The 72,089-nt window shown below is 36.2% G+C and overlaps 1 protein-coding gene, 1 long non-coding RNA gene and 1 other non-coding gene across 3 annotated transcripts; 1 reads left to right on the top strand and 2 right to left on the bottom strand.

The window, feature by feature from the left end:
* Positions 1-38,976: 38,976 nt before the first annotated feature.
* LOC124891883 lies at positions 38,977-39,083 on the bottom strand. The gene has a single exon (XR_007049929.1). It is a non-coding gene; the product is annotated as a small nucleolar RNA R71 (small nucleolar RNA).
* Positions 39,084-66,389: 27,306 nt separating this feature from the next.
* LOC124897067 lies at positions 66,390-67,604 on the top strand. The gene is made up of 2 exons (XR_007053576.1): positions 66,390-66,856; positions 67,019-67,604. It is a non-coding gene; the product is annotated as an uncharacterized LOC124897067 (long non-coding RNA).
* A 420-nt stretch (positions 67,605-68,024) lies between these two features.
* Positions 68,025-70,292, bottom strand: LOC107859034 (probable ubiquitin-conjugating enzyme E2 23). Its single transcript, XM_016703899.2, has one exon. It carries the CDS (start codon positions 70,055-70,057, stop codon positions 69,122-69,124), a length of 936 nt encoding a protein of 311 aa, XP_016559385.1. The 5' UTR covers positions 70,058-70,292; the 3' UTR covers positions 68,025-69,121.
* Between the last annotated feature and the right edge of the window lie 1,797 nt (positions 70,293-72,089).

Here is a 72,089-nt window from a genome sequence, read left to right as displayed (position 1 = left end):
AAAACCATAACATTTTTTATTGACCCATATCATCTTTGATTTGCATTAGTATGCAATTGGGAACCTTCTTATCTTTGACCTTATCCCCAAGAGATGACTTAACCACTTATTGAATAATCATCCTTCCATCCCTGAAGTAAAAAGGTGAACTCCTAAATTATCCATCTGATAAATGTCTTTCACCAAACCTTTATTCTCACTCTTAATGTGTCCTAAACTCCCCATTGACAAATTATTAAGAGCATTAACAACAACATTATCTTTACTTGGATGGTAGTGCAGACTCAAGTTATAATCCTTAAGCAATTAAAGCCACCCACTCTTCCGGAGATTTAATTCTTTTTGAGTAAGCACATACTACAAACTTTTATGATCTTAATCGATATTCACATGCACCCCATACAAGCAGTGACATAAAATTTCAAAGATAAGATCAGAACTGGCAACTTTATATCACGAGTCGAGTAATTCCTCTATGAACCTTAAGCTTCCTATAAGCATAGGTTAAAACTTTACCATGCTGCATCAAAATGCAATCCAGTCCCATGCAGAATGAATCAAAATACACAAAAAATCCCTCATTACCCCTGGGTAAGGGAAAAGTAGGAGCAGAAGTGAACTTATCCTTCAACTTCTCAAAACTTCCCTCGCAAGTATCAGACCATGCAAACTTTATCTTTTTATAAGTTATACTCATCAGTAGAGCAACTATAGACCAGAAGTCTCCCTAAACCTCCTATAATACATGGACAAACCCAAAAAGCTCTTAAGGCTGGTTGGAGTCGTGAGTCTAGGCCATTTCTTAACTACGTCAATCTTTTATGGACATGCCTAATAAAAGACACAACACTTACCTAGAATTCACACTTAGAAATTTTGGCATACAATTCCTGGTCATTAAGGGTCTGCAATATAATTTAGAGGCGCATTTCATGATCCTCCTCACTTTTGAGTACACCAAAATGTTATCAATGAAGACTATAATGAAAAAGTCTAAAAACTATTTGAACACCCGATTCATAAGGTCTACGAAAGTAGGCAGGCCACTAGTCAACCTGAATAACACATCCAAGAACTCATAATGGCCATATCGGGTCTGAAAAATGGTCTTCAAAATATTGACCTCCCTAATTTTCAATTAATGATAGCCGAAATGAAGATCTATTTTAGAGAAAAACTTAGCACCCTGAAGTTTACTAAGAGGCCATTAATTTTAGGAAGGGGGTACTTATTTTTCACAGTATCCTTGTTCAACTGATGGAAATCTATATACATCCAGAGAGACCGATCTTTTTTTTGCACGTAATATATAAAAGTACCCCACAGAGAAACACTAGGAAAGATGAAACCCATATAAAGGAGATCCTTTGATTCTTTTAGTTCTGACAGAGCCATCCTATAGAAAAGAATAAAATAGGATGGGTTTCCACCAGGAGAACAATCCCATATTCTGTTCCTTATCCGAACGAATCCTAAGAAGATCTTCAAAAAAAACTTCAAGAAATTCATTAACCATAGGGTCAGATTGCAAGGAGAAACTTTCATAGTTAGAATACTTCACCCGAACTAGATGATATAAAAACCCTTTGGATATTGATTTCTAATCCCTAAGGTAAGAGATAAACTTCCCTTTAGGTACTAAGGAACTCCTTTCCAACTCTAATTTCAATTTATTAGGAAAATAAAATGTTGCCTTTTGGGTCCTACAATCAAAAGAAGCATAGCACAAATAAAGGTAATTCATTCCCAAGATCACATTAAAATCCACTATATCAAGGTTTTTCAGATCTACCAAGTCCTCCCTATGAAAGATAGATACCACACAACCCCTATAGACATTTCTAGCAATGATATGTGAGCATATGCTAACACATTTAAGGCTTTTAACTAGGAATAATTGCAAAGTCTTAAGAAAATTTTATTGTTTTTGATTGTTTTCTCTTTGATATTACAGTAACAGTTAAGATGCAGGAGAACCCACAATAACGGAGGTAAAAGAGTTAATTTTTGAGTAATTAGAGATAAAAGTATGGCTGATGATTGGTCAGATAAGTAGTCAGCCTTGTGATAAGTTATTAGAAATACCGTCATCCATAGATAGAGAATGGACTTCTGTTGGAATATGTGCTTGAGAAATTAAAGTAAAGATGTGACGACATCCGTGATAAGTTGTCAAAGGTTTGATAAGCCGTCATGCCTTATTGTCAACCTAAGGTAAAGATTGTCAATAGTGAAGAGTAGCTGATGACATTAATGATAAGTCATCAGACTCCTAATATGTCGTCACCCACGACGTCATCTATTCAAGACAAAAACTATGATCTGTAATTTTATTTCCATAATTTTGCTGAAGTATTTAAGGAGAAGTTCTAGGGTTTTCATTTATCATCTTGATCATCTTGAAATGGATGGAAATTATTCAAAAGGATTGGGGGATCTTAACTTAGAATTCAATTTTCAACTCTTTGATTTGGTTGTGGGAATTTTCTCTTGAACTTAGAAGAGAATCAACTTCAAACTTCATCTTTTGTAAGTTTAATTACTTTGAATGATGATTATAATTGTTGCTATCTCTTTTTTAATCATGTAGAACTAAAACCCACAACTAGGGTTATGGGATCTATGATTATTCCCCTATGAATTTAATAGTTGGTTACGGTTTGAGTGATTGTACGACATTTTGATAATTCCTTTATTATGATAGTTGTTTATTTGTTGTAAATAATAAATCTCACCTTATGTTGATTTGGTCAAACTGAGAAATAAACTAAAGGTAGCGAATTACCAATAAGAATTTGGGAAGGTTAATCTCTCATCTAATGATTAAAGTTGTAACAAGATTGTTCAACTTGAGATAAAATCAATATGAATAGAATGATTTCCTAAGATCTAGAGAATTAGGAAGTTCAACATCCAAGTAGGTTGAGAAACACATAGATGGACTGTCGAAACTGATAATTTGGTGTTTCCCACAAGTCATGAGAATCTAGTACTACAATTATTATTCAATGGAGGATTACTAATCATAGTGATCACAACTCTAGTTTATCTATTTTATTTGTTTGAAATATTGCAATTTAAGCTTCTATTTCTAAGGCGAATTAAAGTGTTAATAACTTTTTTTTCGATCATTAAAAACCCCCATTTTATCTTATCGTATCATTTGTTTGAATTCAACTTATAGCTATAGTTTTAAATTAGTTTAATCTCCACTCACATTATTCCTTGTATATTCGACCCCGACTCCAAAGTTGGGTAAATATATTGACGACGGCTGTCTTACACTAAATTGACGTGTAAGTTGAGCGTTATAAAAAATGGTGTCGTTGTCAGGGAACAATTTGTCCTATTGTGTTGGTTTGAAATTTCAGCCTACTTGCTTGATTTTATACTAGTAAATATTTATTTTTAATTTTTTTTATTTCTTGTGTTAGGTAGATTTTTATTTTAGTTTACTTATTACTATGGCATCGTGGAATGAACATGATCTTGGTAGTTGGAAATCTTATATTGATGATCCATGTCCATATTGTGATGGACTCACTTTAGGAAAGATTGTAGATATACTCCCTAGAGAGAGATGTGTGCACCATCTTCATCCTACCGAGAGTATTATTGTTCTTTATCTGGTGGTCAAGATGGAAATTAGAGTGATTGCCCAAATCCCCCCTCCCCTATTGCGCTAACCCAAATTCTAGTTCTTCTTATGAGTTTGATAGGTCTTATGGTTAAGAAAAGAAAGAACGAAGCACTGGGAGGAGTGGCATTGAAGCTATGTTTCAACGAATGTTGGATCTCCAAAAAGAAATATATGATAACGTATGTGATATGTGTAAATACATGAAGCCAATCATTTATGAGGAGATAGATATAAAGGTCAATCATTCAAAGCATTCTTCTATATTATGTTTAGATATTGTCTGTAGAATCATTTAAAATAATAGAAGAGTGTGAAAATGAGGAGCAAGAACCCTATATTAATGTTGAGCTTTATGTTGAGCAACCCGCAGTGATTTCCCAACCAACCGAACAAACCATGAGAGATAATGCCAAGATTGAGGACATGGTGCTAGAGGAAAAAGAAGAAATAAAGAAAATCTCTAATAAAGGCTAGCCTAAATTGAAGTGAAGATGTCGAGAAGGTGAATAAATGAGTGTATAGTAGATAGTGTAAATTTTGAAGTAGGTTTGATTGTGCCGTATTCAAAAATCTTTTCTACATTATGTTTAGATGATATCTTGTCTATGGAATCATTTAAAATAGTAGAAGAGTGTAAAGATGAGGAACAAGAATCATATATTCTTGATTTTACATTAGACAAGAAATATAAGAACACACCTCACTTTAAAGAAGAGTGGTTTACCATGCTCAATCCATTATTCGAATTTTTAATATTTGTACCACCCCCTACGAGCAAGGAAAGAAGATTGACTCTAAGTTGGGGGTGAAATTCATATCCTCAAGATGGAGGAAAAAATGAGTTGGGTCGTCCGGTGACATTAAATCAGGCGCTACTTGGGAGACAATCCAAGGTATTTTGTTGTTTTTATTCATATTATGTGATTGACATCAGATCTTCGTACCCATGGTGCCACAGGTATTTTTCCAACTCTCTTGTTTTGGTTTGATGCATTGGGGACATTGCATAATTTTAAGTTGAGGGTAGGGCTACTTATGGGTATTGATGTCCCCTTGGGGTTTGTGTTGTCGTGCGTCTTTTCCCTGGAGTCTTGTTCCTAGTATAGATGGCATGTTTAGGCATATTATTTTTATTTTGTGATGTGTTATGGTTAACTAGGAGAAAAATAAGTATCTACGGTAGTTTACATATTTTTACTGATTTTTGGGAATGTTAAAGACCTCTCCAATTGTCTATTTTGTAACTGTGTGATATGCATCTATATGTGACCACTGTAAATCTTTTTATGGCATTGGTATTAGGGAAATGATATTCATTGCTAAAAATTGCATGAACCGGATAGGTAGTAGCTTGTAATGTACCTATGTATCGTGTGTGTGTAAGATATTACTTAGTTCTCGTTGTATGTTAAATTCAAAAATTGCCGGTTAGTCTTACCTTGGTTATAGGATAGGAGTTGAGAAAGGATCATAGGCCGTTTTGAGATTAGTCCACTTCTATCCTTAATGACCTTCCCTACATGCAAAATATCCCTTGATGCCTATTTTGAGCCTAAATAGCCTATTTCTTTCTTATGATACATATCACCATCTTATATATATCATAATGAACCTATTTTAGCCCTGGTCCTCCTTGGACATTGTGCACTTTGACCTAGGCAAATAGCCTAAGTTGTGGGTGGCTACCATAGGGGCATGTGATGTAAAATACGTATGAAGAAAAGTAGAATAAAAGTAAAGAATAAAAAGTTGGGTGCGGTGGAAAAAGAATAAGAAAGGAAAAGTTGTTAAAAAGAAGAAATGATTGTCAAAAAGACCACACCCATCCTGAATATGTGTGATCAAGAAAAGAGATGAATAGAAAAAGGTTAATAAGTGAGACACCAGAAGCTAGTGTAGTGTCAAGAAGGCTTAGTCACTTTAAATATCATTGAGTATCATACAAGCCCCTAGCCTACATTACAAGAGAAAGAGAATACCTATAGTGATCCTAGCTGACCTATCTGAAAATCTTGGTAATGAAAATAAGGGAAAACCGATGGTATTTGGCATTCGTTGATTGGAACTTCATTCTGAGAGTGAGTGTCTGTTGATTGTCCCTATGGTTACATATATGATGTTTGATAAAAGTAAAGTGGGACTACTTTGTAGTGAGGGCACACTGGTTACGTTTCTACTTGTAAACTTGTTTGGATAGTGTAATCTTGGTACATACATGGTTGTTGTTGCTGAATTGATGCCATTCTTGATTCCTGTGTGTCGCATTGTTGTTCTTCAATAATATACACAGCTATTTTTAAATTAATTGACCTTGGAGATGGTGAAGATGTTTTGAGATAATATGGATGGTTGACTGCCGAATGTACTTTGTATCATCTTGGTTGTGTTTTAGTTGCTTGAGGACATTAAATTGTTTTAAGTTGAGAGTGTTGATATGTGAGCAGATGCTAACACATTTGAGGATTTTAACTGATAATAATTGCAAAGTCTTAAGCAACTTTTGTCATTTTTGATTGTTTTCTCTTTGATATAGCAGTAACAGTTAACTTACAAGAGAACCAGCAATAACAGAGGTCAGATAAGTTGTCAGCCTTGTGATAATTTATCAGAAGTATCGTCAGCCTTAGAAAGAGAAAGGACTTCAGCTGGAATGTGTGACGACATCTGTGATAAGCTGCCAGGCTCATTGTCAGGCTTGGTCAATGCTTGAGAAATTGAAGTAAAGATATGACGACATCCATGATAAGTCGTCAAAGGTCTGGTAAGCCATCACGCCTTATCGACAACCTAAGGCATAGATTGTCAAAAGTGAAGAGGAGCTGACGACATTCCTGATAAGTCGTCAAACTCCTGATAAGCCATCACCCACGACGTCATCTGTCTGAGACAAAAGCTGTGATCTGTGATTTTGTTTCCCTAATTAGGCTGAAGTATTAAGGACAAGTTGTAGGGTTTTCATTCATCATCTTTATCCTCTAGAAATGGCTGAAACTATTCCAAAGGAGTTCACCTCTCTTTAGGGGCTCTTAACTTAGAATTCTATTTTCAACTCTTTGATTTTGTTGTGGAAATTTTCTCTTGAACTTAGAATAGAATCAAGTTTAGACTTCATCTTTTTGTAAGTTTAATTACTTGGAATAATGATTATAATTGTTGCTATCTCTTTCTTGCTCATGTGGAACTAAAACCCACAACTAGGGTTGAGGGATCTACGATTATTCCCCCATGGATTTAATAGTTGGTTAGGGTTAGAGTGATTGTGGGGACATCTTGATAATTCCTTTGTTATTATTGTTATTTATTGGTTGCAAACAATAAATCCCACCTTATATTGATTTGCTCAAACTCAAAAATAAACTAAAGGTAGTGAATTATCAACAAGGATTTGGGAAGGTCAAGCTCTCATCTGATGATTAATGCTATAAGAAGATTGATCAACTTGATATAAAATCAGTATGAATAGAATGATTTCCTAAGTTCAAGAGAATTAGGGAGTTCAACATCTAAGTAGGTTGATAAACACTTAGATGGACTATCGAAACTGATAATTTGGTGTTTCCCACAAGTCATGAGAATCTAGTACTACAATTATTATTCAATGGAGGATTACTAATCATAGTGATCACAACTCTAGTTTATCTATATTATTGGTTTGAAATATTGCAATTTAAGCTTCTATTTCTAAGGCGAATTGAAGTATTAATAACTTTTTTTTGATCATTAAAAACCCCCCATTTTATCTTTTTGTATCATTTGATTGAATTCAACTTATATCTATAGTTTTAAATTAGTTTAATATCCACTCATATTGTTCCTCATGGATTCGACTCCGACTCCAAAGTTGGGTAAATATATTGACGATGACGCCTTTGCACTAAATTGATGTGTAAGTTGAGCATTATAAAGAAACAACAAACTCACCTATCATTGTAGAAATAGAAAAAGGGCAAAAAATACTTTCAATACCAAAACCAAATTGTAACGCCACATAAGGAGTCAGATAAGATGGGGTAGAACTGGGATCAAGCAAGAAACAAACATCATAATAGAAAATATGTAGGATGCTAGTGATGACATATGGGGATGCCTTTGGTAGGTAGAAAGAGCATAAAGAAAATTCCAACCAATTCCTATCCCTGAAAAAGCACCCTTAAATATAGAATCTAATGAAGTGGCAACCGAAACCGTATCAGCCCTAATAAAAACCTTAGCCAGAGGATAATCTCATTGCATATAACCAAGTTGACTACGATTAAAACATTGATTCCTCCCCTACTCATAATAACCAAAATGAAGCTTCCCACAACCATTAGAAGATGGATAAAGTAGGGTTGATTGAGCTCCAGTCACATTATATTGGGTAACCTATGCCCTAGGACTATTACCAGATGGAACATACAGATCACCTACATGCTTAGGATAAGGAGAACTAGATGACGAATAAGAATTTCCCCAGTTATTTTTCTTAGACCATTACCTGCCATCTTTCCCACTTTGTTGATTTGTACTATGCTAAAAATACTTAAACTTCTTGCCCTTCATTTCTTCTATTTGTACCTATTTTTTTCACATCTTCCACCCGTTGCATGTAAACCACTAGTTTGGATATGTCTATAACATTATTCTACATATCTGCCTCGCAATCTAACACAAAGTCACGAGACAGACCAAAAGAAAAATTCCTCATCCTGGACCTCATATTAGATACAAGCTCAAGAGCATAACCGGATAGATGGGTGAAATTCAATGCATAATCCTTAACACTCATCTTTCCCAGCTTTATATTGACAAACTATTCATCCTTAGATTCACTCAACTTTTGGGGAAATAAGTGATTAATAAAACACCCGAGAACTCATCCCATACATACAACTCAAAATCTTTTCCCCTCAACTGGTCCCACTCCTCATACCACTGATAAGCCATATTTTTCAATTGATAAGCTACAAACTTAACCTCTTCTAAATCAATAGCATGAATCACCCTAAATATCTTCTCCATATCATTAATAAACCCTTAAGGATCCTTCTTAACCTTAGATCATTTAAAGGTTGGGGAATTTACCCTTATAACAAGATATAATGCCCTATGGTTTTTAAGACTAGACCCTACATGAGATAGGAAATTAAATTAGCTTTCAAATGCCACCGGTCACTCCTTAATCAAAGCTTGGGGTAAAAAATTATGGCCAAAACACAATAATTATGTGAAACCTACTAGTGACAATGACCCTAGCAATGACTCATGATCAAAGGTAATGATTCTTTAGTAGGACCCATTCCCACAATAGTAAGGAAGCCCAGGTTATGTTTTTTTCATAATGAGTCTAGGGTATGGCTTGTTCTATGGCATAACGAGTCCTTAGGAGGGACGCATTGTTACAATAAAATGATGCCTAGGAATTTAGTCCCTAATAATGAGTCTTCATAATCACCCATTATGTCAGATAATGAGTCGTTATTATAGACCTATTGTCATAAAGTGAAGGACTAGATTTTTGATCCTCAGGTAATGACTCCGAGCCATGACTCATAGTCAGACCTCATGATTCGGTATCGAAGTCGTGACGACTGGTACTAGATTTTCCTAAATGTTTTAATTAGGGTCTTTTTGGTTATTTCCTCCCTCCAAACTTCTTCCATGGCTTAAAAATACCTAAAATACCCCATTGTCTTTAGTTAATTATATCAAACCTCACACTTCTCATCTTTAACTCCCAAGGCAGCGGACACTAGGATTTATATAAAATCAAATACTCAAGCTTCGAACTTTGATTTCTCCTTAAATTATCCTAAATTTCAGGTATGTTGCAAATACCTAACTTTTATTTTTCATTGCGGTATTTAATTCATCAAAAATTTATGTGTTTTGAATAATGTGTTAGAAATTGGATAGAGGGCTTTTGATTATTACTACTTGAATTGATTTACCATGTTTTAAAGGTGTTGTTCATGCTTTAATTTGATGGTTTTGGGAATAAATAGATGTATTGATACAATAGTTAGAATGGGTGACATGAATTCACCTAAATTGGGTGATTTACGGATTGGTAATGGAACTACCATCAACCCACTTTATAAATTGATTTTAAATATGGATATTTGCATAGTTTAACTTGTTCTTTGAAACCATTATATTGCATTAAAGTATAAAAGGATAAAAATGGTTTTGGAAGGCCTTGGTGGACATAGTTTAGATCTTTAATAGAACTTTAGAGTCTAATGGTTATCTAGATTAGTTTGGAATATTTATAATAGCTTGAAAGTGTATTAGTATGATGATACCACATTGGGAATGACTTAATAAATAATCCTTGGTTAATGGTTAGTTTAGGTGAAAATTGTTTTAATTTAGAATTAAAGGGAATTATATAGCTCACCATGAATGTATAGGTCCCGAGATAACCAATACTCAAAACTATGTCTACTGACGGTGGGGGTCTCTTTAACTGTTTACTTGGTCTATACATCATATTTTAGAGGTCTATCACCTTAGTGTATTTATCCTTTCCTCGATTTCCTTGATACAGTGGCTAACATACATTGAGGCCCCTCCAACAAGGGAAGCTGGATCCATATAGCCCATGTGTGCCTTTAGGATGAAGCAAGCTATATAGTTTAGGTTAATATTTTAAACTATCATATTCATTGAACCTTGTCCCAATCTCAATATCCTATATATGTATATAAATGTTTTGCATGTGGTTTTTCCTTGTTTAGATATGTGCACTATTTTATCCCTTCAATCTAGTTACATACCAGTGCTCGCCCCACTAACCATTCCTGGATGTTGCATCATTTCATGATGTAGGGTTCGCGGGCTTTACTATTACTCCTGTGCAGTATTAGATGGTGTGGTACATCTGTTAAGTTGTTGTGAAGTGGTGAGCCTCCATCTTAAGGAAGGTTGTATCATTTCATATTCTAGGAACTATGAACTTCCTTTTTCTTAGTTGGGGTGATGTGTCAACTTAGTTTGGTATTCTTATTTTAGAGTCTTTTATGGACAAGATTGGGATGTCATTGTTTTTATATTTTGATTCCTTGGATTGTCTTTTAGTTCGATATACTATATATATTATTTGGTTGGCTTTCACTATTTATATTTATTATGCTTTGGAGGTCAGGCTAAGGGGGTGGTCTCTGACACATGGTGGTCTTGAGATACCCATTATGGTCAAGCCCTGGTTCAGGTCATGAAAATCTTAGTAACAGAGCACATCTCACGCTGGGTGTCCACAAATTTGTGTCAAGTAGAGTCCCTTTTATCGGTATGTAGTGTGCCACACTTATAAGGGGGAAGCTACAAGGAATTTAGAAATGTTTTTGTTGTTGTCTTCTAGTTCTGTCTTTTGTAGTCTTGTAAATAGTATGATTCTATTTGGGTCATTGTGGATAGTATGACTAAGTCTGCTCATTTCTTGCCTGCTAGGACAAACTACTCAGGAGAGGATTATACTAAGTTGTTCAATCAGGAGGTAGTTAAGTTGCATGGATCATTGGCGTCCATTACATTAGATTGAGTTACACATTTCTTTGCTCATTTCTAGTGTTCTTTTACAAGAAAAGTGTACTATTTTGACTTTAGAGGATATGATAAGGGCCGATACAATTAATTTTAAGGGTAGTTGAGTTGACCATTTGCCTCTTATTGAGTTTTCTTACGACAATAGTTATCATTCAAGTATCTAAATGGTTCCTTTTGAGGCTCTTTATGGTAGAAGGTATATGTCTCCTATTAGTTGGTTTGAGGTGGGTGAGACTAGGTTGTTTGGCCCTGACTTGGTTTACCAAGCAATGAAGAAGGTGAAGGTGATTAGAGAAAGACTTAAGACTGCTTAGAGTCACCAAAAGTCTTATGCAGATGTGAGGAGGAGGAGGGAATTGGAATTTGGGGTTAGTGATTAGGTGTTCCTAAAGATTTCTCCTATGAAAAAAGTTGTGATATTTTGTAAGAAGGGGAAGATCTGACCCCGCTACATTGTTTCATATTAGGTTGTGAGGAGAATTGAGAATGTCTCTTATGAGTTAGATTTTTCGGTGAGCTTAGCTTCTGTTCATCTTGTTTTCAATGTGTCTATACTGAAAAAGTGTGTAGGTAATCCTTCTTTGATAGTGCCGATTGAGGATTTTGGTGTTGTGGATTCTTTGTCTTATGAGGAAATATCGATTGAAATATTGGATAAGCAAGTTATTAGATTGAGGACTACTGATATAGCTTTGGTTAGGGTTCTTTGGCGAAACCAAAAAGTAGAAGGGGCTACGTGGGAATCTTTAGAAGATATGAAAGCCAAGTACCCATCCTTGTTTATAATAATGGATGAAAGTACTTAAGGTATGAGTTTCGTCTTTCACTTATCGAATTTCAAATTTGTCCTCGGATTCTATTTGCATTCTTTATTTTGTCATGCAAAAAACCATCCTAACTTCTTATTAGGGGATGAATGATCCAAAGGGGGGCATGAAATGACCCGAACTGGGGCCTTATCGTAATGGGTAATCCCAAGTCCATCTGGATACCCAACCCAACAGACCAATATGTATCCTGAGTCAGATAAACTCCGAACATATAACAAGACATGTATTAATGATGTGGTGACTTTGGGATAAGCCTTTATATTTGAGGCCAGCCCAACCAAGTCTATCCACCCAATAACCAAAACCAACCATCCAATAAAACTAATAACCATTCCAAACCATAAACCTAAATCAAAAAAATAACCCAATATATATAATATATAAATCATAATCAATCTATACCATACCCAAGTCCACAGTTATCCATACGAAGCCTCTACACCAAATCAAAGAGTACCTAGCCGGGACATGCCCCTAACATAGCCATAAGCCAAGTCTATAAAAGAAAAAAATACATACAGTGATCCATGACATGAAATAGATGCCTTCCAGACTATGGAAGCTCACCACTTCAATCCAATAGTTGATCCTGAAGTCCGATCGCTAAGAAGGTGGAGTAGAACGACCAGTTCTTGTATTGAATAGGGATACAGTCGCTCGAAGATGGTTTAGCGAGTGAAAACTAGCATGAACTCAGGATAAGGATAAAATAATGCCATTTATGATAACCAAGTAAAACCATCCATAATGCATACAATCATACATATGTATATATATATATATATATCCATGTCATGAAAGGGTACCGGGTTTAGCATGCATTAAAACCATTAACCTAGGTATGTGAAGCTTAACCATCCTTAACTACCCACGGGATATATAGGTCCAGTTTAACCCCAGAATGAGCCCCGATGCTTGTAGCCACATCAACTGCAGATACCATAAGAGTCAGGGATTCCCATGAAGCCATCACTCTCCATGATACATAAATATAGTGTACATAGAGGATTCTTGTGTACCTCATGAGTATAATAAATGGTCGTCATGACCTACCCCTCATGTCAGAAAATATGAGTTTTCAGTGTTCGTCCATCGGACTCCCACCTTCACGGTTAGATTTCACACCCTGCCATTATTGCCCAATTAAAGCCATTTCCAACCAAACCATTACTATTAATCAAGTCTATTAGTAGTGGTATCTTATACCGACTATAACTTGCAAGTATTGTCCTGTGCAAAACCTTTTAGTGATCAAGGGAGTCTCATGTACTCATAGCTCATATTATCCCAATTAACTTGAGGGATTCCTATGCACCCCACAAGTATTCATTACCATGTTAAATTGCGTGATTCCTTTGTAACCCATAAGTATGTTTATTAAGGAAAACCATTTCAAAACCAATTTCATTAATGCATTCACTTGGGGGATTCCTACGTATCCCACAAGGTTTTTAAATAGAACAACCATAACCACCAAGACCTTACCATTTGCCCATTCCAATCTATTCTAAACCCTTCCAATCATTTAAAGAATTTATATAATTCAAACCATGGAAAACTATCCAAATCCATTTAGGTTTCATTACCAAACCAAACCATACGATTTCCAATGAAAGTTCAACAATAAAGTAAAAGCATTCTTTTAGGCATTTTCTCGAACATGTTAAGGGTATACCTTTACCAAGACCAAAATCAAATTATAAACCGTATTTATTAGGGCTACTCAAGATCCATATGTTAAAGCTTAACCAAAAAACACACGCATGTGCAAACCATTACCAAAAACATGTAAAAATATAGTTTAAATGAAAACCCAACAATAATCATCAAGACCACAAAACCAAAGTGTAAAACATATTAATTAGGGTTACTCAAGATCCATTTGTCAAATCATAACCAAAAAACACCCACATGTCAAACCATTGCCAAAAAAATGTAAAAGCATAGTTTCAACAACAACCCAACAATATGCATCATGACCCTCAACATTGATTTCAAAATCTACCATTTATGATCCATAATCTATATTTAAACCATAATAAAATATTCCTTTAGAAGGAACTAACAATGAGGGAGGAAGTATATGCCTTTTACAAGAAGATTTCGGAGAGTAACATGACTCTTGACCCCTTTGAGGAACACTTGTAGAAACCCTAGCCTCAATCTCCAAGAGAGTGTTGAAAGAGGGTATTTAGAGTGTTTGTATCCCTTAACAAGTGTTATGAGAGGCCACCAAGGGTTATATAACATGAGTACATAAGGGTTTTGAAGTAGGAAATGTTCGGACTACCCTTGACTTAAAATTAAAACAACCCACAATGTAGGGTACGACTCACCCACGAAACTCGTACCCTAGGGTACGAGCAGTACCCCAACTCATACCCAACACCTTGCCAAGGCCCTACACACTGGTTCCTATAAAGATCCACCATCCTAACTAGTACCTTAAGGTACGAGTGGTGCACTAAATAGTTTGCAAATCTAGTACCTTGGACATATTCCACAAGACCAACCAACAAGCAACATACGACTTGACTTGCACCCCTCGTATGCTTCTATAGGATTCGTACCTTTATGAGTCATACCTTGGGAAGTAACCAAGATAATTACACTGCCTAGTATAAGATTGAACCCTCAAGCCACCCCATAAATCATATCTAAGGGTACGAATGGTACCCTTGAGGCGTACCAAGCCAAAAAGTCCAAAACAAAGGAAATTTTGCAAGGTTTCTATTCTTGGGGTATTTTAGTCTCCCCCATTAGGATCATTCATCCCCGAATAAAGGGTAAGGGCAAGAACAAACATTTGGAAACACATTAACAGCTATCAAACTTTTCCTCAACCAAAATATCAGACAAAGACATAAACCAAGATGAGAAGATCATCACCTAACCTAAACACGATTTACACCCCAACACTTCCATCCCGACCTCTAGCTAAGTTAGGAAACAAAGATGTAAGAGGAACCATTCCTTAGCTTTAACAAAGTTAGAAAACAATGATGTGTTGAAGAACACATACCTTATGCATGAATTTCTAGAACAAAGAACCAATTTGGATACTTGGACTTTGTGTCCTCTTCCACCTCCCAAATGGCTTTCTTAGGCTTTTGGTTGCACCATAGAACATTTTTCAAAGCCACACCTTTCATTCGTAATCAGCAATCTTATCGATCCAAGATCCTCACTGGGACCTCCTTAAGGAACAAGAAATCCAAGATACTAATACCAACCAAAGAAACCAACCAACAAAAGACCATCCATACCTCACTTCCACACAAAAGTTAGATTACCGAATAAATGGACTAATGCAACAGAGCAAGTCCAATTCCTTTTAGAATTTACCAAGACACACCACCATGAAATCTTGAGTCTGACTATACACCACCACTTCCATTTTCAAAACCTATCCAAAGTTAAAAGGAGTAAACGTAGGCCACCGGGCTCTACTCTGTACATCTAACCTGAAACACTACTTTGCTTCCATCACCAATATAATATAGAAACAATGAGTAAAGGACACAGACAAACCATATCCAACCATCTTTACTAAAATCCCCAACCTATATTTGAACAACCAAACCATATAACTACTATGCCATGAAAACACTTCATAAAATCATATCTTATCAAACCTCTCAAGTTCCCAACAAAACACTTGGTATATCTACTATCACAACATTCAAGCCTACCAATTATATACCCGTGGTATGATCTATCCTTCCAAATATCTAGCACTATTTAATATTTCACAAAGGTTTCCACCACCTATTCCTTTCCTAACCATTTCTCATGACAACACCCTTACCTCACCTTCAAAAACCTTAACTCTGGTAGTCACCATATACTCTCCCCCACATAGGGACTTCTACATTTCCTATTTCAGAACATCACTATGCCTCTAATGTCACTATCATCCTAACACAACAAGGATCGTTTAAGGTACCGAATTACAAGACTTATCCATACAACCCAAGGCAAGACTCTCTAAAAAAGACACAACACTGTAGGCACCAAGTACTTCATAACAATCATCTATGTCATAATGAATAATAAACCAAGCCAAACCATACCATTGCAAGAGTCCCCAGAATTGGACGTCGAAAGAAACACAACCACATATACCATAGATAACAAAACATAAGGTTAAGACTCAGATCCAGGAAACAAGGCGAATGTAGAATGTGAACCTTACGCATATATTCTAATAGAACACATGCAATACTAGTAGAGCACTCCCTTAACCAAGGTAGAAGAGAATCACAAGAATATGCAACCCGATCTTCCCTTAAAGTCCAACTGCTAAAGGGAAAATTTTAGATTAACCACCAACCTTTATCCTATGACACCTATAATCACAACACTCAGCTCTAATGGGTATCACCAAGGATGTACACTAGGAACACTTGTTTTTTCTATACCCAAAACTTTATTCATCCAAATTCTACCTAGAGCATCATCTAGCATAGTTATACAAACCCCGTGCTCTAACCTATCCAATGATAGACCCCCAATCCAACTGTTCAACTTGAATCTCTGGACTATATGTTATAACTTTCCCACTATTGCTGTCCCCAAGCCATCAACCTTACCCCTTATACACGCCTCATCCAACCTACCAATTTACCTCCATAATTCCTGGATTCCCATCCCCTGAGCCAATGTATTCCATTTAACAAAATTAAACACCTAAGATTCATACATAGCGTCTAGCAACCACCATGCACCACTAGTAAAGTACCCCATGTAAGATGAAATATACATATATGGTCCTCTCCCACTAGAAGAACATTCTAACTTCCTTAATCGCCCTCCGACAACCTATGCAATTTCTATATAACCATTTTTATTTATGCATGAAGGCACAGAAGCACCCCATCGAGGAAACATTATAACAAGTAGAACCTTTATCTAAAAAGACCCTTAATTGCCTCTTTAAGCTCCTTTAACTAAATCGGAACCATTCTATAAAGAAAGAATAGAAATTAGACAAGTGTTCGAAACAAGACCAATCCCAAACCAAACTCCTCTTGAGAAAGCCACCACGAGGTTTATCAGAAGGGACCTCAAAAAGTTCATCTGCCACCGAAACTAAACCAACGAAGGATCTTCCAAGTTAGAACCTTTAACCCAGACCAAATAATAAAGACATCCCTTTGGAGACCAATCTCAGAGTCCTAAGATACAATCTAGCCTTTTCTTTAATAGATAAGGAATGAAACCATCCTTCTATTCCATAACCGACTCACCATATAGTCTAAAGACTACCTTTTTATGAATTTAGCCATCTAATAATGAATAGCATGAGTGAAACCAATCCATTCCCTAGAATGACATCAAAATCCACCATATTGGAGTCAAACAAATCCACCAAGACCCTTTCACTACCAATAGGTACCACACACCCCTTATAGACTCTTTTGGCAATCGCAGAGGCACCTACAAGGGTAGAAATAGAAGAATAAAAGAGTTAGAAATAACCATGAGACCAAAATACACAACCACAAATACGGTCACAAAAGAGAGGGGACCGTAAACCATGTAAACTACACACACCACAAAGAAAGGAGTTTTCAACATACTAGTGTCGGCATCAAAAGATGACTCAGACTCCTAAGGGATAGTAAGAATGTTAAGACGATCTCAACCAGTGTCATAGCCAGAAGTAGCACCCCTGGGTTCAAAAGCTAGAGAAGTAGCAACCGATACCCTATTTTCCTAAGCGATAACCCTTATGGGACACTCCCATTGCATGTGATTTAATTAACCACAATTAAAATACCAATTCCTTCCTTTCTTGCAACAACCTCAGTACGACCGACCACAAAATCTATAATGAGGATAGGATAATGTTGATCGTGCCCCATTGGCCTGATATTAAGCACTTTGTTCCCTAGAAATATTACCAATCCAAAAACACCTGCCTCCCAATAAATTCGAGTAGGGAGCACAAGCCATAGAATAAGAGTTAGGACCCACCTAACTTTTTCTCTTAGATTATTTACCACAAATCTGGCTCTTTTTGAGATAGGGTTAGTGGAGATCGGTAAGACTCCATGGGGAAAATCAAAACCTATAACCCTTGACCGGGTCTGTGCCCCATGAGATAGACTAGTTCAATCCACATTGTCATTAAATGAGACAGGTGAGTTTCCATAAAATTTAGATCATTGAGAAGACCTACTCCGAAGGGTAAACCAAGGAATATTCAAAGAAGAGTTGAAGACCTTAGATTCCATAGCCCAAAAGTAGAACAACCAAGAAAGTGAAACATTCCTAGATGCCTTGCAGTCTCTTGATTATAAGTGTGATGCACAACACACCCATAAGAAAGACTCTACTCGACATGGGTTTTGGACATCCCATGAAACTGAAAGCTAAAGCTCTGACACTAACTTGACATGACCCAAACTAGGGTCTTGTCATAATGGGCAATCCCAAGTCAATCTGAAATTGGAGACTGCCCCTGATACCCTACCCAACTGACCAATATGTATCCTGAGATGGATGACTCTAAACATATAACAAGATAATGTAATAATGATGTGGTGACTTAATGATAATCCTATATCCGAGGGAAGCCCAACCAAGTCTATCTACCTAATAACCGAAACCAACCATCTAAGCCAACCAATAACCATGCCAAACCACAAACAAAAATCCAAATAATAACTCGATGTATATAATATATAAATCATAACGAATCCATACCATACCAAAGTCCAAAGTACCTAGTCGGGACATGTCCCCGACATAGCCATAAGCCAAATCTATAATAAAAAAAAATGCATAAGGTAATCCATGACATGAAATAGATGCCTTCCGAAATATGGAAGATCAACACTTCAATCCAATAGCTAATCCCGAAGTCCGACCGCTAAGTAGGAGGATTGAAATCACCGGTTCCTATATAGCATGGGGATACAGCCATCGGAAGACGGGTTAGTAGGTGAATGCTAGAATGCACTTAGGATGAGGTTAAAATAATTGCATTTACAAAAGCCAAGTAAAACCATCCTTAATGCATTCAACCATACATATATATATCTATGTTAGGAAAGGGAACAGGGTTTAGTATGCATTAAAACTGTTAACCTGGGTATGGGTAGCTTAGCCATCCTTAACCACCCATGGGATATATGGGTCAAGTGTAACCCCATGAATGGGCCCCAATGTGTGTAGTCGCACGAATTAGAGATACTGTAAGAGTCGAGGATTCCCATGTACCTTTCACTCTCTATGACACATATGTACATTGTACTTAGAGGATTCCCATCTACCTTATGAGTATTATATAAAGTCTCCATAACCTACCCCTAATGTCGGCAAACATAATTTTCTATTGTTCGTCTATTGGACTCCCAGCTTTACGATTAGCTTTCACACCTTGCCATTATTGCACAATTAAAAACATTTCCAACCAAACCATTATTATTGACCAAGGCTATTAGTAGTGCTATTGTCATATCGACTATATCTTGCAAGTATTTTCCTTTTCCAAACCATTTATTGATCAAGGGAGTCTCATGTACCCATAGATCACAACATCCAATTACCTTGGAGGATTTCCATGTACCCCACAAGTACTCATTGCCATGTTAACTTGGGGGATTCCCTTGTACCCCACAATTATGTTTATTAAGCCAAACTATTTTAAAACCAACTTCATTAATGCATTCACTTGGGGGATTCCTACGTACCCCACAAGGTTTTCAAATAGAACAACCATAACTATTAAGACCTTATGATTTGACCATTTCAATCCATTTTAAACCATTCCAAACATTTAAAGCATTTATATAATTCAGACTATTTAAACCATGCAAGAACATCCAAATCCATTTAAGGTTCGATTACAAAACCAAACCATGCAAGAGTACCAATGAAAGTTGAACAATAACGTGAAAACATTCTTTTAGGGATTTTATAGAACATGCTGAGGGCATAACTTTAGCAAGACCAAAACCAAAGTATAAACCATCATAATTAGGGTTAGTCAACATCCATTTATTAAACCATAATTAACAAATACCCACATGTGAAAACCATTACTAAAAACATTGTTTAAACCAAACCCCAACAATATGCATCAAGACCCTCAACATTAATTTTGAAATCCGTCATTTATGATTCATAATCCATGTTTAAAACACAGTAAAACACGCCTTTTGTTGGAACTAACAATGAGAGAAGAAGTACATACCTTATACAAGAAGATTCCAGAGAATAAGATGACTCTTGAGCCCTTTAAGGAACACTTGTAGAAAATCTAGCCTCCAATCTCCAAGAGAGTGTTTAAAGAGGGTATTTGGAGTGTTTGTATCATTTAACAAGTGTTATGAGAGGCCGCCAAGGGTTATATAATGTGAGGACATAGGAGTTCTAAAGTAGGAAATGTTCGTACAACCCTTGACTTAAAATTAGAACAAGCCACGATGTAGGGTATGACTCACCCACGGAACTTGTACCCTAGGGTACGAGTGGTACCCAACTCGTACCCAAGACCCTACACACCAGTTCCTATATGACTACACCATCCTAAATCATACCTTAAGGTAGAAGTCATACACCAAACCATACCTACATATTGTACCTTCGACAAATTCCACAAGACCAACCAACAAGCAAAATACGACTTGACATTGCACCCTTTGTGTCACAACCCCAAAATGAGGGTCAAGATGGACTTATTGTGGCATACCTTGATAAATTAGTCTATCACCCAAACTGATACAAAAAGAGAAAAAGGCATAAATATCCCAAGGTATGGCTTCTAGAACGAAACCGAACCATACAAGTAATCATCAAAATATGGAAAGGACTTTCCAAAATATCGATAAGCCCAAAACCAGGTATCAACAGTGTAAGAGCACCTAATCAAATCCAAGAGTAGAATACATCAGAAAAATAACCACAAAGGAATAATATCTGTCTTCGAATAATAATAAAGACATAACTACTATAAAAAGATATAGGTGAACTCCATATGCATGAATATCCAACCGCTACCTCAGAAGCTCTAACAATCGCCTAAGTCAAGCAAGCTGAGTTGCACTCAAGCTAGGACCGGCACCGAAAGGGTGCAGTAGGCATGAGTACAGTCCACTTGTACATAGTAGGTATCATAGGCCAACCAAGCAGAGTAGTACATAAAGCATAAAAAATATATACTAAAGGCACGTCAACTGCAATCAAAAAATATCCCACGATGGTAGCCTACACCGCTTACACTAACTGTTCTAATATATCACATATATTACAATATCAAAACCAGATAGAACACAAGTATGCATCAAATCACATATAAGTAGAACAAGGGGGAATATGCATATACAAGATCATCAAATACAAGTAAAAGAAGATAAGATAGTTACATAAATAGCAAGTCAATATGGATATACAACACAATATAAACACAATAAAGTGCCATGTATATGATGATGATGCACGAGGTCATCGCACAACCTTTAGAATTATCGCATAATCCCCGTATACACCTATAGAGGCAAGCCTCCCAACGCAGGACCCATAGGGGGTTCGTCAGCCCATATACAATCCACATATCTCATATCTCCTTTTTGGTACATCCCTCGAAAAGGGTTTTGTAAGGTGTTAGAATATTTTCTCCCCGACACAACCTACGGGGAGGGTTTTAAAAAGGTGTTACAAGTGTTACTCAGGTGTTGCCATGGTGGTACCAATGTTTCATGAATGAGTATAATATGAAATGTAATACTCATAACCAATCACAATGAGTATTTCCAAAATCAACCACATTATATATTTCCACAACTAATCACAATGATACACAACCAACCACAATGATACATTTTCACAACCATGTGGGCCAATATCCACTCATTATTTCTATTTCATCCATGAATTTCCATATGTCTCATATACCGACAACTATGAATGTATCACAATACACCAATGGTTCCACATTAGATATTTCAATAACATAATATAATTATTCACATGCATTCAAAGCAACCAACACACATACGACCCCACAAAGTCACACACATCACATAATATCTCAATTTCGATAATTACATCACATATAGGCCCCCGCATGGGACAAAGACATAAATATTCATTTTTCATGATAAGTTCTCACCCTTAACATGAATTTTAGATCATCATTTACTACACATCCCATTCTGAAAGAGTGAAGCCATAACCTACCTCAAAAGCTGAAATTGGTCCGCTACACTTCAAACCCACGACCTTACTTTTAACAAAAAATCTCAAACTCCACTGAAAACATCAAATATAAAATCTACGCGTAAAAAAAAAAAATAATACCCATTTTTACTACTTTTGGTTTAGGGTCAAAACGGACCCCTGAAACGGATTTTTGAATAAGACGGGCAAAATCTGAACTTTACTTCAGAAACATGTTTCCCATATTATTAGAAATCTACAGCTGAAAACTCAAATCGAGTCAAAACCGAGGTTCAAATTGATGAAAAATCATTTTTAAGCTTTCTCAGGTAAAATCTTTGAAATTTGCGTTAAAATGAAGAATTGGAGTTGTTTTGAAGGTAAAATTGATGAATAACTATAATTATAAGATAGAAATAATATTCAAGTGAAAAGAAGTGAAATTGGGGTTTAAAATTAAGCACAATAATTTTTGGGGTTTTGAGAAATTAATCAAGAAATTACTAAGAAAAGGGTGAATTTTTACTTTAAATTTGTAATAGAATCAAGAAATAGATATTAATGTAGCTTCCCAAGCTCCCACTAGCTTTATGTACAAGCTCCCATACTATTTTAGAGTTTAACTCTCAAGAGTCGAGTAAAAATGAGCAAAATAGGCTAAAAAGGAAAAAAAAACTGTTATTTATAGTAGAAAAACTGCACTATTGCAGTTTTTTTAAAGTCCAAATGGACTTCGACGGGGTGCCTGAGATTCGTTTGGAATCCAATATATGAAAACAAACTATGTAACCACACTAAATTCGATGTTCCAAACACGTTGCCGAAGTCATATTTTCAAAAAAATATCATTTTTAATAAGTTCACCCCCGAAACCCGCAATTGCAATTTTCCAAATCGAGGGTCGAAATGAAATTTAAAAGTCGTAAAATCACACCAAACATCTTACCACCCTAAAATCGACCTTTCAAATCTGCTGGAAAAATCAAATTTTTCATTAGAGGTCGTTTCATCCAAATGTGGGTCCCACACTAATTTTTCCAATTTTCTAACTTCCTGACCAATAGATAGAAATGAGCTCGGGAGCATCGAGACCCAAACCAAAGGTCTACCTAGCCTAAAATAAATATTTCGGAGTTGTTGGTGCAGTCCTTTCAGCCATCCGTTGTACAGATCAAAAGATATCCTTTTAAGTCCAAAATAAGGCTCTCAATGCCATCAAATACCACAATATCTCATAAATGGCACCAAAATGCATCAAAAATTATGCTAATCACCCCCTCACCCCAAAAATACCATAATGCAACTACGGGAAGGGTAAAATAGTAAAATAACATAGAAACACATATTTCATATATTTTATCAAAAAGTTGATCTTTATATCATCCACCACTAAAAATCTAGTTCGTCCTCGAACTAAGGCAAAGAAATACTAAATCAATGAAGAGCTAAGGATAAGAACTACATATATACGACTTAACCTCCCAAGTAGCCTCATCTATAGGTCGATGTCGCTACTTAACCTTAACCACGAGGATAACTCTAGAGCACAACCATCTAACATCCCTAACAACAATGGAGATCGACTCCTCAACAAGAGACAACCGCTCCTCTAACTAAATTGACTCCCAACACATGACATGAGACTCATATGGAATATAATGATGAAGCATAGACACATAAAAAACAGAATGAACAACTGATAGATCAGAGTGCAAAACAAACTCATAAGCCACATCACCAATAGTCCAAATTATCTCAAATGAAGTCTACAATGAGTACAATATTTCTGCCTACTCTGAGCCACTCTAAGTCTATCCTAAAAGACCTGGACTCTATCCAAAGACTCATGAAGAAAGTTCATACCTCAAGGTCTCATCTATGAAACATCGAACAATCCTACTGGAGAGCGACACCGCCTACCATACAATGCCTCAAAAGGAGCAATATCAATACTAAAATGGTAGCTATTATTATATGCAAACTCAGCTAAAGACAAATATTGCTCCCACTGGACACCAAAATCCATCATGTATGCGCAGAGCTTATCCTCTAAATCCTGGATAGTCCATTCTGACTGGCCATCAATCTGGGGTAAAATATTATGCTAATATCAACCCGAGTTCCCAAATCATCCAGAAAAGTCTTCCAAGAGTGAGATGTGAACAAAAACCTTGATCTAAAATAATAGAATCCGACACACCATAAAGATAAATAATCTTACGAATTTAGATACGAGCCAACCTCTCAGCACTGAACGAGACCTAAACCAGAATAAAACAAGCAGACTTGGTCAATCAATCCACGATGACCCAAACATTGTTAGAACCATGAGATGTATGAGGAAAACCAATCACAAAGTTTATGGTTATCTGGTCTCATTTCCACTTAAGAATGGGGAACTTCTGAAGCAACCCACTAGGCCTCATATGTTTGACCTTCACCTGCTGACAACATATACAACGAGCCACAAAATCTGCCATATCTCGCCCCATACTATCCCATACTTGGATGGATAGAATATCTGGAATAATGGGTCTCCTCCAAGATCAACCTAATCCAATCACTAACTTTTGACACACAAACTCCGCCCCCAATCCTTAAAAATCTATCTGAATCAATAAGGCTTCCTCAGCCTCCTCACTCAACACCTTATCTCAAATCAACCTCAATCTAATAATATCAAATCAATGAGCTTGAATCTGCTCTATCAAAGAAGATCTAGTGCCGAAATATGCTCTGGTGTTGAAATGTCAAGCCTAACCATTTGGTTAGATAAAGACTGAACCTCTAAGGCTAACGGCCTCTCCTGGGTCAAAATCTAGGCCAAGCTACCCATGCTAGTCGACTTCTAGCTTAAGGCATCTACAACCATATTAGCCTTGCTGGGATGGCAGAGAATAGTAAAGTCATAATCCTTAAGCAACTCAAGCCAAAAATGCTGCCTCATATTAAGATCTTGCTGGGTAAAGAAATACTGAAGGCTACGATGATTTGAGAAGATCTCACAATAGACTCCATACAAGTAGTGGCTCAACAATTTCAAGGAAAACACAACTGCGCACAACTATAAATCATAGCTAGGATAATTCCCCTCATGAGGCTTTATCTGACAAGACGCATAAGCAATCACCTTTCCCTCCTACATCGACACAACACCTAACCCAATACCTGAAGAACCACAAAGGATGGTAAAACCTACACCCTCCTTGGGCAAAGTTAAGATAGGAGTTAAAGTTAACAAATTCTTAAGCTTTTTAAAGCTCACCTTACAAGCATCAGTCCACTGAAAAGATATCTTCTTCAGGGTCAACTTGGTACATAGAGCTATAATAGAAGAGAAATACTCAACAAAACACCGATAATAGCCTACCAAGCTAACAAAACTCTTAATCTCAGCGGGAGAAGTAGGTCTAGCCCAATCACGAACTGTTGGAACATTGGTTAGATTAACCAAAATATCATTCTTAGTGATATGACCTAAGAAAGAAATAGACCCCAACTAAAACTCACACTTAGAGAACTTCGCATACAACTTCTCATCCCTCGATCTCTGAAGCACAATTCGGAAATGCTCTTCATGCTCAACCTCACTCTTGGAATACTAAAAGATATAATCTATAAAATATAATAAAAAAAAGAGTTAAGATACGGAAGAAATACCCAGTTCATCAACTCCTTGAACACGTGAACGCCATTGGTCAACACAAAGGACATGACCAAGAACTTATAATGATCATATCGAGTCCAAAAAGCTGTCTTTACAATATATGAAGCTCTAATCCTCAACTAGTGATAACCAAACCTCAAATTAATCTTTGAAAACACCACAGCACCCCGAAGCTGATCAAATAAATTATCAATGCGAGAACGAGGATACTTATTCTTAACTATCACCTTATTCAAATGGCAATAGTTAATACATAGCTGTATAGACCCATCCTTTTTCTTCACAAATAAGATAGGTAGACCCTAAGGTGAAACACTAGGTTAGATAAATCCCTTATCCAACAACTCCTGCAACTGTTTCTCTAGTTTCTTAAAATTTATTGGGGCCATCCTATAAGGAGGAACATAAATAGGCTTGGTGTCTAGCTCAACATCAATAGTGAAATCAATATATCGATTTGGAGGCATACCATGCAAGTCCGTATGGAATGCGTCCATAAAATCACGAAAACTACAAACAAAATCTAAGGAAAGAGGCAAAACAACAATGGTGTCATGAATATGAGCCAAGTAAGATAAACATCCCCTATTAATCAATTTATAAGCCCAAACATAAGATATAATCCTCTTAGGACCCAAATGAAGTACACCCTTTCAGGCTATCCTTGGCACACCTGATAAAGCTAAAGTTACAGTCTTGGCTAAATAATCTAAGATAGCATGATAAGGAGCCAACAAATTCATTCCCCAAATAACATCAAAATGGATAATATCTAATACAAACAAATCTACCAAAATCTTACACTTAGCAAAAGTTACAACGCAAGATCCGTACATCCAATACACCACTAAAGAATCACCTATTGAGGTAGATACACAAAAAAGCATTGCAAGAGGCTCACTAATAAACTCAAAACTCAAAGTAAAATATATAGACACATAGGATAAAGTCGATTCAAGATCAAATAATATAGATGTAGGTCTAAAACAAACAGGGATGATATCTGTAATCATAACATCAGAAGCCTCTACCTCAGGTCTGTCTGGTATAGTATAACACTGACCATGACCACCAACTTCCTGGGTGTCCACGACCAACACCACAGGCTCTACCATCTTTTTCTCTCGTATCTCTGGTAAAACCCCTACCTCTCACAGCTGAAATAGGAGTAGCCCGAATCACCCAATAGGGATAGTTCCTGCCCACATGGCTAATCTCATAACATATATAGCAACCTCTATAACCAAACTAACTAGAAGAAGGTACAATTGGGCAAAAACGATCACCCTAAACTATTCAACTAGAATATCCACTACTTGAACTCTATAAAGCAACCATTGGCCTACCATGGTATCCATAAAAACTCCTAAAATCTTTGCCTAGAGAGGTTTGACTCCTAAACTCACAAAAACATTGAGCCTTCCTTGAGCCTCATTAAGATGCACTAAGAATACCCTATGTCATCTTAGCATAATCCACTAAACTCTGGAAAGAAACCCAAACACAACCATCTGAGATAAATCCAACTAAAGAAAAAAAAATTCAAACCTTTCACAAACTTTTAGATCACCATAGACTTAGTAGAAATGCTATCATTAGAGTATTTAGACCAGGCATGAAAGTGTGTCTCATACTTAACAACCTTTATAGAGCCCTGTTCCAATTGATCAAACTCGTTCTACATCTGATCCCTTAAACTGTAAGGCATGAATCTTTCTAGAAAGTCATCAGTAAACTAATCTCATAACAACTCAGGAGCACCAATAGGCCTATAACTGACAAACAATCTCCATTAATGTCTCACAGTATCTCTCAACTGATGGTAGTATAAGCCATACCATCTATGCAGAAAGAGTGAAATACAACCCAAAGCACAAGGTATGAAAGAACTTTCCACGATAAAGAATAAAATTAGGGAGGTTTCCTAAAGATGTTCTATAGCCTCTCGAAGAATGATACAAATGTCTACATACTGATCCGCTGGAATGTATTAGACATCTCATTCTTACACCGTTAAGAATAATGAAACCTAGCTGCTCTAATACTAATTTGTCACATCCCAAAAATGAGGGTCATGATGGCACTTGTCGTGGCGTATCTTGACATGTAAGCCTATCACCCAAACTGATACAAAAAGAGGAAAAATTAGAAATATCCCAAGGTAAGGCTTCTAGAAAAAAGTCAAACCACACAAGTAATCATAATAATACGGAAAGGACTATCCAAAATACCGATCATGCCTAAAACCAAGTATCAATATTGTAAGAACTACTAATATAATCTAGGAGTCAAATACATTAGAAAAATAACCACAAAGGAATAGTATCAGTCTACTAATACTAATAAATATATAACTACTTTAGAAAGATAGAGGTAAACTCAAGATGCATGAATGTCTAACCGCTACCTTGGAATCTCCAACAATCGCCCGAGTTAAGCAAGCTAAGGCACACTCGAGCTAGGACCTACATCTAAAGGGTGTAGTAGGCATGAGTACGATCCACTTGTACTCAGGAGGTATCATAGGACAACCAAGTAAAGTAGTAAATAAATCTTACAAAATATACATTAACGGCATGTCCCCTGTAATTTGAAAATGTCTAACAATGACAGCCCACAATGCTTATACAAACAGTTCTAATACATCACATATATTGCTACATCATAACCATAGAGAACAAAAAAATGCATCATATTACATATAAGTAGAACAAGGGGGAACATGCCTATACAAGATCACCAAAAATAAGTAAAAAAAGATAAGAAAAGTACATAAATAGAAAATCAATATGGCAATACAACACAATATAAATGCAATAAAGTAAGTGTAATGTATATGATATTGATGATGATGATGATGATAATAGACGAGGTTGTTGCAAAGCCTCTGGCATTATCGTACAATTCCCCTATTCAACTATGGAGGCAATCCTTCCAATGCAAGACCCATGGGGGGTTCGTAAACCCGTATACCATCCACATATATCATATCTCCTTCCAGCACATCCCTCGAAAAGGGTTTTATAAGATGTTACAATATCTCTTAGTTGACACAACCCTTAAGGAAGGTTTTAAAAAGGTGTTCCCAGTGTTACTTAGGTGTTGCCATGATGGTACTAATGTTTTATGAACTAATATTATATGAGATATAATGCTCACAACAAATCACAATGAGTATTTCAACAATCAACCACATGATATATTTTCACAACCAGCTACAATGATACATTTTCATAACCAACCACAATGATACATTTTCATAACCAACAACAATGATATATTTTCATAACCAACCATAATGATACATTTTCACAACAATGTGAGCTAATATCCACTCATTATTTCTGTTTCATCCATGAATTTCCACATATCTCATATACCAACATATATGAAGGTATCACAATACACCAATGGTTCCATATTAGATATTTCAACAAACTAATATAATTATTCACATGTATTCAAGGCTATCAACATAACATACGACTCCACATAGTCACATGCATTACATAATATCTCAATTTTGACAATTATATCACATATAGGCCCCTGCATGGGAAAAAAACATAGATAATATTTTTCATGATTAGTTTCCACCCTTAACATATATTTGTACCATCATTTACTACCCATCCCAGTATAAAAGAGTTAAGTCATAACCTACCTCAAAAGCCGAAATTGGTCTGCTACACTTCAAACCCACGACCTTACTTTTTATGAACAATCTCGAACTCCACTAAAAACATCAAATATGAAATCTATGTGTCAAAATAAAACCAACAACAACCATCTTGACTACTTTTGGTTTAGGGTCAAAACGGCCCCCGAAATGAATTTTGTAAAAAAGAAGGGAAAAATCAGAACTTTACTTCAAAAATGTGTTTTCTATGATTTTAGAAATCGAAAACTGAAAACCTAAGTCAAATCAAGTCAAAAAAAAGGTTCAAATTAAAGAAAAATCATTTTAAAGCTTTACTGGAAATAATCTTTGAAATCCGAATTAAAATTAAAAAATTAGAGTTTTTTCGAATGTTAAATTGATGAATAATATGAAATTATAAGATAAAAATATTATTCAAGTGAAAAGAAGTGAAATTGGATTTTAAAATCAAGTCTAAAGCTTTTTGGGGTTTTGAGAAATTAATCAAGAAATTACTAAGAAAAGGGTGAATTTTATCTTAAATCCGTAATAGAATCAAGAAATAGGTGTTAATCTAACTTTCCAAGGTCATACAAGCTTCACTTTAAAGATCTCACACTATTTTAGGGTTTAATTCTCAAGAGGCTAGATGAAAAATGAGCAAATTGGATAAAAAGGGAAAAAACTACTATTTATAGCAGAAAAAACTACACTATTGCAGATTTTGTTTTAAGTCCAAACAGACTTTGATGGGGTGCCCGAGATTCATTCGGAATCCGATATATGCAAAAAAACTATGTAACCACACTAAATTCGACGTTTTGAATGCATTGGGAAAGTTAAATTTTTTAAAAAACATTATTTTCAAATAGTTGACCCCCAAAACCCGAATTGCAATTTTCCAAACTAAGGGTTAAAATGAGATTTAAAAATCGTAAAATCACACCAAATATCTTACCACATTAAAATCGACATTTTGGATCTACTAGAAAAGTCAGAGTTTTCATTCGAGGTCATTTCTACCAAATATGGGTCCCACACTCATATTTCTAATTTTCCAACTTTCTGACCAATAGGTCAAAATGAGCTCGGGTGCACAGGGACCCAAACCAATGGTCTACCTAGCCTAAAATCAATATTCTAAAGCTGTTGGCAAATTCCATTTAGCCATCCATTCTAGGGATCAAAAGATATCCTTATAAGCCCAAAATAAAGCTCTCGAAGCCATCAAAAACCGTAATATCGCACAAATGGTACCAAAATGCATCAAAAACCATGCCAATCACTACCACACCCAGAAATACCATAATTACACAATAGGGAGGTGTAAAATAGTCAAATAACATAGAAACACATATTTTACATATTTTATAAAAAAACTGATCGTTACACCTCGTATCCTTCTATACGACTCGTACCATGATGAGTCATACCTTGGGCATTAACCAAGCCAAGCACACTTCCTGGCATAATATTGAACCCTTAAGCCACACCACAAATTGCATCTAAGGGTAGAAATGGTATCCTTGAGTCATACTAAGTCCAAAAGTTCAAAATCAAAAAACTTTTACAAGGGTCCTATTCCCGAGGTGTTTGAGGGGGTAATGTAACACTCCATTTTTTTAACCCTATACCCTCCATGAGATATGCAATTTAATTAGTTTTCATATACCACAAGCCTCACCTTAATACAAGATTGGGGAATGAAATTATAGCCAAAATACTATCATGATGTAAAACCTACTAATGACAACGGCATTAACAACGACTCGTTATCAAAGGTAATGAGTCATTAGGAGGACTGTTGCAATGGCAGTATGGAATCCTAGGTTATGGTCCCTTTCCAATGATTATATGGTATGGTTCATTATGTGACATAATAATTCATTAGGAGGGACTCGTTGTCACAACAGAATGATGCCTAGTAATTCAAACCCTAATAACGAGTCTTTATGATGACCCATTACATCAGATAACGATTTTTATGACAGACCCATTATCATAATAGTAAAGGAATAGAATTTTTAATCCTAAGGTAATGACTCCAATCTATGACTCTTGGTCAGATCTCACGAGTCGTTATCCAAGTCGTGGCGATTGGTACCAAATTTTCCTGGATGCTTTAAGTAGGGTTTTTTGGTCTTTTCCTCATTCCAAATTTCTTATATGACTTATAAACTCCCAAATACCCCATTACCTTCATTTAATCATATCAAAACTTACTGTTCTCCTCTTTAAATCCCAAGGAAAGAACACTAGGGTTTAATTCATCAAATATTCAAATGTTTTGAATGATGGGTTTTAAATTGGGTTGAGGGATTTTTATTTTTACTACTTGAATTGCTTTTCCATGTTATAATGTGATGATCATGCTTTAAATTTATGTTTTTGGGACTTAATAGGTTCATTGATAAAATGGTTGGAATGGATGACATGGATTTTCCTAAATTGGATGATTTTTGGCTTGGTAATGGCATTACCTTCAATCCACTATGTAAATTGAGTTTGAATATAAATACTTCCATAGTTTAACTTATTCCTTGAAACCATTGCATTGCACTAAATTATCAAAAGATAAAAATGGTTTTAGTAGGCCTTGGTTGCCATGGTTTGAATTTTTAATGGAACTTGGGAGTCTAAGGTTATATGGATTGGTTTGGCATAATTATATTAGCTTGCAAGCGTATTGGTATAACGATATCATGTTGGGACTGCCTTAATAAGGACTCCTTGGTTAATGTTTAGTTTATGTGAAAAGTTTTTTAATTTGGGCTTAAAGGAAATTGTGTAGCTTACCGTGAAGGTTTAGGTCCTGGGGGGACCAATACTGAAAACCACATTTGCCAATGTTAGGGTCTATGTGACCTTGTACTTGGTGCTCACATTATATTTTTGATGGATATGCCTTGATGTCTTTATCCTTTGCTCAATTTCCCTAGTACATGTGGCTAACATACACTAGGGCCCATCCAGCAGGGGGATCTGGACCCGTATAGCTCATTAGTGCATTTTGGACAGAATGAGCTATATAGTTCAGGTTAATATTTTAACCTATCATGTTAATTGACCCTTGTGCCTATCCAATCAACCTATATATGTATATAAATATTGTGGATGTGGTTTTAATATTGATATATGCATTATTTTATCTCTTTTCTCAAGTTACATATTGGTTCTTACCATACTGAACATCCTTGGATACTGCATCATTTTATGATGTAGGCCCGAGGACTTTGTTATTACTCTTATGCATCATTAGGTGGTATAGTACATTTGTTGAGTTAATATGAAGTGGTAAGCCTCCATATTTAGGAAGGCCCTATCATTTTATTCAATCTCTTTTCATATTTTGGGAATTGTAAACTTCTTTTGTAATAGATGGGGGCATATCCAGACTTTGTTTAGTATTCTTGGTTTAGAGGCTTTTGTGGATGGATTGGGACACCATTATTGTCATATTTTGATTCCTTAGATTATCTTTTGGTTCCATATAATATATATATTCTTTGGTTAGCTTTCACTATTTATAGTTAGGATAAGAGGTTAGTCTCTAGCCTATGGTGGGCCTGAGATACCTATCATGGCCAGGCCCTGGTTTTGGTTATGATACTGGACAACTTGAGTAACCTCAGTCGAGCTAGTGGTAGGATCAACATGATCAGAATGAGAAGGCTGTAAGGCCACAAGATAAGCAAACATATGGATAGACTGGCGGAACTCAACATTCAATATATATCCCTGAGAAAACTGAGTAGCACTATCCCATAAAGATTGAGGAAGACCGATGGGGACCGGTGAAACCCCAGGTAGAGTAGTTTAGTCAAGAGTACGGGCCCTATATAGAGTCTCATTGCACGAGTAGGCGAGCTTCCTCCATACTTTACCCAATTGGGATAAAAGCCAAATAAGATAATAAGAGATATTATGAAAGAAAAAGGAAGATTCACAATAAGAAAGACAAGATTACTATCCCAATTCTATCCACAAAAGCGTCCATTATAAAGAAATCAACTAAGTCAGGACGTCCCACACATAATATTAAAAGGAAATGAAAAGTAATAGTCTAATAAATGACATCTAAAAGAGAGTCCGACCTTCCAAAAGATGTATGCTTACCACTTCACAATTGACCAATTAGAATACCGAATAACTTAATACTACATAAGTGGTAACACCCAAACTTTCCCTCTTTAGAAGGATAAGGTGGTCTCTTTGAAAATATAGTTACCCAACTAGATTGGGGAGGATTCCATAGGTAACATATTGGAGATATCTCTCAAACTTGTTGAAATAGTTGGGCAGTGCAAAAAAATAAATAGAGGGGGGAAGGAATATGCTAGAATAGTAAAAAGTACTAAGAATTGGGAGCTTTTGGTTGTAAACAGTCTAAGATGAACACTAGGCTTGTGTTCCCCCTAGTTTCTAACTTCGCAGATTTATCGTGCACTGTCAAACTATTCTGATACCTTGCATGCAAAATTAGATAAGTTAGGTATCATCAACTGTCTTGTGGACTCATTGATGGATCTTACCCTTTACCTTAGGAGTCTCACGGTGTCACCTTACTAACCTTTATCTTGGATCACAATTTAGCTATTACATTTTGGGTCTCAAGTTAATTAAATAAGAAGGAAGGGATTATTAGATGGAGGAGGGTCTCAAATTACTATTGCAATGTTTTTTCCTAATCTCTACCTCTCTTTGGAAGCAAGTAGTGAATACTGACAGTTATTAACATTGACCACCGCTAAGAAATCAATTAACTGAAAGGCAATCACAATACACCCAAGAATCTTTATCTAGAATGACTTGGCACTTTCTCTACTTTGTTAATCAGACAAGATTCACACAACCCTAGTTAAGGGAACTAGCCTCACATAGTTGTATTATAAGTCATGGAATTCAAAGACAGAATTATAGAATCAATCTTACAATAATGAAAGAAGAAAACCCAAACTATCAAATTGAATAACAAACCAAAAACACCAAGAACAATAGGATCCCAAGATCATAATTCAATCTTAAAATCAAGTTGTTTATGAATGATGTACTTATCTCCAAAGAGTCTCTCTCTCTAGCCTCTCTAGATTCTCTACCAAACCATATCTATAGGATATTTATAATTTATAAGAAACCCTAGAAATTAACTCATAAATAAAATTGGAAAACTTGACCAAGAGTACATAATAATGACTAGAAACATCATAGGAGTGTAGGTAAGTTACATGGAAATCCTAGCAAATGATTTTGGAATGATTAGCAAAAAATTTTGTTGCTGGCCAGTTAGTTCGGACATCTACGAACAATATTTATTACGTACACATATGTGGTCCTAAGTATTTTCTTGACCTCCCGCTCAGCTCCTGCAATTCTCTGTACTTGGACCTCTATCACATACTTTGGTCACCTATGGACTGTATGCACTACATACGAACGATATGTTGTCTTATTAAGTGATAGAGTCTTCTTTTTCCTACTTCTGAGCCTCTGAACTTCAAGTTCTATCACTTTCTTAGGAACCTACTTTGGGTAAGTGCTAAATACGTCCATAAGTACCATTCATAAGTGTTCAAAATCTTTAAATTTTATCCTTTCCTTCAGTTTAGCATCCAAAACCATCCTTTTATTTTATTTAGCATCCAAAATCTTATTTTTCTTTTGTTTAGAATCCAATACCTAGTTTCCTACAAAATCACTACTAAAACATATCAAATCTAACAAAATAGCCTTAAGTATATGCATATTCTCTAAGTTTAAGCATCGTAAGTGCTTTAAATTCATAGCACATCAAGACCATCAACTTAGAACATTGCATGTCCTCAGATAAAAAAAGAACAACATAATTTATGACGATGCTTAAATAAAAGAAATCCAAGACACCTATGGAAGTCCATCATCAAATTTAGCTCAAAGCACCATACCCCCTCCAAATTTAACACTTTAAAACAAACTGTGGGGTATACATAAAGCATAAAAATGTGCCAAAAAGAAATCAAGCTATGGCATTACATTAACAAAAGAAAACCACACATATATACAAGTTACACTACCCAAACAAGTAAGTCTCTAGCAATACAACACATGTTCCCTCACAACGAAGAAGTCCCAATCACTATATATGACATCATGCATGTCAATGCATGGACGGTCAACAGATACTCATACTCACAAAGAAGTTCCAGTCAATGTGTATCAAATACCATAGGCTGGCCCTTATTTTTTCTACCTTAGTTTTCAAACAGTCATATTAGGATAGCCATAGTACTTTATTCATCTTGTAATGAAGGCTAGGAGGATAGTACGGTACCTATGGACATTTATTATGACTAAACCTCCTTGGCACTGCACTTACTTTAGGATCCCACTTATTAACCAATTTTCTTTTTATTTTCACCCTTATTTCTCCTTTTTTACTTTAATCATACTCAAGTTGGATGTGGTTTCTTATTCTTTCTTTTTCATGTTCATCTTTTCTTGTCTTTTTTCTTTCTCTACCACACCCATCCCTACTTTTTTTCTTTTTTTCTTGCATTTTCATACCCACTTTACATTACGCACCCCTATGATAGCCTCCCTCAACATAGGTGATTTTTCTTAGTTGAGGTGTACAATGTCCAAGGATGACTAGGGCCAAAATAAGTTCATTGTAACATAACTGGGAAGGTGAAAGGTGAAATCAAAGAAACAAGTTGTAAGGCTCAAAGACCGGGATCAAGCGATACTAATTCACATTATAAAGGTCATTTAGGCTAGAAGTAGACTAAGTTAAAAAATGGCCTATGATACTTTTGTAACCGACTATCCCAAAACCTAAGAAAGACTAACCAAACAAGTTTTGAATTGAACACACAAAGGTAACTGAGTATCATCTCACACACACATAGTACAAGGTTTCCTCTCAAGTTCTTACCTATCCAATTCGTGTAATTGTTAACAATGATTATCATGTCCCTAACACTAATTCCACAATATGATTCACAATAGTCACACACATATATATATATATTCACACAGTTCAACAGGGTTTCATCTTTCTCAAAAACTAAAAAACATATCAACTGCCCTAGATACTCATTTTTCTCCTACTCAAACACAAAACATCATGAAACAAAATACAATACACCTAAATATGCCGGCTCTATTAGGAATAGGACTCTAGGAAAAAAAGGCACGAGAAAACCACAAAAGGACGTTAAGATCCATAAGCATCCCTACCCTCAACTTAAAATCATGCATTGTCCCTAATGTATCAAATTACTACAACATAAGAGAGTTAGGAATATAACTTTGGACTCATACATGTTGAGATCTGATCTTGGGCATATTTATATGCCCAAAGAACCAATATGCACCCAGATTTAGGCTTAGCTCAAGAACTTTTGTATGAATTCTTAAATATAATTCAGCTTTTATTCTGTTGTATGCCTAATGGATATGATTAGTACTTTCAGGTTCAAAATCATAAAGAATTGTGCATAATTGGAAACAACGAAAATATGAAAGTAGCGAAAAATGCAAGGGACTAAAATTAAGCTGAAAAAAGGAAGTTGGAAAGTAGGAATCCTCATTTGAAGACACTCCACGTCGCGAGGATCAACAAAATAGAATTGATCAAATTCCAGTGAAGGTTCGCAAAACTACCGCATCGCGGAGAAGTTTTGTTTATCAGATTTGGTGACCTGAAGGTTTAGCACATTGCGGAGGATGATTATTTTACAATTGTCCCAATCCAGTGGCTCACCACGATAGTGGAGCATCACAGTGAAGGTGTATTTTACAATTATCAGGGACTACTTGAGCTTCGTGATTTCCTAGATTTTAATGGAAAATAGCAATCAAAGTCATGACGCGAAGCACCGGGTGGACAAATCGGGAATATTTTAAGTGTTTTGTCCCAACTATAAAAGGAAAAATCCAATATAATGTGAGGGACTTTTTGAAGTCGAGTAGCGACAGAAAAGTAGAAATTTCTCTCTTTTAGGGTTCTTAAACATTCTTCTGAATTTCTTTATTCAAAGGATTGATTTGGGTATGATTTGTTACTTATTTTGGTTGATGAATTCAAACATGAGTAGCTAAAAACCCTATTTTTGGGGTTGAGGCTAAGAGCATGAGTACTCTTTAATATTCTTATTCATAGTTTCTTTTTGGATTATCATATGGGTTGTTCTTGATTTCTTGAGCTTACTATTTTAATGATTGGCCATTATTAGAATAAATTTATATTTCTATGTGAATCCGGGAGGGGAATCATAGGATAGAATGAAGAATTTAGGGAGCAAGGTTCTTATTATTTTATAAAATAAGGGATGTGAATTAGCATCTAGGATAGGGATATACCTAGAAGCCTTTCTTGGTTAACTAGCAAGAAGACAACTTCAAGAATCTAGAAGATTTGTTGTAATTCTGTGGGAGTTGTAGTTATAACATTCAAAAGATAGAAGATTTGAGGTCGGGAGACCAAGATCGTGGCATAACCCTTGTGAACCATCAACCTGATAACCAATTAGATTATGAAAAGAATAGACAATTGTATAATTGTTCAAAATACGTCAACCCTGGAATCATTCTCATTATTGATTAAAACCGTTGGTTACTTTGCTGTAGTTGTTATTAATTATTTCTTGCTTAGTAATTTATATTTTATTTATAGATTCATCTTAATCTTGATACAATCAAACACTTAATACTCAATTGTCTTGAACTAAAGATTGTATAAATTTCTAGTTTATTGATCTTTGAGGGAATGATATCTGACTGTCCAAGTCATTATAGTACTTGGATGATCACGTATAATTATGTGTTCATAGAGACACAATAAGTTTTTGGCGTTGTTGCTGGGGATCAAATAGAATTGGTAAATTGCTTTAATTTTTGTTTTTTGGATCATAAGTTTAAGTGTTAACAACTTGATCTTAGCGGTTGAATTTTTGCATGGTTAGCTGAACATTAGATTGGCTAGGGATAAAGAGTTAGTAGTGCCCTTTGCAGAACCAGAAATGATTTTTCATCATAGATAAAGAGCTCAATACTACATTCAATAGGGATCGATGGAGGAAATACGCGAACCTATAGTTTTTGATCCAAATGTTGGAAATGTTCCAGCTCCTACTGTTCCAGCTATTCCTATTCAACTAGTCACAAGAACTGTTCAAGAAGTGGCAATCCCACTTACGCACCTTTTGACTAATAGTATTCTAAAGCCTGAACCAGGAGGTCGATGGTAATTGAAACAAAAATGGTGAAATTGTTGAGATCTGTGGGAGAATTTTAGGGACTTTCACACGAGGATCCGCAACAGCACTTACAAACCTTTCTGGAGATAAGTAACACATATATTCCTGAAGATATAAATGCTGATTATTTCAGATTAGCACTCTTTTCTTTTTCTCTAATGGGGAAAACAAAGAGATGGATACTTGCTGAATCACACCAATCTATCACTACATGGGAAGATTGTGCTCAAAGACTTCTCATTCAATTTTTTCAATCTCTGAAAACTACATGATTAAGGAGTGAGATATTGAGTTTCAGATAAAAAGATAGAGATAATCTCTACCAAACTTGGGAGAGATTCAAGGGCATGCTAAGAAGTTGTCCTCATCACCCTCAATCGAATGATGTTTCGGTGCACACATTTATAGAAGGCCTTGAGTCTGATATAAAGATTCTCTTGAATTCTGTAACAAAGGGTCAAGCTTTAGAGAAAACATATAAAGAATTGTATACCTTGCTGAATCGAATTGTACAAGGAAATCCTAATTGGAATGCAGAATCAAGGAATGCTTCTAAGAAGGTTACCAAGGTTTTGGAGGTTGATCAATTCACTGCATTACAAGCACAGCTTACAATAATGTAGAACTATATAACTACTCAGCTTAACAACTTAAAGTTGGGTAAAACACAACCAGCAGCTACAAAAAATATAGTTCAACAGGTATATTCATGGTGTCAAGTTTGGTCAAGTGATGAGAATAAAGCATATGCATGTTCTATTAATCCAGATTCACTCAACTATGTAGGGAATGCAAATCATCAGGGTCCACAGAATTTTGGCAATATGTATAATCCAAATTAGAGGAACCACCCTAAATTTTCATGGGGAGGAAATCAGGTACAAAATACAAATCAATATATAGGACCAGTGCAACCAAATCCACAGCTCAGGAGACTACTTCGAATAGTAATATAGAGGAGATGCTTAAGCAGTTTATGGCTTAACAAGCACAGTTTATAGTGGATATAAAGGCTCAAAAGGAATAGTTTGTAGTTAAGTTGAAGAGTTAACAATTACTCACAAGAAATCTGGAGTTACAGTTAGGTCAAATCGTAGGATCGTAGAATACAAGGTCACAAGGAGCATTGCCTAGCGATACTGAGGCTAATCCTAAATAAGTGAATGCGGTTACAATGAGAATTGGGCTACAAATGAAGGAGATGGTTCAGGATCAGAATAATCCCATGGTAACTAATAATAGTTTGCAAGAGAATACAGAAGTAGAAGTAAAAGAAAAAGAGGCTAGTGAAGAGATTCATGTAGAGAAAAAGACTATCCCCTTACCCTTTCCTCAAAGGGCAAGAAAGCATCAAGAGGAAACTAGTTTGAACAAGTTTCTAGATCTTCTGAAACAAATCTAAGTAAATCTTCCTCTTGTTGAAATTCTGCAAAGTGTGCCAAAATATGCTAAATACTTAAAGGATATTGTTGCCAATAAGAATTAGTAGAGTGAATATGCTACAGTTGCTCTTACTCAAGAGTGCACGTCTAAAATTCAGAATAAACTACCCATAAAATTGAAGGATCCTGGGATTTTTACCTTGCAGATTACCCTTGGTAAACTATTTGTGCACGTAAATTATGTGACTTGGGGGCTAGCATAAATTTCATGCCCAGATCATGGTACCGAAAGATGGGTCTTGGAAGCCCCAAACCCACGACTATTGTGTTGCAATTGGCAAACAGGTCACTTTTTAGACCAGCTGGTATTATTAAAGATATACTAGTGCAAGTGGGATCTTTAATATTTCTTATGGATTTTGTGATTCTTTACTTTGAGGCCGATCCAGTTGTTCCATTTATTTTGGGACAACCTTTTTTAGCAATAGGGCAATCACTCATTGATGTGGCAGCTAGAAAAATGACAATGCGAGCACATGATAAAGTAGAGGTTTTTGATAGGTACAGAGCATTGAAATTGCCAGCCATATATGAGGAGTTGTACTCAATATGGATATTGATCTTACTTCTCATTGGCAGTTGCTTTTGTCTGATGATCCATTAAAGCATGCTTTGATGGATTATGATCTGCATGGGGATTTGGAAGCATTGGAATTGGTCCAGGTTATGAATTTAGTTGTAATTGAGACAAATAAAGTGATGATCAAGACTTTGAATAGACCAATTGGTTCACCACCCAGGCCTTTAATTGAAAAAGCTCCTAACTTAGAGCTTAAGGTTATCCCTCCTTATTTCTAGTAAATTTTTCTTGGTGATCAAGATACCTTTTCTGTTATTTTGTCGACAGGATTATCTGATGTACAGGTAAAAGAAGCTATAGCAGTTCTCAGAAGGAGAAGGAAAGCGATTGGCTGGCAGATATCTGATATTTTAGGAATCAATCCAGCATTTTGCATGTACAATATTTACATGGAAGAGGGGTACAGACCTAGAGTGCAGCAATAAAAGAGGCTGAATCCTATGATAATGAGGTTGTCCAAAAAGAGGTGATCAAGTGGTTAGACAGTGGTATTGTCTACCCAATTTTTGATAGCAAATGGGTGAGTCTAGTGCACTGTGTACCAAAGAAGGAAGGAATGATAAAAGTGATGAATGATGATAAAGAGTTTGTTCCCACTCGTACAGTTACGAGATGAAAAATATGTATAGATTATCAAATGTTGAATGAAGCAACTCGTAAAGATCACTATCTAATTCCCTTCATTGACCAAATACTGGATAGATTGGCAGGGCAAGAGTATTATTATTTTCTAGATGGGTACTCTAGCTACAATCAGATCAACATAGCACTAGAAGACCAAGAACAAACCACGTTCACTTGTCCATATGGTACGTATGCTTTTAGACGCATGTCCTTTGGCTTATGTAATACACCTGCTATATTTAAAAGGTGCATGATAGCAATATTCTCGAACATGGTGGAATAACTTGTGGAGGTATTCATGGATGATTTCTCTATGTTTAGGAATTGATTTGAAAAATATTTGCAAAATCTCAAAAAACTTCTAGCTCGGTGCGAAGAAACAAACTTGGTGTCGAATTGGGAAAAGTGCCATTTTATGGTTAAGGAAGGAATTGTATTAGGCCATAAAGTGTCATGCAAAGGGCTTGAAGTTGACAAGCCGAAGGTTGAAGTAATTGAAAAGTTGCCTCATCCAGTTACAGTCAAAGGCGTGCGAAGTTTTTTAGGACATGCAGGGTTCTATAGATGATTTATTCAAGATTTCTCAAACATCACAAGTACCATGTGCAAATTGTTAGAGAAAGAAGCCAAGTCCGAGTTTGGAGCTGATTTCCATGATTCTTTTGAAAAGCTTAAGAAGAAGTTGACTGAAGAACCCATTTTGATCGCACCAGATTGGGAGTTACCTTTTTAGCTAATGTGTGATGCTGGTGATATTACAGTGGGAGCAGTGTTGAGTCAGAGAAAAGAGAAGGTATTTTGATCGATCTGCTATGCTTTCAAGGTACTGAATGATGCTCAAGTTAACTAAACAGTTACAGAGAAAGAGATGTTGGTTGTGGTATATGCATTCGATAAGTTTTGATCCTAATTAATTGGTACCAAGGTCATTTTTCATACAGACCATGCTGCTATTAACTATCTTATGAACAAAAAGGATGCAAAGCTATGACTAATTAGGTGGATTCTTGTACTTCAAGAATTTGATCTTGAGGTGTGTGATAGAAAGGAAGCTGAAAATTAGGTTGCTGATCATTTGTCACGACTGGAAAATCGAGACCATATTGTGGATTACTTTTTGAGTATCAAAGAAGACTTTCTTGATGAGAATTTATTGTTATTAGAAGCAGTTGAGTTCCCATGGTATGCTGACATTATAAACTTGATAGTTTGTGGGGTGTATCCTCCCAAAACCACCTCACAACAAAAGAAAAAATTATTCTATAATTCTTGTGTTTACATTTAGGATAAACCATACCTTTTCAAGCAGGGTCCAGATGGGGTGATTCATAGGTGTATCTAGAGGCTGAATTTTTAAATTTGTTACAAGATTGCCACTTATCTCTATATGGTGGACATCATGTGTGTAAGAGGACTGCGAGAAAAGTGTTGCAATCAGGTTTTTTATGGCTGACTTTGTTTAGAGATATAGTGGTGTTTGTAAAGAGTTGTGATCAATGCCAAAGGTTGGGTACTATAACCAGGCATCATGAGATGCCCCTAAATAATATTTTAGAAGTAGAAGTCTTTGATGTTTGGGGTATTGATTTCACCGGGCCCTTCCCACCTTCAAAAGGTAATTTGTACATTCTTGTTGCAGTTGACTAAGTCTCTAAATTGGTGGAAGCTATGGCGAGTATGACTAATGATGCAAGAGTGGTGCTTAAGTTCATGAAGAAGAACATATTTTCAAGATTTGGTATGCCAAGATCAATAATTAGTGATGGAGGCACTCACTTTATCAATAATTGGTTCAAGAATCTTCTTACTAAATATGGTGTTCAGCACAGGGTGGCCACTGCATACCATCCTCAAACAAGTGGAAAAGTAGAGGTATCTAATCGAGAGATTAAGAAAATACTTTAGAAGACTGTGAATGGGAAGAGAAAAGATTAGGTGAAGAAGTTGGATAATGCACTTTGGGCATATTGAACAGCATACAAAACACCCATTGGGACATATCCACATCGCTTAGTGTATGGTAAGGCATTTCATCTTCCTATAAAGTTGGAAGACAAAGCATATTAGGCTGTGAACAAGCTAAATTTTTAGATGACTACCATGGGAGAAATAAGGTTATTGCAATTGAATGAGCTGGATGAGTTTAGACTTCACGCCTATGAAAACGCCAAGCTTTATAAGGATAATACCAAACGATGGCATGACAAGCACATTCAATTTAGGGAATTTGAACCCGGATAACTTGTGTTATTATTTAATTCCCTGCTTAAGTTGTTTCTGGGTAAATTGCGATCAAAATGGTCTGGACCTTTTGAGGTGGTGGGTATGACACCCCATGGATCTATGGAGTTGTGGAATATAGAGAAGACAAAGAAGTTCCTTGTCAATAGACAGCATATAAAGCATTATTAGGCAAATCATCCGACAACCACAAGGAATCTATCACTTTTACTGATGAGTGATAATGAGCTGAGTCATACCATGACATAAAATAAGGCACTATGTGGGAGACAATCCACACATGTATTGTAATAGGTAATTTAATCTTTGGCTTGTAAAATCAAAAAGAAAAGAAAAATACAAAAAAATGAGTCATGCCACGACCAAATCTAAGGCGTTGAGTGGGAGGCAACCCACTTTTACTTATAATTTTTTTTGTTTTCGTTTGAGATTGTAGGAAATTTCAAAGTGAAATGAGGAGATTACCATATTTGAGGAAAGCAATTAGGTTTGCAAAATGATTTGTGTAAGTGGGGATTTACTCAGTCATAATGGAAGCATAATCAAGTAAGGGCAAGGCACAGGCAGGACCTTCTGCTCCTGCTAGGAAGAGAAGCAGACCGTCTGAAGTGTAATTAACTAGAGTTCCTAGTGCCTCCCACTTCAGCGGGGGCAGGTTCAAAAATTTGGCTTCAAGGCTGTAAAAAATGATGGGAAGCAATGGTATACTAAGAATACTGATGCTAAGTATATTTCGGAGGTCTCTATCGATTGGGCTAGCTTGATAAGAGAGTGTCCGTCTATGGTATAGAGAATTGAGGCACTCAATATGAATTTTATTTTCCATCAACCGACTGAGTACTATTTGCATCTTGTGAGAGAATTTTATGCCAATTGGGACCCCAGCCATCCTGAACATTTGTTGAAGTTTCATGGGAAGGTGATTCAGTTCAGAGCTGCTGATGTTAATGAGGTGTTAGGTATCCCAGAAATGAACTGAAATTTTTTACGACAGTTTCTTATTTCTCCTCCTTATGAACACATCCGGCATTTGTTGTATGGTCACCAATCTTTAGCCTTTTGGATGAGGCATTGAGTCACAGGTTTGAGTTCTTCTTTCCCCTATGCTCAGATAAAAAAGAAAGCCAGAATGTGGGGTCATATTATATATAAATGCTTAATTCAGGGCAAACATATGATTGAGGTTACTAGGGATAGGGTATGTTTAATTTATGTGCTAATGTGTTCTAATGTGGAGATTAATATGGGGAGTGTACTTTTTCCTATGATAAAGAAGGTGCGTATCCATATGGGTCAGAACTTTGGATTTAGAGCTTCGGTGACTAGATTTTTAAGAAGGCATATGGTGGATGAAGAGGAGCTTGACTATAAACCTGAGGTAATCACTCACCCTATGGATATAATTACTTCAAGAAGCACATCTGGGGCATCTGCCCTAATTTTGACTGTGATAGAGCGACAGACAAGGACAAATGAGGTATTGGGTAGCCTGTTTGGTCTAATAATGATGATGTCAAGAACAGGAGGCAAACCCACTACCCCAGAGAAGCTCCATACTGTCGAGCTCGACTATCCACTTGGCCATCATGCTAGGACCATGTTTAGGATTGGACCAAATTTTGTGGAGCCTGTTGATGATGATGTACCCACAGATGAAGAACACAGGTATAGGGATTCTGGCATAGAGTCTGATGAAGAGGAACAATATGATGATGATGGAGCTGACGATGATGGTAATGATGTGGATGGGGCTCCTGAGGACATAACTTCTACAGTCCCATTTAAGTTATTAAGAAGTATACTGCCACCCTACCATAAGCTTAATTAGAAGCACTGGGATAGTGCTTTATTTTAAGTATGGAGTGGTGGGTTTGTATTCTCTTGCATCATCATTTGTTATTTGACTGAACAATTTTATTTTTCTGTTTTGATGTGTTTGCAAGTACTAGCTATTCAGAACACTAGTCTGTAATAGTTAGTAACTTTGACTTTGTGGATTTCAATTTTCCCTCTTTGGCATTTATCGCATATTGCTTTAGTTTAAAGTATTATGTTATTGTTATTTTTCCCCTCATTGGCATGTTCAGTTTCAAGTAGTTACATTTGCTTTTGCCCTCTTTGATAATAAGGAATAAAATGTCATAGTTAGTTGTCATCCCCTATTATAGATGGATGACGACCATCTTAAGGGGTGGTCATGCGAAGTAAAGAAATTTAGGAGAACCTAATCACTATCTTAGAGGAGTGGGTGAAATGGGCCATCTTTGCATTAATTGAAACTAGTTCTAGTATCAATAAGCATAAGAGTGTTTTTTTATTGTAAGTACTTAGGATTTAATCTCAATAAATGAAATTTGATGCGTTGGATTAATTTTGAATTAAATAAAGAACATGATTGGGAACCTTTGGCTGATTTCGTACATGCACTATGAGTGTGAGGATTAGTATATATTCTACATGAATAGAAATGACTAGAACTTGCCGGTGTGTCTACAAAGCAAAATAAAGGGTGTTGAGTGCAGGAAGTGATGTAGGCATTTCTTTGACAGCCTTGTTTCTAAATTTAATAGACCCCCTTGGTGCATAGTCTTAGTTATCCCGGTTGAGCCTTTAGCCTCTTTCTTTGGTAGCCTATTATGAAAACTTATACCTTCTTTACTGAATCGTAATTTGATCTAAATAAGCTTCTGAGCATTTTTAATATAAGACTAAGAGAAAATTAAGAGCGAAAATGAGGAAAGATGGTTATCATTTAATGACCCCAAAGTAGTTGTATTGATCTTTGATAATGTTGGGTTAATTGGGAGTGAGTAAATAGAAATATTACAATGAACCTGTTTTGGCTCTGGTCCAGTTGGATAATGTGAACCTTAATGAAGCCCTTTTCGCTTAAGTTAAGGGTGGCTATAATAGGGTTGCGTAACATGAATATGGAAAGAATGACTAATACTCCCAACCTAGTTTGAGAAAATAAACTTATTGAAAAAGGTGTTGACAAATGAAAGTATGGAGAGAAATAGAAGGATAAATTGGTGTTACAAAATAGAGTTAATTGATAGTTCTTGTATTAAAACACTTAGGAATAATAGTCATTATTTTTGTAACTAGTACCTACCTGTCTATAAGCCTTTATTACAACCTAAAAAGACCTAGTTAATCCTTCACCAAAACATCCGACTATTAGTGGAGTAGGACACTATGGGCAAGTTTATGGTTTGTTCACTAGCATGTATGAATTCTTTGTTGAGAGCGAGCGATTTAATGTTGATACTCCCCTATTTTTGCTTAGATATCATTGTGATTTAATATGGGGAAATTTTCTTGAGTGAGGATGTAGGCGGATAAAAGCTAGATTACTTATTGTGTTTCTATGATTGAGTTTTCCAACATGTTAGAACTTCATTTTTGAGATAAAAAAATTTGTACTAAATTGTCTCATGTGCTAAAAATTGTTTTGACAAGATGATGTAAGAATTCATTATTCCAAAGTGTAAGTGCCCATGGCCACATAACTTTGAGATTGTGATGAAAAGAGGAAGTAATTATGTTTTTGAATTCATGTGTTTGAGGAAGAACAAGGTTTTAAGTGTGGGGTGGTGATCTTGGGCATATTTATATGCTCAAAGCACTAATATGCACCCAAATTTGGGCTTAGTTCAAAAACTTTTGTATGAATTCTTAAGTATAATTCAACTTTTATTCCGTTTTGTGCCTAATGGATATGATTAGTACTTTCAGGTTCAAAATCATGAAGAATTGTAGATAATTAGATACAACTAGGATATGGAAGTAGTGAAGGAATGCAAGGGACTGAAATTAAGATGAAAAAGGGAAGCTGGAAAGTAGGAATCCTTATTTGAAGACACTCCGCTTCGCGAGGATCATCAAAATAGCAATGGTCAAATTCCAGTAAAGGTTTGCAAAACCACCGCATCGTAGAGAAGTTTTGTTTATCAGATTTGGTGACCTGAAGGTTTAGCGCGCCGTGGAGGATGATTATTTTGCAATTGTCCCAATCCAATGGTTCACCGCGATAGTGGTGCATCGCGGTGAAGGTGCATTTTACAATTATCAGGGACCACTTGAGCTCTGCAATTTCCTAGATTTTAATGGAAAATAGCAATCGAAGACATGGCATGAAGCACCGGGTGGACAAATCAGGAATATTTTAATTGTTTTGTCCCAGCTATAAAAGGAAAATCCAAGATAATATGAGGGACTTTTTGAAGCAAAGCAACAGCGGAAAAGCAGAAGTTTCTCTCTTTTAGGGTTCTTAAACATTCTTCTGATTTTTGTTCAAAGGATTGATTTGGGTATGATTTGTTACTTATTTTGGATGATGAGTTCAAACATGAGTAGCTAAACACTCTATTTCTGGGGTTGAGGCTTAGAACATGAGTACTCTTTAATATTTTTATTCATAGTTTCTCTTTGGATTATCATACGGGTTCTTGATTTCTTGAGCTTACTATTTTAATGATTAGCCACCATTAGAATAAATTTATATTTCTCTATGAATCCGGGAGGATAATCATAGGATAGAACGATGAAATTAGGGAGCAAGGTTCTTATTCTTTCATAAAATAAGGGATTTGAATTAGCATCTAGGATAGGGATATACCTAGAAGCGTTGCTTGGTTCACTTGGAAGAAGACAATTTCATGAATCTAGAAGATTTGTTGTAACTCTGTGGGAGTTTTAGTTATAACATTCAATAGATAGAAGATTTAAGGTCGGAAGACCAAGATCGTGGCATAACCCTTGTGAACCATCAACCCGATAACCAATTATACTGTGAAAAGAATAGAGAATTGTATGATTGTTCAAAATACCTCAACCCTGGAATCGTTCTCATTATTGATTAAACCATTGCTTACTTTACTTTAGTCATTATTAATTATTTGTTGTTTAGTAATTTACATTTTATTTATAGATTAATCTTAATCTTGATACAATCAAACACTTAATACTTAATTGTCTTGAAATAAAGATTGAATAAATTTCTAGTTTATTAATCTTCGAGGGAACAATATCTGACTGTCCAAGTTATTATAGTACTCTCACAATCACGTACACTTGTATGTGCATAGAGATGCAACAAGATCTGATGCCAATCATAATAACATGAACAAACAACAAAATATCGTTAGTTGCCTCCCAAGTAGCACCTGCTTTTATGTTGTAGCATGATAGGGCTATGTTTATTACTCATACTTTACCAACAAGACCATGGGTACCGTGATTACTCATCATCAATGTAGCGAAAGAGTTGGCCTCTAGCTTTCTCTTTTAACTTTGAACTTATAAAATTCACCCTTAATTGTTTTTCTAATTTTCCATAATGCTTAAGGGAGGTGGTATGAAAATCAAGGAACTAAGAATTAGATATTGTCTTTTGCAACACTTGACATTTAAGTGAGGAATGTACTTCTTTGATTCTATATCAACAAATTCAATAAGACAAACATATGTTTCCTCCTCATTGCACTCTTCTTTAAGTTTGGATGGCTCAATCAAGATATAACTATCTAAACACAATGTGGAGAAACACTGAGAATAAGGTCCAATATGCCCTAATTCAGGAATTGCATTCTTATTTACATCCCCATATAATTCTAGTATATTCTCATTAAGTGAGACACTATCCATAAGACTATAAACAATTGTTGACTCCTCTAATTTCAGCTCCTCAAGTTGGCTTGTTACAAATTTTTCTATCTTACACCACCCATAACTAAGTTGTTGGGCATTACGTGTAATAACTTTTGCATTCAACTCTACTTGCACATGATAAATATCGCCAAACTTATCAATATCTTGAATAAGCTCATGATTTTTGTTTTCAAGGTGTGTAAATGTTTCTATCAGGCTATCCTTGTGTTCACACGCTATATCTGCCACACTCCTGCAATACCACACCATATCAAAAGGATAAGGATTAATATTAAAGAAGTCTTCATAAATCCATACATCCCCTAGCCAATTTTCTATATCAAGAAGAGAAGCAACAAAATATATTAAAAAAAGAAAAAACCCAACAACTCCAACAACTTTAATCAATCAGTCTGTAACTATATTCCCAGGAAAAAATACCAAAATTTTATAAAGGCCAAACTACTTCTCCATAAAAGGATAAAGCGGTCACTATCAAAATATAGTAAACCAACTAAGTTGGGGTAGATCCCACAAGGAATAGGCTATAGATATCTCTCAAACTTATTGAAACAGTCGGGTTGTGCGAAAAAAGTAAATAGGGGGATCCACTGTAATAGTGAAAAGTAATAAGAATTGGGTGATTTTGGTTGTATATAATCTAAGATGAACACTATGCTTATGTTCCCCCTGGTTCCTAACTCCATGAATTTATCGTTCACCATCGAACTATTCTGATACCTTGTATGCAGAAATTGATAAGTTATGTACCATCAACTGTCTTGTGGACTCATTAATGGATCTCACCCTTTCTCTTTTAAGTATGACAATATCACCTTACTAACCCTTATCCTAGATCCCAGTTTAACTATTACCTTTTAGGTCTTAAGTTAATAAAATAAGAAGGTGGGTATTATTAGACAGAAGGGGGTCTCAAATTATTGTTGCAAAACTATTTTTCTAATTTCTACCTCTCTTTTGAAGAAACTAGTGAATACAGGTAGTTACTAACAATAGCCACCACTAAAAAATTAATTAAACTAAAAAAAATCAAAATACATACAATAATCTTTATCTAGAATGGCTTGGGATATCCTCTACTTCGTTAATCATCCAGGGTTCCACAACCCTAGTTAAGGGAATTAGCCTTTCATAGTTGTAAGATATGTCATGGAATTCAGAGACAAAATTAGAGAATCGATCATACAATAATGAAAGAAGAAAACCCAAAGTCTCAATGGGAATAACAAACCAAAAATACAAAGAACAATAGGACCCCAATATCACAAGTCAGTCTTGAAATCAAAAGATATTCATAAATGATGTACTCAGCCCTAAAGGGTCTCTCTCTCTAGCCTCTCTAGCTTCTCTACTAAATAATTTCTAAAAGGTATTTATAGATTATAAGAAACCCTAGAAATCAAATCGTAAATAAAATAGGAAAACTTGATTAAACATACATAATAATGATTAAAAACATCATATGAGTGTATGTAAGTTACATAAAAACCCTACGAAGTGATTTTGGGGTGATCCAAAATATTTTCATCTTTGGCCACTTATTTAAGCCACTACGGACCATATGTGGTCCTAAGTGTGTGCTAGACCTCCTGCTCAGCTCGTGCGATTCTCTGGACTTAGACCTCCATCACATACTTTGGTCATCTAGGGATCGTATGTACTATATACGAACCATACATGGTCTTATTAAGTGAAAGATTCTTCTTTTTCTAGCTTCTTACCCTCTAGGCTTCAAGTTCTGACAACTACTTAGGAACCTACTTCCTATAAGTGGAACATATAGATATAAGTACCATCCATAAGTGGTCAAAATCTTCAACTTTCAACTTTTTTCTTTTCTTTGGCATCCAAACCCATATTTTTCATTTGTTTTGCATCAAAAACCATCTTTTTCTTGCATTTAGGATCCAAAACCTAGTTTACTAAAAAATCACTCCAAAACACATCAAAGCCAAAAAAATAGCCTACAGTACATGTATAATCTCCAAGTTTAAGCATCGTAAGTTCTATAAAATTATAGCACATCAATAAGGTCACAAAATAGCGCTCAAAACCTACATCATGGAATGATATTGCATTTGGGAATGGTTAGTATGATAATTAATAGCATACAACCCAAGGAAATAGATAAAATATATGTACTTACCAAAAATCCAATCATAAATCATATGCACAACAAATACAAATATAAATAGAATATCGAGTTTGGGGTAAGGGACATGAAAGATGATCGCATAAAGATTTAGTCATGAATTGAGTAGCTCATACTAACCTAAAGTGTAACACCCCATATTTTTGGGCTAGAATTTAAATCGTCCTTCATATGTGTATAGACCCAAACCCAATGATTTATATCTAAATATAAGTGTAATGATAAATTATTTAGGGTGGTGATATATTTGGATATTGATTGAAGTCAAAAAAATCTCTTAACTCAAGATATTGTTGAGAACTTTCCTTCTGATTTAATTTTAGTGTATGATTTTACTTGGATCAACTTCCAATGATAATTTCTCCTAGAATATAAAGAGTTAGGTGGATTACAATATACCAAATTAAAGCCCTTCGAGTCTTCTTTCTAACTCCAATGACTATTTATAATTTAAAGTTCAAAGTAACAAGTTATGAGCAAAGTCTAGGGTGCACGACGGGCCATGTGAGGAAACATTGGTGCCATGCGATTGGGGTCGCGGTGCGACCCTCCCTTCCCATATGTTGAAACATGTTTTCCCACATTACATTAATGTAAAAGTGGTCATTTCACCCCGTATAACTCCCCCAATCCATTCTATAACCCTAAGGTCGTTCAAAACTAGTTGAAAGATCCAAAAACTTCTCATTCTTTTTCTCCCAAGAACATCAAGAAGGATTCCTCAATTTCATGTCTCGTAGGTTAAAATCTTTCTATCCTCTTCAAATATTCCCATCAAGAAGGCATGTTGGATACTCCCTATTTTAATTATTATATTATTACATCAAATTAGCATTTATATATTCTTGAATGTTTATTTCAAACTAAGGTTGATTGGTCATACTCTTTCATTGTTTAACTCTCATTTTAAATAGTTTATGCATGGCTTGGATGGTGGATTGTAAATTGAATTTGTGTTTCATGGTAATGGTGGAAATTTTGCAATAGGGTTTCACAGTGTTCATGGATTTTTGCATGATGATAATGACATGTACTTTGACCCACTTCATAATTTGGATTATAAAAAAGTATTTCATCGCGTTGAAACTATTCATTGGAAAAATTACATAAAATTAAATGGTAAAAAGGTGAAAAGTTTTTGGAAATAGCCTTGGGTGCTATAGTTATGGATTTTTAAATTTAAATTGGAGTCAAAATAGTTAACTAGATATGATATGGTATAATAGGAATATCTTGCAAGTATTCTTGGTGTGACGATACCAATATAGAAATATCATTATGAAATACTACATAGGTATTAGTTAATGGTATATGAAAATTATCTTAATTGTGCTTGACAAGAATTGCGTAGCTCATCGAGATGGTTTAGTCCAGGGGGACCAATACTAGAGACCATATTTGTCGATATTAGGGTCTAAGACCACCATGTCTGATTTTCATAGTATATTTTTAGGAGGCTAATTGGATATTGGTGGCTTTATCCTATTCTCCGGTATATGCGACTAACATGGACTAGGGCTCTTTTTGCATAGAGAGCCAGACCCATATAGCATGTGGGTAGCTTTAGCTCAGTATGAGCTACATAGTTCAGGATTAATTTTTAAACAGTCATGTTTCATATCCCTTTTACCAACCCTGGCATCCTTTATATATGTATAATTGTTGTGCTTGTGATTTATGACTGGATTTTTGATAAATAGATATATTTTATCTTTTTCCATGGGTTGTATGCCAGTACTTTTCATACTAACTATCCCCGAGCACTACATCCTTTCATGATATATATTCTAAGGACTTTTCTTATGACCCTCTACAACATTAGGTGGTTTGGTATTTCTATAGGTCAATTGTGAAGTCATGAGCCCTCCATCCTTCGAAAAGTCTGGTCTCTCTCTTAGTTATTATTTAATATTCTTATACTATTGGATTTCTTTTGTTATATTCAGGGGCATGTCCCAGTTAGGTTTGTATTCTTTTGATTAGTTTATCGATAGTGTTGAGATATTTTTGTCATTTTGGTTTTGACTCTCAAACTTTATTTTGATTTACATACTTCTCTTATTAACTTGGTTGGATTTCACTGTTTATTATTACTATTATGCTCTTGAGGAAGGCCAGGGAACATCTCAGGCCTTGATTGGTATGGGATGCCCATCACAGTCAGGCCCTGTTTAGGTTGTGAAAAGCTTGCTATCAGAGCATGATTTAGGGTCAATGGGTGTGCACAACTCTGTGTCCAGTAGTATCCCTTTTATGGGTGTGTGGTGCATCACATTTATAAGGGGAGGCTATGAAACATTTTGTAAATTTTTCTTATTCTTTTATACACTAGATTGAGCTATAGTGTTATCCATATTAAAGTTATCTAAATTTCTTCCTTACTCTTATCTTGTTGTTGTGACTCATTATCGAGGTGATACAAATGCAAAAGTTTCAATTCCTAACAATGTGGTCCTTTTTGATTGTGTAATAAAAAAGTTATGAAACAACACAGGGACTAGAAAGGAGTCCATTAGTGCATTAAGGTGTATGGATTCAAGTGTATACCTCTATTTTCATGAATTGTGCATTTCATCTTGAGGTAAGAGGTGTATTCATTCTCTTTTAAAAACTTTATTGTATATATCTCGCTTAAGGAAAAAGATATGTATCCGAACATTGGGATAGTATTGCCATCCTAGAGGTAGTGTAAATTACGGAGTTATGAATTATGAGTAGTGAGATGATCCCGAGGTTAGTGATATGATTTCATATGTTTTGAAGTAAAAGTGAGGATAACTTTTTAGTGAAAAAGGGTAGTTATATTTGTGTAACCTTTAAGTTAGTGTTTGTGGGGGGGGGTTTATGTCCTTACGATATTATTTAAGGTGTATCAAGTTTAGCAAACATATGGTAGCTGGTAGTAAGTGGGTGGTAAGCCGACTTAGGCTGAGCAAAGTTGAAACTACCTGTCCTTGCTCTCTTATTTTGCTTCTTCCTCATCTTAATGTTCTGCTCTTCTATCTACTGATCATGGATCATAAGCCTGGCTATGTCTATCTCATTAATCAACATTGCAGATCTGTACTCATTAACCACACTATCATTCACCCTAAAAACAAACTTACTCATCTTAGCCTTATTATCTGCTACTATATGAGGAGCATATCTAGCTAATTGAATAAACTTAAGAGAATACTCTTTCAATGTCATGTTTCCCTGCCTGAGATTGATAAAATCTAACACCTTATCTTCCCTCAGCTCTAGGGGAAAGAATCTATTAAGAAAAGCAGAGGCAAAGTCCTCCCACTCTATGGGTCCTACATCTATACCCCTCTCGGCTTTCCACTGTTTGAACTATGTGTGAACCACATCCTACAATTGATATGCATCTAGCTCAGCACTTTCAACGGCTGATACCCCCATGATATCTGTAAAATTCTAAACCTGATCAAGGAATTCCTAAGGGTCCTCGTCTGACTTAGACCCAAAAAAAGATGGAGGATTCATTCGGGTGAAGTCTCGAATACCCCCATGATATCATTAACCTTCTGAACCTGATCAAGGAATTCCTAAGGGTCCTCGTCTGACTTAGACCCAAAAAAGAATGGAGGATTTATTTGGGTGAAGTCTCAAATCCTGGCTACAGATGAATCGGCCACTGGGTTGGCCAAAACGACAGCTGGTCGTTCATTCTGGGCAACAACTAAGTTAGCAAGAGTAGTGCATGCAGCTCTGAACTCTACATGAAAGACATGTTCTTCTAAGGGATCTGCTTGGACGGGCTGAAACTGTAGTTCCAATAGCATGGGCGACTGTGTCTGACAGTCTTGAATCTGATGGAACTTTTTGAGTCCTGTGCTATAACTGAATTTGCCTGTATCTAATAGTCCTGGTATACTGATATCTGAAGAACTGTCTGAGTTCTTTTACTGAGACTGAGTCTGAAACTGTGGGAGGTACTTGTTTAACCAATATGCCCCATGTGTGCCATTATGGCTAAGCTGGGGTCCAATCTCTGCCCCGACTGGAGGGGTGTCAATACCGCGCCACTGGTAAGGACAGTTGTGAGTGACCCTTAGCTGGCAGGTACTCAAAATGAGAATGGTGGAAACCCTAAACTGATAGGTTAAGCCACCTCATCAACCCTAATTTGACAGGTTAAGATGTCTCAACCTACGCAGGCTACATAGTTCTGGAATGCAAAGATAACTGCTAAGAATCACACCCTAAACTAGTAGGTGAGTTCCCATCCTTAGTTTCACTCGATGCTAACTTCAACTCCCATCTGAAAAGACTGAACATGATTCAACTGACTGTACATGGACCGATTAACTGACTTCCGTTGACTGATGGAATAGTACTACTATCTGAGAGTTAACTGAGATCATGAGATTTCTGAGGTTTCCTGAGTCATATGACTGACTTAGTTCTATAGATTATAGCTTGACTGAGATTATCGGGACAACATGACATGGCTCTAGGCACACAGCTATATTTTTTGGGTACGAATACACCTAGAACTCGATAGAAAAAAACTAACATACATGACATGACTTGATCACAAGATTGGTGTCCACAATTCATAATATCATAAGTAGGGGATCTTATACTTCATGTAGTTATTCAATATCTTAAACAATGTAGGGATTTCATGGATATATTTCGTGTACATATTATACATATCCATTATCATACATGCTTCATACCACAACAATAGCAACACATCAATAGCATGGAATTCATATTTAAGTATATAGTTAACACAGACTTGTCATTTAGATATCATGGAACCATGTAAACATAAATTCCTAACATCCCAAGCATTTTATCAAACACCTAGCATGCATTCTTTAAGGCATAGGTGTGTTTCATAACTTGCACCATATTACACCATCTAAAGTTCATAGTTTTCAACTAACAACCATATATATTCCATGAAAACACCTTTAGATATCATCTTAAAACTTAAACAATAATCATCAATATGTACATGCTCATATCACCACAAAAAGTTCATAAAATAGTATTTAAAACATGGTTCTTAAGCTTTATGAATGGATTGGATCCATAGATGAACACTATGCATACCTTAGATTAATAATCTGTGAAGATAGTAGTGAAATAAGCTTGGAATTTGAAACCCCCAATTGAACCTCACACTAGTTCTTGGTTGTTCTTGAGTGAATTTTGATAAAAGGTAATGTAAAGAGCTGATTTGGGGCCTCAATCCTGTGTTTGGGACTTATATAGGGGGGGAGGATGACCCAAATACCCCTCTAGATGCATCATTTAATTTCTGTGAAAGTTACCCAATTTGGGCCCCCGGCGTGATGCCGAGACATCGCGTTTCCACCCGTTTATGACCTGGAAACTCACCACAATGCACTGGAATCGTGGAGAGACACTGGAAATTGACTAACGTCATTTTGGCTTACAGCGCGACGCGCTACTGACTGAAATGACGCTGCTGAAACTTTAAATTGCCATAACTTCTTCATCGGGTGTCCATTTTAGGCGAATTTGGTATCGACGGAAAGATTATTCAATTATCTACAATTTGGAGAGTATAAATATGCCAAAATACCACCTATAAACCAAGTAATTCTCGTTCAAAAATGAGCTATGTGAAATCACACATGAAAACTTGGTGGATTCAAAAGTTCTTTGCTTGGCTTACTCTAAGTGACTCTTATGAACATGCTTAACACATCATAAACTCTATTATCACTAGGATACTCATCCTAATTCATGTACTCAAATATTAATCATATGATAGGAGGTTTCATGTGTAGGAACAATGGTTTATTTTCTAGCTTAGAATTATACGGGGTAATACAATATCTCCCCCTTGGAAATATTCGTCCTCGAATGAGCCTGAATGAAATGAGGAGAGACGATAAACTGGAGTACGTACAAGACATAGACTACTGGAACATGATCTCATGACGGATATGACTGATAAGCTAAAAATATCATGCTGGACATGCATATCTGATGCATGAGTAACTGATTCATGAATGCATAACTAAGACTTCTGATAACTAAGTTCTCCTAATGAGAATGCATATTTGATGCATGATTATACACTGGATTGATACATGAATACATGACTGAATATGCAACAGTAATAGATACCAAGTTTATGAAGGGAACATAAACATGAAACTGAGTACGCTTAAGGAGAACTATTACCTTGAGCTTAATCTGAATTGACGGAGAAGAGGTGAGGATACTTGGTACGCATATCTGCTTCTACTTAAGTAGCTTCCTCATGAGACTGATTTCACCAAAGAACCTTGACTAGAGGGATTTTTTTGTTCCTCAATCTACGATTCTGATAGTCTAAGATTTTGACTTGCATCTCTTCATAAGAGAGAATATTCTGAACGTCAATGCTCTGAATAGGGACTACAACTGCTGGGTCACCTATGCATTTATTGAGCAGAGATACATGGAAGACTAAATGAACTGAGGCTAGATCTAAAGGCAATTTGAGCTCATAAGCTACCTTGCCGAAGCGACTGAGAATCCTGAAGGGACCGACATATCGGGGAATGAGTTTTCCTTTCTTACCGAACCTCTTCACTCCTTTTATGGGAGAGATATTGAGGTAGACATAGTCATTGACCTCAAACTCGAGATCCTTTCTACGAACATCTACATAAGACTTCTGTCGGCTCTGAGCAGCCCGGAGTCTCTCTCAGATCAACTGAACTTTCTCTAAGGCATCGAATACTAAGTTCAGGACCTATAATTGAGGCCTCAGGAACTTCAAACCAACCGATTGGAGATCTACATCTCCTACCATAGAGAGCCTTGAATGGAGCCATCTGAATACTGAAATGATAGCTATTGTTGTATGCAAACTCAATCAAAGGCAAGTGGTCATACCAACTTCCCTGGAAATAATTGCACACGCCCTAAGCATATCTTCGAGAGTCTGAATGGTCCTTTCTACTTGACCATCTGTCTGAGGATGAAACGCTGTACTGAGATAAACTTGGGTACCAAGAACCTTTTAGAATGCTTTCCAGAAGTGAGAGGTGAACTGAGTACCTCTATCTAAAATATTAGATAGTGGAATACCGTGTAATCTAACCAACTCCCTGATATAGAGTTTGTTATAATCCTCGACTGAATAAGAAGTACGAATAGGAAGAAAATGAGTTGACTTGGTCATTCTGTATACAATGACCCAAACTGAATCATGCTGATGACGAGTTCTAGGCAAACCTATCACGAAGTCCATGTTCACTTCTTCCCACTTCTTAGTAAGAATGGTGAACTCCTATATGGAACCACTAGGTTTTTATGCTCTATCTTATCCTGCTGACATGTAAAGCACTTAGACACAAACTCTACAATATCTCTCTTCATCCCACTCCACTTATAGATCTCCCACAAGTTGCGGTACATCTTAGTAGCCCCTGGATGAATAGAGTATCGCGTACCATGCACTTCTGCAAGAATTCGTTGCCTCAAGCCATCTACACCCGAAATGCACAAATGACCCTGACAACGAAGAACACTATTTTCCCCTTGGGATAAAACCTCAACTTTCTAATTCTGAACTGACTCTTTCAGCTTGACAAGGCTAAGATCCCTGTCTTGCTTTTCTTTTACCTCAGAAACTAGAGATGACTCTGAACTACTCTGAACACATACACCACCCTCGAAAGAGTAGACTAAGTGAACGCCTAGTCTGGCCAGCTGATGGATTTCCTGAGCTATTTTCTTCTTGCTATCCTCAATGTGAGAAACACTACCCATGGACAGTCTACTGAGAGCATCGGCTATAACATTGGCCTTGTCCGGATGATAAAGGATGCTCATGTCATAATCTTTCAAGAGCTCTAACCACCTTCTCTGATGAAGATTGATATCTTTCTAAGAAAAGACATACTAGAGACTCTTATGATCTGTAAAGACATCTACATGAACTCCGTAAAGATAATGCCTCCAAATCTTCAAGGCAAATACTACGGCTGCTAACTCAAGATCATAAGTAGGATAATTCTTCTCATGAGGCTTTAGCTGTTTGGAGGAGTAGGCTATGACCTTACTATGCTGCATGAGGACACAACCTAAACCCACTTTGGATGTATCACAATAGACTACAAAATCGTTTGAGCCATCTGGAAGAGCTAGAACTGGAGCTGAGGTGAGTCGAGTCTTCAACTCTTGAAAACTCTTCTCGCATGAATCTGACCATTGAAACTTAACCTTTTTCTGAGTCAGTCTAGACATAGGAGATGCAATAGAATAAAATCCCTCGACAAACCGTCTATAATAGCCAGCCAAACCTAAGAAACTCCTGATATTTGATGAAGATATGGGGCAAAGCTAGTTTCTTACATCTTTGGTCTTCTGAGGATATACTCTAATGCCATCACCAGAAATAATATGGCCGAGGAATACTACTGATCTTAGCCAAAATTCATACTTACTAAACTTGGCAAATAACTGATGATCCCTGAGAGTCTAAAGAACAATTCTGAGATGGTCTGAATGATCACCCTCAGTGCGAGAATAGACCAGAATATCATCTATGAAGACTATGATGAACATGTCCAAGTACTGCTTGAACACCCGGTTCATCAAGTCCATAAAAACTGCAGGGGTATTGGTAATACCAAAGGACATGACAAGAAATTTAAAGTGACCATACCGTGTACGGAAAGCTGTCTTTGGGATGTCACATTCTTTAACTCTAAGCTGATGATAGCCTGATCTGAGGTCTATCTTAGAGAAGTAACTGGCACCCTGAAGTTGGTCAAACAAGTCATCCATTCTAGGAAGTGGATACCTTCTCTTGACCGTAACTTTGTTGAGCTGACGGTAATCGATACACATCCTGAGAGAACCGTCTTTTTTGCGCATGAATAAGACTGGTGCACCCCATGGGGATACACTGGGCCTGATTAATCCCTTATCTAAGAGATCCTTCAACTGATCTTTCAGTTTTTTTAGTTCTGCTGGTGCCATTCTGTATGACGGAATAGAATTAGGCTGAGTATCTGGGAGAAAGTCTATACCGAAGTCTATTTCTCTTTCGGGAGTAATGCCTGGAAGATCTTCGGAAAAGACATCTGAATATTTATTAACCACTGGGACTGATTTGAGATTGGTAGATTTAGAAATAGAATCCTTAATATTCACGAAATGATATACACACCCCTTAGGAATCATTTTCCTTGCTCGAAGGTAGGAAATAAGCTGACCCTTGAATGTTGAAGTACTACCTTTCCACTCTAGGATGGGATCATTCAGGAACTAAAACTAAATTATCCTATTTCTGCAGTCAACTGTGGCATAGCAGGAATGAAGTCAATCTATGCCGAGAATGACATCAAAGTCAGTCATCTCTAACTCGACAAAATCTTCTAACGTAGATTTCTAAAATATCATAATCGGGCAGTTCCTGTATACCCGCCAAGCTATGATGGTTTTACCCACTGGGGTAGAGACTGAAAAGGGCTCTGCTAAAATTTCAGGACCAATTCCGAAATTGCCTGCTATGTATGGAGTGAAAAAAGAAAAGGATGCACCTGGGTCTAGCAAAGCATAAACATGAACATGGAAAATCTGTAACATACCAGTAATGATATCAGGAGAATTTTCTTGATCCTGTCGGGTCTGAAGAGCATAGAGTCTGTTTGGGTGTTGCCCACTAGTAGCACTGGAAGTGGCAACCTGCTGGTTCAGGTGACCGGACTGAGCTGTGAAATGGTTCTACTGACCCTGAGAACCTGACTGAGGATACTCTTTAATCCTATGGCCCGGCTTGCCACAACCAAAACAGACATCACTACCAGCTCTGTAAATACCCTTGTGGTTCTTACCATAAGTCTGACATAGGGGATTTATTTAGGCACTGCTAACACTGCCCTGATATTTAGAACCTCGTGCTCTATCTCTGTTGCTGTCTCTGAATTTCGGCACTGGGGTACTGGCGGAGGAAGGAGCTGGAACACTAGCGGAAGAATGAGCTGGAGTTGATGACTTGGGACAAAACTGTGAACGGTTTTCTCCCTCTGATTTGGGTTGAGCAAAACTGAAAATGCCTGACCTTGCTCTCTTGTTCTGTCTCTCCCTAGTCCTAACCTTCTGCTCCTCTATTTGCTGAGCATGGGTCATGACTCTGGCTAAATTTATATCGTTGTTCAGCATCGCAGATCTACACTCATTTACCACGCTATCATTCACCCCTGACATGAACTTGCTCATCTTAGCCCTGTTGTCTGTAACCATATGAGAGGCATATCTGGCTAGCTGAGTAAATCTAAGAGAATACTCTCTAATTGTCATATTTCCCTGCCTGAGGTTTATGAACTCAAGAACTTTGGCCTCTCTCAGCTATTGGGGAAAGAATCTATCTAAGAAAGCCATGACAAATTCTGCCCACTCAATAGGACCTGCATCGTCTACCCTCTCAGACTTCCACTATTTGTACCAAGTATAAGAGACATCCTGTAATTGGTATATCGCTAACTCATCACTCTGAACAGAAGTAACTCTCATGATATCAATGACCTTCTGGACTTGGTCAATGAATTCCTGAGGGTCTTCATTAGATTTAGACCCAAAGAAAGATGGAGGGTTCATTCGGGTGGTCCCAAATCCTAGCTGCTGTGGAATTGGCCATTGGATTGGCTAGAATAACTGGTGGTCATTTATTTTAGGTAGCCACAGGCTGAGCAAGTATGGTGAATGCGGCTCTAAACTCCGCATGAGAGACATGTTCGCCCAAAGGATCTTCGAGCTAAGGAGCTGGCTGGTTTCTTCTCTTTGGGGCCATATTCTGAAATAAAAGAAGAACAGATTAGACTGAGAGTATAACTTGAGATTATGCTCACTAGCACGACATGAATACTGAAAGAAGGGAAACTGTTCTTAAGATATCTCATAGCCTCCTGTATATAAATGTGGCATGCAACACACCCATGCACAAGACTCTACTAGATGCGGCTTTCAGACTTCCTAGGACTCTATTGAACCTTAAGCTCTGATACCAAGTTTTTAACACCCCGATTTTCTAAACCAAAATGCTAATGGTGCTTATGACCCCGAAAGACTACAAGCTAACCCATGACTGATATCTGTACCTGTGCACTGCAATATATAATGTAATAATGTAGAAAATATTAACATGTAGGCCATAAGGTTCAACTGAATAAAAAATCTATAAAATAGTAACATCCATGTGGGTGAAAGATACCCAAAACAACTGAAAACTGAATCAAATCTAAACTAAATTTAAAAACCTCTAAATACTGTCTGAATAAGGAGTTGAAGGAACATGTCTCCAACTAACTCCGTCTAGCAAAACTGAGCTGAAACAATAAATGAAATAAAATAACATCGTATCATCCTTGAATGAAGAGGACTCACTGCAACTCTGTATACTGGAATACAGCTACTACTACTGGTCTGAAACTTGTGTCTCTGAACCTATGATGTAACATAAAAAGAAAGCACCATAGCGTAAATGCGTCAGTACAACTGGAGTACTGAGTATACAAGTGAGGTAGGCTAATGCAAAGGGTTTACATGAATGAATAATGCTAACTAACTGACTAATATGAACGTAAGAGTACAAACATACATACATGGTAACTGAGAATGTGAGTACGTGATAGCTAAATTTGTATGCTAATACATGATTTACTGATAACTGACATGGTTAAAACTGTAGTTCTAATAGCATGGGCGACTGTGTCTGACAGTCTTAAATCTGATGGAACTTTCTGAGTCCCGTGCTATAACTGAATTTGACTGTATCTAACAATCCTGGTATACTGATATCTGAAGAACTGTCTGAGTTCTTTTACTAAGACTGAGTCTGAAACTGCAGGAGGTAGTTATTTAACCGACATGCCCCATGTGTGCTATTATGGCTAAGCTGGGGGGCAATCTCTGCCCCGATTGGAGAGGTGTCAATACCGCGCCACTAGTAAGGACAGTTGTGAGTGACCCTTAGTTGGCAGGTACTCGAAACGAAAGCGGTGAGAACCCTGAACTGACAAGTTAAGCCACCTCATCAACCCTAATCTGACAGGTTAAGATGTCTCAACCTATGCTGGCTACATAGTTCTGGAACGCAAGGATGACTGCTAAGAATCACACCCTAAACTGGTAGGTAAGTTCCCATCCTTGGGTTTACTCAGTACTAACTTCTACTCCCATCTGAAGAGACTGAACATGATTCAACAGACTGTACATGGACTGATTAACTAACTTCCATTGACTGACAGAATAGTACTACTATCTGAGAGTTAACTGAGATCATGAAATTTCTGAGGTTTCCTGAGTCACATGACTGACTGAGTTCTATAGATTATAGCTTGACTGAGACTATCGGGACAACATGACATAGCTATAGGCACACAACTATATTTTTCAGGAACAAATATCCCCAGGACTCGATAGAAGAAAACTGACACACATGACATGACTTGATCACAAGATTGGAGTCCACAATTCATAATATCATAAGTAAGGGATCTTATACTTCATGTAGTTATTCAACATCTTAAACATTGTAGGGATTTCATGGATATATTTCGTGTACATATTATACATATCCATTATCATACATGCTTCATACCACAACAATAGCAACACATCAATAGCATGGAATTCATATTTAAGTATATAGTTAATACAGACTTGTCATTTAGATATCATGGAACCATGTAAACATAAATTCCTAACATCCCAAGCATTTTATCAAACACCTAGTATGCATTATTTAAGGCATAGGTGTGTTTCATAACTTGCACCATATTACACCACCTAAAGTTCATAGTTTTCAACTAACAACCACATATATTCCATGAAAACACCTTTAGATATCATCTTAAAACTTAAACAACAATCATCAACATGTTCATGCTCATATCACCGTAAAAAGTTCACAAAATAGTATTTAAAACATGGTTCTTGAGCTCTATGAACGGATTGGATCCATAGATGAACACTACGCATACCTTAGATTAATAATCCGTGAAGATAGTAGTGAAATAAGCCTGGAATTTGAAACCCCCAATTGAACCCTAGACTTGTTCTTGGTTGTTCTTGAGTGAATTTTGATAAAAAGTAATATAAAGAGCTGATTTGGGGCCTCAATCCCGTGTTTGAGACTTATATAGGGGGGAAAGATGACCCAAAATACCCCTCTAGATGCGTCATTTAATTTCTGTAAAAATTACCCGATTTGGGCCCCCGGCGCGACGCAGAGACATCGCCTTTCCACCCGTTTGTGACCTGGAAACTCACCGCGACGTGCTGGAATCACGAAGAGACACTGGAAATTGACGAACATCATTTTGTCTTACGGCGCGATGCGCCACTGACTGAAATGACGCTGTTGAAACTTTAAATCGCCATAACTTCTTTACCGGGTGTCCGTTTTAGGCGAATTTGGTATCGACGGAAAGCTTATTCAATTCTCTACAATTTGGAGGGTATAAATCTACCAAAATATCACCTATAAACCAAGTTATGCTCGTTCAAAGATGAGCTATGTAAAATCACACACGAAAACTTGGTGGATTCAAAAGTTCTTAGCTTGGCTTACTTTAAGTGACTCTTATGAACATGCTTAACACATCATAAGCTCTATTATCACTAGTATACTCATCCTAATTCATGTACTCAAATATGAATCATAGGATAGGAGGTTTCATGTATAAGAACAACGGTTCATTTTTTAGCTTAGAAATATACGGGGTATTACAAGTTCATACATCATGGTTACTTTAATCAACTCAATTTAAAAGTTTCCAAACCCACATACTAGCATAATTTCATGAAAAGTATATAAATACTCCAACTTGGTATTTATACAACCACATCAACATAATTAAAATCAACTCACCACATGGAAATCACAATTCATGAGTTTAAAATGGGATTCTTGAGCTTCATGGGTGAAAGAAACCCATGAATCAACACTTTACATACCTGGGTGGATGATTTCTTGAAGATTGGTGGAGGAAAACTTAAATTCTTGCCTTGGGATTAGACACCTAGGGTTTCTTATTCTTGGGGATTGATCATTGAGAGAAACCCTAATTTGGTGTTGTGGATGAATAATAAAGTTATGAGCTCTAGTCTAGTATAATTAGGGGAAAATGGGTGGAAAAAGACCCAAATACCCTTTTAAAAATGGCTTAAAATCGCTGATCAAAAGTGGAGATGGTTTGGGCTATGGTCCGTCGATCCATCCCATCGTACTTGGCCAGGAACTGAACTTCCTACCTAGTCTGCACGGTTTGGGCGACGGTCCATCGATCCTGACCGTCGCACTTGGCTAGAAGATGGGTTCACTACCTTAGTCGCGATAGCTTGGGCGACGGTCTATCGCTAGCTCGACGGTCCGCTGGCCTGACCATCGCTTCTAGGCAGTTTCGACAGTTCTCTGTAAAACGTCCATAACTTTTTACTCCGATACCGGATTTGGATGAAATTAATATCATTGAAAAGCTAATTCAATTCTTCACATGACAAAAAGTCAAAATTGGGGAAATTCTATCTAATTTAAACATTAATCATTTAGGAAGTCATCACTAACTCTTCTGGAGACTAGATGTGAAAGAATTTGGATTTGAGATTTTGTGTATTGATGTGTTTTTGTGATCATGTACTTGTATTTAGTTCATTGATGGATTTGCTCAAGCTAATTCAAGTTAATTTTGCATTTGATGAAGAAAAAAAGTCATTGAAAAAGCTTGTGGTAATGGTGAAAGAAATAGAAAAAGTGGTGCTTTTATGTAAAGAAGAAGAAGAAGAATGAGGAGGAATGAGAGGGACGGGGATGCTGTCTAATGAAAAAGTAAAAGGGAGAGAGAGTAAACTAATTAAGAAAAGTAGAAGAGGGTGTAATTAATTATAAAATGATTGGTATTTGTGTTATTTATACATTACTATTAAATTATTTTATTATAACGTGTAATTTTTTCCCAAAAAAAAAAAAAAAGTGAGGTTGTTCGGAAGTGCAATTGTCCAAACACCCCCATTAGAATCCAATAGAGTTAGAAATAAGTAAATAGGGAAAAAACTCTCCCCCTAACTCATCTTCATTAGGTATCCGCCCTAACAACTACACCGCCCAATGCCGGCCCCCTTTTTGTTTTTTTCATTTTTCCAGCTGAAATGGAGAATGAGGAAGAGGCATATTTCACGTTTGTGCGTGAATCTGACAACCCTTCTCATCATCATAATGATGATTGATGGGTGTGTGTCTGTTAGATTCACGCACAAACTCGTAATATGTTTTTTCCAATCTCTGCTCCTTTGATTTGTGGTCAACTCTGCCCCAGTAGAAGAGATTTTTTGTGATTGGGAGCTGTGACGTTTGACCTCTTTTCCCATCTGGGTTTCCGTGTTCTTTACTGATTTGATTCATTCTTTCTTGGGATTGGGAATATCTTGTTAGCCACGAAGCTTTTCAGGTAAGTCTTTCATCTTTTATTATATATATAATGCTTCTTAATCTGCAGATTCTCTTTTGAATTTTCTCTGCCATGGGCTAACGGACTCTGTTATAGATTAGAAATCATCATTCTTTTGTATTTTTCTTAGGGATCTGAATGGATATAGTGGTTTTCATATAGGTGAATCGAGTAATTTTGATTGTTATGTTTCACTTGCTTAAGTTCATGGTCTCCCAAGCTGTTTTGCTCAGGCTCTTCAAAACTGATGCCGCACCCATATCAGATTCTTAAAAAATAGACTACTTTTGGAGAATCCGACATGTACCTGTTGCCATATTTGAAGAGTCCGAGCAATATAGCGCCCAATGTAATTCCGGTGAACAGTTTAAGAGTAGCTCTCATTCAACAAACTGAAGATGGTAACAATTAAATTGGAAGTACCAATTTAAAAAGGAAACTGGTCTTTTTCTTCTGACACGGCATAAACATCTCTCATTTCCACAAAGAGTTCACTAATACTTAGAACAGGTTCGAAAATGATGGAACAGATATGATAACAACTTCGTTAGTGAATGGAGGAAGCAGGAGGCAGGTAGAATGCCAATGGCATCAACTACTTAATGGATAAGAACAGATGGTGAATTCAAAGTCCATCAGTAGATATATGAGGCATTTGACATGCAGTTTTAGTTAACAATTGTCAAATTATCTTGATCTCAAAACTCTATTTTGTTTTTCTTACTAAATGAATGTTCCTGGCTCCAAATACTTTATTGTTTCCTTTCATTTTAATTTAATGTAAACATGATACTATTCGTCATCTTTATTTTCTCTAGTTCTCAATTGATGAGTAAGCTGGCCATAGAATGAATGAGGTGATTTGCCATAGAACCAATTGAGACAATTGCTTAATTTAACACTTAGTGATGTGGGAATATGCTTCTACTTCTTCCCTTTATAAGTCAGTAATTTGGGTGTCACATGTTAAGTTGCAAAAGGTCTATGCATTCATCATTTAATCCATCTTTAGTTTACGATTCATGCTATTCTGTATGACGATTTCCATTCCTTATTTGTATGTACATGTACGGTAAGATTGATGTTAATTGCTCCAAGCTAGTTCAAGCGAGACACTCATAACTTCCCAATGACAATTCAAGTCCTTACTGTAGAGCTGCAGAGTCAAGTAAACAATCCCGTTAAATATGCCATGGAGTGTCTGTGGAAGTCAACTTCAAATACATGAATTTGCTTTATGGGGAAAATGGTTAATTTTGGTGTTAAACAGTTTTGTAAACTTGTAAGATCCAGAAAGGCATAATGAGGTAAACCTCACAATGTATGCTTCGGTATCTTTGACTATCCTTTTTTGTAATTACACATTGCATCTCTGCCTAAATTATGAAAAGGACAGTTGGGTGGTTGTATTCTTATAAGCATCTGGTTTTTACTATAAAGCATAAGACTACCCTTAGTACTTCTAACTGTTAACTATTAGGTGTACTCAGTCTCATGAACTGATTACTGGATTACCTTACAGCTCATTACGCTGTGGAAGCAATGAATCCAAGGACAAGAGTAAAAAGGATCAATATTATAACTTTAGAAGAACAACAACATACCCACTAATATCCAATAAGTGAGGTCTGGGGAGGGTAAGGTGTACGCAAACCTTACCTCTACCTCGATGAGCTAGAGAGGCTGTTTCCGGAAGACCTTTTAGGCGAATAACTTTAAAAAGTTAAATATGCTATATTAAATTGAATTATTACAGAGTTATGTCTTTACTTTGTGTGAGTACCTGGTCTGTTGTCTATTTAAGCAACACTCATGGACACAGGTTGGGTTGTTTCAATTTGATCTGAATATGATGTAAGGAAACAGATATACTGCATACTACTTGAAGTGCCAAAGGAGAAAATAATTGCTCTTTCATTCAACTTAATTCCTCTTTGCTCCCTTTGGACCTATATGCTGAACATGTATTTGATCCTTTTTTCCTAATGGACATTAAGTGAGGTGAAGACACTGTTAGGACAACGAATTTCTATCCGCTGTATGAAATTGTATTAAGTGAAAGGTGATCATTACCATCAGAAAAATGTGCAGTATGCTTACTGCTCTGCATTTGGAAGAGCAAACAATAAATGGTTGGGTAAACATGATGATCCGATAAGGTAAATTTCACTAGCATTGAAAAATAAAAGAATGATTTTGTAAATTAGATTCTACTCATCCACATACCATATTAACTACTATGTTTTTCCTAAGGCCCAGGTTTTTTCAGCTTACAAAGTTACTCAATATAGTTGTAACGTCCTTAAAAAACCCTTTGTTGTTGGTCTTCTCCTCTGCTTGAAGATCTACTCCTGTTGGCACTACCAAAGGATGGTGCTTGCAATAAGTTCCATTCCGTTCGAAAGCCCTGTAGAGTTCATGATAAAGTTGAAACATGACGTCACTGTCATCCATTTGTTTCCTGTAGTTCAGGAGAATATAGTGAGCCGTTGTCCTGAAGTATCCCTTTACAAAATCATGGAAGTTTATGGGGGGATCCCTCAGCATATAAAGCATGCCCTTGCATGTCAAGGTGAGGGCTTTCTTGTATTTGAGCCATTTTGAGTTGCGGAAAACTTGCAAATCTTCTCCACCATTAGGATTTAAAAGGTTGGTACTCAATATTGATGTTTGAATAGCTGTGAGCACTTGCAGTATGTTAGACTTCCATGGATTCCACTTTTCTTGAGCATTGCAATACCAGTTAGTCAGCGGGCTTCCACATTCCAGGAGGCTAAGGGAAACCTTGCCCTTGGGGTCCAAATATTGGTTCGAGTCAACATCATAAGAAAGGTAATGAAGCCTTGGAGGACAATCTGGGTAGTTACTTGGAAAAAGTATATCGAAGAAGAAGAGACCATGGGCGTAAGGCGTGTCGGTAGGACCAACTATGACTGCCCTCATAAGATCAATCCTCTTTTCATAAGACTGGACAAGAATGGAACTAGGAAGATTGTTTCCCAATAAAAGCCATTCTTTTTCAATTCTTTGGTAAAAGTCAGTTCCCGATACCATGTTTTTGGAATTTCTGTTATACCTCAAGAAGTGGTGATCATACGGTGGACTGTAAAACATGCCAAATTTCTTGATCTGCTTAAACCTTTGATCGACATCGTCCAAAATCTCTTCTATTTCCCCAAAAGACTTGTTTGACTCGTCCATTTATTTTCTTTCTGGTGTTGCTTATAATGAAGTGCAGTTGAAAGCAAGCAATTGTTGTTTTCTGGTGTATATACTGTGTTGGAAGGAATTCGTTTTCTACTGCAATTCTAACACTTCCACCAAGATTCTTGAGTTAGAATGAGAGTAGAAATCTATTGATTTGGGACTCTATTTGAGACGTGGTATATTTAAGAGACATAAACTACTAGTATTCTCAACTAAATAAGTAAAAAAAACGATCGACAATTAAGGCAATTATTTGAATTGAACCAAAACCTTCAGTAGAGAATACCTAAAATTGTAGAATAAATTCCTAAAATTGTAAAACGGTAAAAGGAAGTAAAAGTTGTATTTAGAAAGGGAGACGACAAATCCTACATTTGGCTTGCAAGGAAAACTTTTAGGAACAAAAAAACAAAGTTTAGTCATCCTTCCAAATATAGCTAAAGAGTAGTTATTTTTTAAATCGAAAATAAATTTGGACAAATACTTCTATTTGCAAGTTAAAACTTTAAGATTTTGTCCTCGAGTTCAACAAAAAACACCATTGATAAAATAATGTGACAAGAACTATCTCATTTATTGTCATTTGGATTCAAGGATAATGCAAGTTGAAACTCTATAATTGATCCTGGATTTCAAACAAGCCTAGTCATAAAGTTACAAGAAGAAATTTTATGTTAAAAACTTGAATTTAAACTCCAACATACTATATTGAAATTTCGCCTTAAATTGTTCCAGTAAGTTAGGAGTTTCGAACTCCAACATAGTATAATGTTCACTTATAAAACTTTCGAACTCCAAGCACATATTGAGGTTTTTTGCGCTATAAGTAAAAGTGATTTTGTCCAAAAATTATTTTTCATTAAAAAATTCTTAAATTGAATGATATGAAATAATGCTTAAATTTAATTTCTGGTCTAAAAAGCAACTATTTGTCAATTTCTTTTGAAAAGGAATGTGTTTTCTTGGGCTGCTTTGAATTTCAAAGTTGGACGTGCAAAAATAACCGAAGTGTAAACAACATAAATCCCCAAGTTAAGTTAATAAAAGTAATTACACAATCTCTTATTGTTTTCTCTCCCGAATTTTGCAAAGATACTCATACATTCGGCCAACTATTATATATTGGTCGAATGTATGATGAAATAGCTAATCCTAAATTTAAGGTAAGAAAAATCATTAATTATTTTACAGTTCCTTAATTAACGGCAATAATTAGCTAACATTAACTCGTTTGTGGATAAAACTAGTAACTGATATTTGAATTTCAAAAATTTTCTTAAACATCAATATTTATTTTTTTGTAATCTGGGATTCAAGATCTGGAAAGCAAAAAAGCAACCAATTTCTTCTTCATACGTTCTTCAATACTACTAAAATCAATATGAATATATTCATATTGCTGCGACATTCTGGAATCTGAGAGTCAGGAATTAGTTATGAGTCATACAAAAGTGACGCAATAATTATTTCGGAAAGTATAACTTACTTGAAATTGGTTTCTACAATCGTCATGGAATTGAGTATCGACAAAGTACATAAAATAATTGAAGTTAAATATGTGGTTGAAGGAAATTCTTCTCCAATTGTCATAAGAAACGACAATAGAGTGAGGGTTTACGTTGAGTTGAAGAAATAATTTTCTGGATTGGTTAATTTTCCGTTTTGTATTTCAACTTTCGACAAATCCAATAGTGAAATAGAGTTTGATAAAGAAACAGGTGATGTATTGTGTATTGAGGGTAGTGAATATGATTCGGTTGCGTTAACGGTTGTTGAAACGGATAATTAGTGTGCTTTATATGTTCCTGAAATTGAAGTGAAAAACTTCATTACTGGTTGCAAGAACACCGAAATAATGGTGAATCAGATTTACAAGGATAAGCAAACTCTTGTTTCAGTAATGGCAAGACATGCAATAGCTAATGGCTTCAACACCAAAGTGAAATGATCCGACAAAAAAAGGTACGATATAAAAGTGTCAATTTTATTTGTTGAGCTTATAATCTATGGTAATTCATTTTTTGAG

This window comes from Capsicum annuum, chromosome 1 (assembly GCF_002878395.1).
Source record: "Capsicum annuum cultivar UCD-10X-F1 chromosome 1, UCD10Xv1.1, whole genome shotgun sequence".
NCBI classification, from domain to species: domain Eukaryota; kingdom Viridiplantae; phylum Streptophyta; class Magnoliopsida; order Solanales; family Solanaceae; genus Capsicum; species Capsicum annuum.
Note: the sequence above shows the minus strand (reverse complement) of the source record. Positions and strands in the feature narration are given on the sequence as shown.

Excerpts from the sequence above, each read along its gene's own strand:
- LOC107859034 (XM_016703899.2), bottom strand. The coding sequence starts at position 70,057 with ATGGACGAGTCAAACAAGTCTTTTGGGGAAATAGAAGAGATTTTGGAC.